Source organism: Humulus lupulus, chromosome X (genome assembly GCF_963169125.1).
Source record: "Humulus lupulus chromosome X, drHumLupu1.1, whole genome shotgun sequence".
Lineage (NCBI taxonomy): Eukaryota > Viridiplantae > Streptophyta > Magnoliopsida > Rosales > Cannabaceae > Humulus > Humulus lupulus.
In genome coordinates, this window is record NC_084802.1 from 12838402 (window position 1) to 12909966 (window position 71565).

Genomic DNA, 71565 nt, shown 5'->3' on the forward strand with positions numbered 1-71565 from the left:
GAATTGTGTTGTTATGCCTACAATTTTTCTCGAATCATTGAAGGCTCGGTGGGACGCTTTTCCAGGTTCTGACTACTCTAGCTTTAGTTGGGATGACAGTATATTGGATCTGGTTAGGGGTGATGCAGTCCAGTTCTTACCGAGTTGGCAGAACAAGGAGTTCATTTATTTTGCCCTCTTCTTGAAAGACCAATTGCATTGGGTAGCTGTAGAGGCAGACCTGAATGGGTGGATGTTCAACATCTTTGACTCCAGTATTGGATCAATTTCCGAAAACGATTTGATCAGTTTGATGGTTGACTGGTGTACCATTTTCCTGTCGGTCTTGCAACAGTCCGGTTTATTTGAGAACCATGACGTTATACTCGCTCCTCAGTTGACAGCATCAGAGAACCAGGTCAGACCCTTCGATTGGAAACTCACTCCACGTGAATTCGTACACATATTAATTATTATTTCTTAATTACAAAACTTTATTAAATTATTGTTTATTTTCTAATGCAGTGGCGATTGCGGATGTTACGTAATTGAGCATATTGAACATAAGCTTCTACAACTACCATTTAATAATGTAACTGACAATAATATGAAAATTTTTAGGCAAAGGTGGTGTGTAGACTTATTCTACCAAAACTTATGTTGAAGGGTCTTAATTTTTTTGAATTGTATAATTTTTTTGATTGCTCTTTTTGTAATTACTACATTTTAATGTTTTTAATCTTTGCAATCGTACTATCATCGATCACTATCGTACTCTATCGTACCATCACATGTCTCACAAATTTCACGAAACTGTACTGAAACCATACCATCGTACCACTATCGGACCAATATCGTACATTATCGTACCCTAATGTCGTACATTAACTATCGTACTACATCGAGCAACGTCGTACCATATTGTAAGATACATTTAAATAATCATACAACAAACGATATCGTGCATTGTCGTACCGGCATCGTGCACTATCGGACCAACACTGGATTATTACATATTTAAGAGTTTCATAATGGAGAAAAAAACCTGCAAAATCTAGCACATAACAAATATTACTAGTTCAAGCAGAAATAAAACATAATAGGTCAACTAGAATACAAACAAAGCAATTTAACCTCGGTACTTGCAAGACGCTTTGTTGTGCCCTTTACCACCACACTTGCTACAACATCGTTGTATCACAACCTTGCCTCCATTGGAAGGATATCGATTTTTCCTAATTCGTCTGACCTTTTGCTTCTTCGGTCGGCCTACAGGTTTCTTCTCAATCAGTACTCCAACTTGGATGTTCTTAATGTCTTCAGGCAATTCCCAATCATCCTCATCACCAACTGGCATAATTGTCCCCTCATATGTGCTCTTCCAACACTCTCTTGTGTAATATTGAGAGCACAATGCGTACATGTTAATATTTCGTTCTTGAGCAGCAGCACATACATGTGGACAAGGAATCTTCATGATTTGGAATAGGCCGCAACTGCATGTTCGTGCCTCCAAATCAACTATACCACCGCTCTGAACTGTTCCTCCGGGGTGGACATTAAATGTATAAGGTCCAGCTCTGTCGACGCTTAAGAACCGAGATTTCTCAAATTGACATGACAAGTCCCCCTCCATAATTGGTGATAGAGTTGTGCTACATTTTTCAGCGTTTTCCTTTCAAGTAGCAAACCATGTTTGAATAGTAAACCTGATGAATTCAACAAAAGCAATGATCGGGAAGGCTCTTGCGTCCTTAGTTTTGCTGTTGAAACTTTCAGCCCAATTACTTGTCATTACATTGTAACGATCCCCTGGAAAGTACGCACGAACCCATCTTTCAAATCCAATGCCCTCAAGATATAGTGCAACTCGAACATCCATTGCTTTTATCTTCTCAAATTCTCTTTCAAAATTTGTCTTCTTATACGAGTATGCACAACTGTAAATATGATCCGTGAAGCAATCAGTCTTGAACTTGCTAGCCACGTTCATAATAATGTGGTGGTAGCATGCGCTGTGGGGTGCATCAGGGAAGACAAGTTCCAAAGCATGAACAATGCTTTGATGCCTATCCGATACGAATGCTAAGTTCTCAACATCGCCAATCGCTTGTTTCAACTTCCTCATGAAATAGGTCTAAGAGTCGTGGTTCTCACTGTCAACTATTGCGAAAGCAATCGAAAATATGTGGCTGTCTGAATCCAATGCCACGGCACACAACATTTGGCCACCATACCTAGTTTTCAAGAAGGACCCATCAATACATATAACAGGTCGACAAAACTTGAATCCCCGCCTACAAGCACCCAGAGAAAAAAAGCAATACTTGCAGCGAGCCCCGTCTACCTTGAAATCAGTAATGGAATCGGGATTGTTCAACTGCAGCATGTGCAAGTACCCAGGTAACTTCGAATATGAAGCTTCAGGCGTACCCCTAACTATGTGGAGTGCTTTCTCTCTGCATCTTCAAGCCTTCTCATAACTCATTTCGATCCCGAAAGAATTCTTCATATCTTCTCTTATTTTGGAGGCTAAATAATCTGAACCGTTAACTGAGAATTTATCCTTGATCAGTTCGGCAACTACCAAAGGTGATGCTTGACGGTTATCTTTTTTTCGAACATCGAGGGAACATGTGTGTACATTTTCAAATGCTGTCACCTCGAACATGTTAGAAAGTTGCTTCTTCTTCCCTCTTAACCTCCACCCACAATCAGGATCCTTGCATGTAATATACCAAACATCAGTACCAGACTTCTTAACTATAAAGTCGAATCCCTTCTTCATTGCAAACAAGCCAGCAACCTTCTTTAAATGTTCCTTGTCTCTGAAAAACTTTCCTAAATGAATCTCCCCGCCCGATGTGCCACCCATAGATATATAGTGACTATTATCCTCAATGTCTTCTCTTGTAAACATCTGAGCTTTGAATTTACTATAATATGTCGAAGAAGAGAGTGGATCACTAAATTCTCTAGCATCATTTGTTCCGTCTGGACGACTACTACTAGTATCAGGTGTTTAGCGATCTTCTCTACGGGGTCTACTTCTACATGTTGTTTGCCTCGGTATTTGGTACGACAGTGGACTCAGGCTCAAAGCTTGAGAACGGACCTCTGTTTCTTGGTTGTCTCTTACATCATCATTGCAATCAAAATCAGCATCAGGTTCAAGATAATCAGGAAAATCGTCATTGCCCTCAAAATCATCTTCAGGGTCAGGACAATCAGGAAAATCATCATGAAATGGCATCTATGCTACATGATCAACTGTCGGTATGAAAGGGTTTGATTCAGGTACAGCAGTGGCTACCAGCACCTCCGGATTTGTTTCTGGAACATAAGTCCCAACCTCACTACGAGTATCCTTAATAGTACTTGGTGGAGGATTACGATCAACAATGATATTCTTCTCCACCAAAGTCACAAAAAGGGGAACAAATTCATCTGGCTTCTTCAAAAGCATTGACAAATATAAGCTTACACCCTTGTCATTCCTTATAAGTTCAGGCCGATACATTAACCCTTTCATGTACTTATAATTCACTTCTAATTTCAGGTCATACTGTACTTTGTCAACCTCCAGCTCTGAGTACAAAAGTTCAACAAGTTGTGAGTAAGTTATGTCCTTCTCCAACTCGAATGTTCAATTTTCGGCTCCATTAAAAACCCAATCTCTACCTTCACGCTCCCAAACACCATTATACATCAAATACGCGAACAAAGTTGACCCTATCATGTACAAAGAAAAAAAAATCAGTAAATGGCAACAAAATGTCGAAATTTAGTTCCAATTTTTTAGCATCGTACCAGTATCGGGCCATATCGGGCGGTATCGGGCAAAGTTTTATTTATGTTTTTGATCACTTAAAACACTAATATCGTGCAAGTATCGGGTACCATCGTGTACCATCGTACTATTAGGTCTGCAGTAACTTAATAACAATAATCGGGCATATATCGGACTACTATCGATCCATTATCGTACTTAAAGGGTGTATAGATTCAAAATAATAATCGGGCAACCATCGGGTAGCCATCGGACCTTTATGACCATCGGGTAACCAAAACTATCGGGCAACCATCGGGTTGCCATCGGACCTTCATCCCTAACCTTGAAACTCAACAACTATCGTGCCCGAATCGGGCCTCTATCGAACACTATCGGGCATTTAGAAAAAACTCAGGGAACAAAAAAAAAACGCAGATTTTCACAGAACACGATTTTCACCCAAAAAACAGCAAAAAATACCAACAAACTACAGATCCAACATCTAAACAGCATTCTAAATCATAAAAGCAACCAACAACAACAAGAATCAAAGAAAATCACTTACCCATTTAATCTCTTCACTATGAGCAAAAATAACACAAAGCTTGGTGTTTCTCCTCAAACAATCCACAATGTCCGAATGTGTATCTTTCTTGCAAGATTTTAGTATGAAAATCTTGTGTGTAAAACGTATGGTGAAGAGAGAGTGAGAGAGAATGTATGGTGAAGATAGGTAGAGAGGAAGAGGGAGAATAGAGAGGAAAGGTGTTATGAGAGGGGTATTTTTGGTATTAAATGAAAGATGAGCATTGGTATCATATGGTGGTTAACTTTGGTTCAAATTTTAATTATTAAGCTAATATAAGCATGATTTATCAAATTTCCCTTTAAAATCAATGAGACATCAACCCCATAGTAACTGCAAATCAATTCACCATGAACACATTGCATCAATCCAAAACTAATGAGACATCAACCACATAACAACTGCAAATCAACTCGACATCAACACATTGTATCAATCCAAAATAAACTTAAAAAACATAAAAAAAAATATCTTGAAAAACTCATCAGTGCATTTTAAAATATATAAAAAAAAATAAACTAAAAAATATACACAAGAACAACTGAAAATAAGTCCTAAATCAACTAAAAATCAACTAGATTTTTATTCACGGCAATACGGTTTGAAAATGCAACTACTAATTATCTAGCTATACATCAACCTCACAATAATACAGTATTGAAAAAGCAACTTAAATCAACTAAATATCAACCCACAACAATATAGTGTTAAAAAATTAATTTAAAATCAATTAGATATCAATCCTACAACAATATATTGTTAAAAAAGCAATTGCAAATCAATTAAATGTTAATACATTGTATCAACCTAACATAAACTTAAAAACAATAACAAAACAATATTTTTTTAAACTAAAAAATTACTAAAAATAAATTTAAGAAAAACATTACCAAAAACCATAACAAAATCAATGAAATTATATATCAATGTTATCAATTGAGAGAACACACTATTAATATTTTATTACACCTCGTGAAAGTATTATTATTGGTAATACCAATTGTATAATATACTAAAAATATTTATCAAGCCCTCTCTACTTCCAAAAGAAACTTAAAAAACATAAAAAATATATATATCTTGAAAAACGTATGTGCATTTTATAATTTATAAAAAAGAATAAACTAAAAATATGATGAAAATTCTCATGTTATTAATCATCAGATTAGCTATGAGATCTCAGGGCTTTTATTAGGGGTGAGCATCTAAACCGACAAACCGCAGCGACGGACTACACCGCACCACACTACACCGCAAACTGCGGTGTCAAAATTGTAATGGTTCGGTATGGTTTGTATCTTAGCTAAACCGCGCGGTGCGGTGCGGTGCACGGTTTGGCGGTGTGAAATTTTGGTTTGCACCGCACCGCATTGTATACTTACAAATATGAAGTTGTATCCCTTGATTAGGTGAAGTGAAGTAAGAGGGTTTCTTCCATGATGGTAGTTTAGTGGAGTGAAAATAAGTTTATTATAACTTGTGATTTTTTGAACTTATGTTCCACGAGGGTTTTGAAAATAATTTCATGGGAGACTTGTATTTTTTTTTTTAACTTAATTGATAACTTATGATGTTGTTTAGAACTTATTAAGGATTTGTTTTAAACTAAGGATTTCGTATTTTTTTTAATTTTAAATTTTGTTATGACATGTTATTTAACACACTTACACCGTGGAAAACCACCAAAACCACACCGCAAAAAATGGTTTGGTTTGGTCGGTTTGGTGCAACCAAATAAATCACACCGCATGGTGTGTTCTAGCTACTACACCGCACTTGTGGCGTGGTGTATTAAAAAGTGTTCAAACCGCCCAAACCACACCGTGCACACCCCTAGCTTTTATTGACTTGTAATCTCTTAAATATTTAAGTTTGTTATTCTGTGTATTATTTTTTTCTTCTCTCTTTGTCAAAACATTTTTTGAGAAAGTTTCTTATTAAGTCAACTCTCCTTCAACTCAAAATATTTTATTCTTTATTATTATTTTTTATTACTATACTTATTTTTTTTTACTATACTTACTTTTTTTTTACTATACATAAAAAAATCAAATCAATTAATTTGTTCTAACTTTTTTTTAATATATTTTTTAAAGATCATGACTATTTTTTTCCTTGTTTGGGTTAAATAACTAATTACAATCACATTTTCATATATGATATTTTTTTGCCAAATTTAGATGTTCTCATCTAGGTAACCAGGTACCCATTCACGTTTTCATATCATAATTTTTATTTTTCAAATTTGAATGTTTACATTAGGGTAACTGGTTACCCATTCACATTTTTTATATCTATTTTTTTTATTTAAATTTGGATGTTCCTATAAGGGTTACTGGTTATTGGTTACCAATTCAAGTTTTCATATCTAATTTTTTTTCCCAAATTTGGATATTCTCACTAGGGTAACTGATTACCTGGTTACCCATTCACATTTTCATCATATTTTTTTTCTTTAGATTTGAATGTTCTTATCAGGATAACTAGTTGTCCATTCACGCTTTCATATATATAAATATATATATATATATATTTCTTTCTGAATTTGGATATTCCTATCAGGTTACTAGTTACCTATTCAAGTTTTCATATCTTTCCACTAGGATAACTGATTACTCATTCACATTTTCATATAATTTTTTTCTAAATTTGAATGTTCACATCAGGGTAACTCGTTACTCATTCAAGTTTTCATATTTTTATTGTTTTTTTTCCAAATTTGGATGTTCCTATAAGTGTTACGGTAAAAAGAAAATGTTGAAAAATTTTATTTGAATTTTTTACATACAGTGGAAAAAATTATTAAAAAAAAATACAATAATAAGAGATAATAAATAGTAAAATAATTATGTAATGTTCAAATATATGTGTAAAAACAGAAAAAAAAATGGAAGGAGAAAAAATGAGAAAAATGAAAGAAAACTATACAAATATGAAAAACAAAACAAAATAAATGATGAAGGAAAAAAAGAAAAAAAAACAAATAAATGAATAAAAATGAAAAGAAGAAGAAGAAAAATAATGGAAAAATGGAAAGAAAAAAAAATAAAGGAAAAAATTGGTAGAAAAAAATGGAATAAGAAAAAGAAAAGCAAAGAAAAAAAAACTCATACGTGTGAAAAAAGAAAAAGAAAAATAGAAAGAAAAAAGAATAATTAAAAAAAATGAAAAAAAAACTGAAAAAATATGAAGAAACAAAACAAAACAAAATAGAAAAAAAAAAAGAAGAAAAATAATGAAAAAATGAAGGAAAAATTGGTAGAAAAAAATGGAAAAAAAGTACGAAAAAAGAGAAAAATCTGGAAAAATAATAAAAGAGTAATAATATGTGCACCCAAAATATGCACATAAATATTGTACACAGTGACGTGTCACTGCTTTTTAAAATAGTGAGTCATAGTTTTAATAAATGTGATTGGCTAGACTAAACTACCACATCACTATGTATAATGTTTATGTGTATATTTTGGGTGCACATATTATTATATTATGAAGGAAAAAATAAAAAATTGAAAGAAAAAAATAAAATTATCTTTAAAATAAAAAAAATATAATTATAATTAAAAATGTGGCATAATTATATATATTTTTCAAATCTATGAGAGAGAAAATCCCACAAATATGAATATTCAAATCAAAAAGTCATACAAATAAATAGAAAACTTAAATGTACATATTTTTTTTTGTAAAACAACCTAAAAAAAACCCATAAATATGAAAAAAATTATAATTGGATTGGTCTGGTAAGCTAACAAATTTAACCATAAAAAAATTGAGTTTACAATATAATATATTTTGTCTAACTCATTATATTTATTTAAAGTAACAATTTATAATCTATGAATCTGTATGCACTATCAAACTTCATTTTCTTGCGAAACTCGGTTCTTATAATATAATATATTAGGTTCAAGTTGCAATATATATCAAGTACCAATTATCTGAATATATGCTCTCAAGTATCAATTTTAAAACCATGAATTCAATTATGAAGTTGTTTGTTCTGAAAATTTATTAAATGCAGATATGTCACTGATGATCAAGGAGAGCATGCTTAAGATGATCAAGTACGAATGTCTTCCACATGTTTGTATAAATGTCAACGTGATTACTTTCATCTCCTGTTTTCGCAAGCATATAGTCCCTACGAAGCTCTTTTCCAGAATTCGGTTGACTGCTAATTGTTTGTAAAAATGCAAATTATGAAAAGAATATATATATATATATACATATATATATCTTGTTATGTTACTGGCTTCCACTCTCAACTGAATCTGTAGTGAAATTGATGAAAAGTCTTCTGGGATAGTGGAGTGTATGGAGAAGTGCAAAGAGTCTGGTATGTATTCTTGCCATTTATGATCGTTGTATGTTACATTGTCTAATAACTTAAGGAACTACTACTAGATAGCTAAAATTTGATACTTGTAAAAATTTTGGAAGGCCTTTTAGAGAGTGCAAATGTGTTAAAACTTGTATCAATAATCTTCCTCAAAAGATATAATAAAGATGGTCATTCTCTCTTAAAACATTCAATTCTTCAACCTGCGAGCCATCAGCCATGACGATTATGCTTGCTTTTTTTCCAAACTTGTTCTCTGCATCCACAAAAATAATCCATTATCCAATATGTTATGTTGTTACTTAGCTAGTTTGTCCTCCTCTTTATAAGTTATCAAATCTATCAATTTTTATGTTCATTAAAGAAGAACTATGACTTTATGCACTGATGAGTTACATTGTTAAAGTGAAGTTAAGTAAAAATGTCTTGTATTCTTAATTGGAGATTTGCATCTGAGTTATGGTTTACCTGCCAAGCTGTAAAGGTCTTCAATGGTGTCAGGCAGATATACAAGTTTCCCTGCTGTTGTATTTTCGTTAGGACTATGTCCATGGATAATCACTCTGACAGTATCAGCTAATTCTGCAAATGATACCATAGAACATCTAGTCATCTCAGAAATTTGATGGAATCAGAATATTTGCGTTTAATAGTACTGGCATTAACTAAAATGAATTTGGAAAATGGTCAAGACTTCACCTTCTACCCTTGTATGTCCATCTAGAGATTCTTGATTTTGTGCATCCCCATTGGTGTCTATGGGCTGCAAATAAAATTTGATAGTCATTATCCAAGTACACAAGAAAATATCTAGTTTCTTGGATGAATTTGGAAAAAACTATTAAAAACTTTAATTACACACTAGAATGATAATTCATACAATTTTTTTTATTATTACTTAATAATGTTTGCTACATGTACTGTACAAGTATGCTTCAACTATCTTTCTGTTTTAAGCATGATGCCTGATGCATGATGCATGATTTTGCAATGCATTACTATCTAGTAAATTTTGTTTAATAAAAGATTCAAATATTTCTATGATACATACATAGCTAGATAAAGAAAAGTAAAGATATTCGATGGTATTTGGCAAGCATAAATATTGTACCTCTGTAGCTAGTTCACTCAATAATTCTGTGAGAAAAGGTATTTCTTCTAGCATCTCTTTTTTTAAGCCCTTCAAGTACTGAGAATGAAAGAGTCAGTCAGGCTCAAACAAGTAATACATCTACATAGCACAGTAACCTGTTTACGCAAAAGCTTGACTCTTTGTTCATTTTTTTTGTTAAGAGCAATTTTACTAAATTTTTCTTTAAAGATTTTGTAACAACCTCAATGAAATTGGAGAGTAAAATCTTTCCATCTTGTCTATGTGGCTGCAGTATTTGCTTGAAATGATGATGACTCATTCGGATGACCTGAGAAAGCCTCTTTGTTCTTAATGTAAAAGGTTGCGGGATGTTTAGAAGTACTGCAATTTCTCCAGCCATATCCGAAGATCCTAGCTTTGTCAAAAGCTGGCAAAACACACAACATCAGTCATGATGATATGATATGATACATACTTGTTTAAGTTTGTCACAACAAACAGTTCAATGCATCTATTAAGTAAGTACTATAGTTCTCTTAACTTATAATTTCCCTATCAACAGTTTCTTTCTTCTGTCATCACTAGTATAATTTTTTTAGTTTAATGACTGATTGTTTGTGTATGTATAACTCAACACAATTAATTTCTTTGTTTTCTTTTTTCTGTTAATAAATCTGTTGTAGTCATGCCAGTAAAACATATTTATGAAAGAATAAAAATTATGACTAATCTTAACGGTTTATCTCTGCAGGTTCTTGCTGGAAGAACATAGAAAAGGTTCCCTTTTTTTGTGTGGACAAAGTGTAGATGGCATTTCAGAGGTTTTTACTGTGGTCTGTTGCCTCATCCTTTAGACACTGTAAAAACTGTTAGCAATCTTAGATATCAACTCGATGCAAATTGAGAATTAGTGAAAGTTACCTGCTCTGTACCATTTTTGTAAACTAGCACCTCCTGCAGGTTTTATATAGCAGTATGCATTATTTTAGAACATTTATCTGCATAATATTTATAATATATATATACATATGATTAAATTAAATATCCAAAAAGAGAATTTTATACCATTGATCCTGACACCAAAATGTAGAAATCTGTTGGAATCTCATTTTGCAAAATGATATCAACCTTAGGGGGAAAATATTCTGCTTTCATCTCTGAAACCTGTCAAGGACAAATGCTGCTGTAATGTAGTGATATGTAACAAAATCTCAAAGGATTTAAGAAATTTCATACCATTTGAACAATGAGGTCCTGAGAGACTCCCTTAAACATGTAGGTCTTTTGAAGAGTAGGATGGAATAGATGCTGGGCAATGCTGGATCTTATTGCTTTAGGCAGATCTTCAAGCACTTCTTCTTGCTGTAATTCTACTGTCTTGAACTTGAGTTGCAAGTGTGCCAGCATTTGCTCTTTCAGTCCCTCTGGAAGTCTGTTTTTGCTAGCATACCTCAATATCTCATTGATAGCATCCCTCTACACCAAAAACATCACATCCATTGCACTATATCCTTCAAAACTAATCTCTTCTTCACTCTTAGGGAAAACAAATAATCTAAGTTTCATGCATAATATACTTTTGACATGTTACATGGGTAGCTCTGTGTTACTCTTTTTTAATTGAGTAGGACTAAAACTACCAAATTACTACTTTGTTTATCGATCTGGATGCCAAGCAAAATCAGTAAGTTTTTCACTTTCAACAAATAAAGTACAGTATCAAACATTTGATTTGTAGTTATGAATTTGTTAGAAGAAGTTGAGTTAGTTACCATGGCAAAGGTTCTGATAGCACTGTGGACAATCAAAATGGTCATGTTACCAATGAGATAAGCAGTGAGGCCAATATTGAAGAGCATATAGGTCATATTGAAAGCCTTCTCCCCTGTGTTGACGGCGTGGAGGTCACCATAGCCAACAGTGGTGAGTGTGACAATTGACCAATAGATGGAGTAGGTGTAGCCTAACCAGATGGTCCTGTCTTCGAAATCCGATACCTGGCTTCCTATCCATGTGTTCTCCGGGTTCTTGTTGTGAGTCGCAATCCAGAAGTAGAAGCACCCTGCTGAGTGCACCGCGAATAGTGTCACCTGTTTTCAAATAACAAACTCATACCGCATTATTAGTGCAATTAGGATATATGAGACCCGGTATTAAATTGCACCAATCAACATAAGGTGTTGTTGGGCATCAGAGCAATGCTCGTACATTTATTGTGGTAAGAGATTAGTAATTTTGTTAAAACAAAGGAAACTTACGCAGATTAGCTTGCAGCATCTTGTCCAGAAGTAGCTAAAGCATGAGTCTTTCTCTAGTCTGGGTAAGAAATAACATCTATCTCATTAGTTCATACAATGTATTTGGATTGATTGAAACCAATGACTGAAACTCTACTAGTACCTAGGAATAAATACAGATGTATCAAAATGTAACAATACTATACAATAAATAGTAGTAAAATTGTTGAGATAAACAAAAACAAAAATAAGATTGAAAGCTGACCGATCACCTTGTAAAGAGTTGATTAACACGCCTGAGTCGCCACAACCTGAGCAAAATGAGAAAACGAAATGCCTCACCAGTGTGCACTTGACCAGTAAAGACTCTGTCTATGAGCTGAAACGGTAGAGTTGAGGCCACATCCATAGGCAGCCACAGTTTGGCTACATACCTGACTTAGTTATCAAACAAATCCATAAATTTTTCAAAAGTCTTTGACTATATATATGTATGTATGTATATGTATATACCTGGCAGCAATCTTCTTGTGATCAACAACTAAAAGATAGGTGGTTTTGTCCAAGTAAGCCACAAAGAAAGTAAGAATAATATCAATAGCAAAGAATGCATCGACAGTTAAGTCAACAGGCATGAGAGACCCCACTGCCACTTTCTTAAAAGCCAACTCAAACGGCGACGCCCACGCTGAGTATATCACCAACACCACCAAGAATGTCTCCCACCACCTGCCAATTTTCAGTATTTATGAACAATTACAAATTGAAAAGAGAGTAATGACAGACATAAATATATGTGTAATGATATGAGCACTCGTAGGTCGAGTTTCTTCCAACCAATCACATTTGTTTCAGATGGGACCAACGGTTCACGTCAAGTGTACCTGTATCTTCTATCGTAGGGAGCAATAACATAATTTTTAAGGTGTAGGTGAGTTTCATTGACAGTAGTTCCAAAAGCAGGTAAGAGGCTGCTTGAAACTGATGAGGCCAAGTTCTTGATTATTTCCCCACTTGAATGCCTTCGAAAGAGTGATGGAAGTGGCGAGGACCTTGATTCTGAATATTCAGACATGATTTTTCTTTATGCAAGAAACAGATCACCAAAGTAAAAAAGAATTATAATAAGGTAATATTGATGATAATTATTAGATTTTCTTGTCTAAATCTTGGAGCCTAATTAATTAATTAGAATATATTAAGATATCAAATATGGCAAGGTAAATTAAGTGTAACGGAATTTGTCAACTTTGGAAAGACTATTTATAGAAACTATTTACACACCCCGTATGTATATAATTGGATTTAAGATGTATAATTAGAAAGAGAGCAATAGTGTATTAGATGCCATTTCTATATTTTCTTTTTCTTTTTCTTTTTTAAAAAAAAATAATAATGAAAGATTAGACTCCACTGATATGGTTTATATAATTTATTTACAAATGCATCTCATAACTGGCTCCCTAGCTTAGACATGGTTTGTAAATTATATATTTACAAATGCATCATTGGAAGGCATCTCAGAGCTGATGCTCTAAACCTTCCAAGCTTCAAAGCTGCTCATTTCTATGAAGTTGTGCTCTTTCTTGTGGATTCAGTTACTACTTCTACCCTGGAAAAGTTTACAGTTTGCCTGTGGCGCATTTGGTTTAGGCGCAATAAATTTGTTGATGAAAAATCTGTCCTTCGTGATCATCTCGTGGTGGACTAGACTAGAGTGTAGATTTTTTGCATCGGTTCCAAAGGGCTAACGGTGGTTTGTATGTTCCTCAACCTTCTGTCTCGGCAGGCCCTACTCCTGCTCCTGTTCGGTGGAAGAGGCCTGCACTTGGTATCATCAAATTGAACTGTGACGCTTCGCTCCATGAGGCTTCTGGCACCGTTGGTGTTGGCATGATTCTGCGGGATCATTTGGGCAGGGTGAAAACTTTGGACTTTTAAAGCTTGATTCTCTCCTATTGTGGCTGAAGCCCTTGCTATCCTCCATAGTTTGAAGCTTTGCAATACTCTTGGCTTCTTACATCTGTCAGTGGAGTCAGATTGTCTTGCTGTTATTAAGCTCGTTGAGAAGAAATCCTTGGATCCTTCCTATCTTGATTGTATCATTAGAGATATCACTGTTTTATGTAATGATTCTTATGTTCCATCTTTTGACTATTGTCCTAGAATGACTAGCAGTGTTGCTCCTTTGGCTAAACTAACTTTGACTATGAGAAATCATTGTGTACGGTGGCTTGGCTACTCCCATTGTCTTCAGTCTTTCCTTGAGGCAGATAATCTTTTATCAATCATATCTCATTGATACTCTTTTTCCTCTTGAGATTTTCCAGCTAGGTTTGCTCTTGAGCTTTTAATGAGGCATTTCTTCTATAAAAAAAAAAGTAGTTAAACCAAGCAAATTTGCACCTATACAATTGTTGTTTGGTGCTGTGCAATTTTGTGGTTTGGACTAAAGACATCATCAAAATTAATGGTATTTTAAATCATCATACTTTTAATGGCACTCTTAATGTGATAGTCTTCTACATTTGATAATGTAATAGGGTGTCCATTTGGTGCGGAAGCAGTTTTGTAAAAACCAAACCAAATCACATAATCAAAATATTAAAATTTTTAACTTTTTTTATTATAAAATAATTATATTTAAAAATAATAATAATTTTAGCTTTACTTACAAAGAGCTTAGAGCTTAGGTAGCGATTGGTTCCAAAACAAAAATGGAATAGTAATAGTAATGGTAATTGGAATTGAATGAAATTTCCATTATTTTGTTTGGTAAAAATTTTGAAATCAGCAGCGTAATAAGGATTATCATGTTTAGTATAATATGGAATTGAATAAAATTGATATTATTTTTACCAAATTACCCTCTCTCTTATAAATAAATATATTTTGATATGCAAAACCATTATTTTAATTTTTATTATAAAAAAAATCTTAAATCTAATTGTATATTATATTTGATTATTAAAAAAAATAAACTTCCTATATAATATTATAGTAAATATACATTTTATAGTACACTTTTTTTATTAAGAAATTCATAAAATCTAATTTTATTATAAATATTAGTAAGTAATTTTTAGTAAGATATATGTATTTCAATTTTAGTAATTTGTAATTGATGTTAAATTTTAAATAATTTAAAATTTAAAGTTTAATTTTATATTTTAAAAATATATATATCATTCTTTTTTATTATGTTAAAACACTAGGTATGTACTAATGCAAAATTTTAATTTTTTTTAACAATCAACCATTAACCATTACTAGTATTTATATTTAGGAAGAGGGGTAATAAAAAATAATTTATATAGCGTTGGAAATGAATTATTATTCAACTCGTTTGATTTTGGAAGTACAATTCTATTGTCTACATGACTTACAATTCCTAAAGGAATAAGCTTTCCAATTATAAAAATCACACCAAACAAGTGAATGGATCAATTTTAGAAAAAGTCATTCTATTCCTACACACATTCCAATCAATCAAACATTACCTTAGTAGCTTAGTATCTTTGTTGTTGCAAGTGTAAAAATTTTGAATAATTTTATAGAATAGAAAAAGATAAACTTTTAGTACATGTTTGGTTGGCAAGAATTCATTGGAATGGAATGGAATTGATTCCCATTACTTTGGTTTTATTTTTTGCTTAGGAATTCTCTTTCTATCTTAATGGCTTTTCGGGAAAACTACAGAATTATAATTCTATTCAAAATTGGGTAGAAAAGTTATTCAGTTGCTTAGATATTTTTTATACCATTTTACCCTTACTTTTTCTTATTTATTGATGCACTTTGTGCAGCCAATTGCCACCATTGCATGCTTTTTTTTAATGCACTGCATTATTCTACATCATTTCTACTAAAATGTTTTTTTAACTTTTAATAAAAAGTAACAAGTAAAGTTTTAATAGAAAAAAAAGTAACAAATAAAAATAAAAACTCACCAATAAGATTTGAAAATTTTATAATTATTGTTTCTTTCAATTAAAAAATAATAATTTATAATTAATTTATTTGAAATTTATTTAATTATATATTTATTTTCTAAAAATAAAATAAGTCATATTAACTAAAAGTTATATTTATTTCAATAATAAGGGTATATTTGTCAAAAGATTATTCATTTACTTGTTTTCCATTTCAAAGCTTAAACAAATAAATAATTATCTTTATTTTCCATTCCATTCATATTACTGTTACTATTTCTATTACTAAAAAACGCCAACTTGGTTTGTATAAACTTTCTATTAACTCATCTCGTTGGAGATAATAAAATGAAAGGTGACTATTCCAGTACACAAATAAACAAAAATTTAATTTTTCTTACTCATATTAAATATTTTTTTATTTCATTCTATTTCTTTATTTTCATTCCTCCCAACTAAATGGAACCTCGTTGGACCAGGCAGCCAGACCCAAAATGACGACGCACTCAAACTTTTTTTTTCTCTGGAACTTTCCTCTCTATAAACTAGGGTTCAGCTTATTATCACATCCTTTATTATTCATTAATTTTTTTTATCTCATATTATACATTGTCAACTGAAAAAAAAAATAGCTTTAAAAAAACACAAATAATAATATAAGTATGTATGTATGTAAATGTGGTGCCAAAAATTTATTGATCGGCAAGAAATACTTGAGGTATTAAAAAAAAAAATCAACATTTACGAAGATAATGAATTGAATTCCACCGAACCGACTAATATGTTCTATATTTACAAGCATGTACAGACAATACATTTGGTTTGATTGGCTACATGGCTCAGAGGATTTGTGATACAAAAAACAAACCTGCTAAAGTGCTAATATGACCCCTCAGCCCATTAAGTTATAACTCACAGTAATCTTTCGAATCCTCTTCACATTCTAAAATATTCTGAACATGACAGACCAAATGAGAATGCTCGCCAAAACATAAGCTTCCAAGATAACTTCCGTATAGTAAGCAATGATAGCCAAGTTGGAGGAGATGTATTCTTCCATGGTTGCCAAATCCCTAAGCTTCATTTTCAGAAATAGCTTCCTTGGTGTCAGTGCTAGAACCCACATTGGTGTCACTAGAATGAATAGGACTATCCCACAAATCGACATACCTTCTGGTAGCCAGCCAACCGAAGTCTATGGGATCCTTAAATACTTTCAAGTGATGACAACTGCGAGTAAGAAAAAGCCAAGCTCTCTCTGTAAGATTAGTGATACAATTGAGGAACTGGCTTGATATATTCTCAAAATCCGAATATTGAGCTTGACCGCGCAACAGATTGGTTTCTCTCTTTATGTGTCGACTGATGCTAATTTGGATGACTTTCTCTCTTAAAGAGCACTTCGGGCAGTTATATTTTGTGAAAGAAGAGAGGTTTGATGCAGGAAAAAATTCACTCCAGATTGAGCTTCTAGCAAAATCTAATAAGGATTCCCCTGCACTAGCCCAGAAATTTGCTGCAGAAGCTATAAGAGAAGGTTCAAATTGAAACAGATAGTTTGTTGCGCCAGCAAGCAGTAATGAATACGCTGCACTAGTCCTGCTCATATCAAAAGCTTCATACAGATTTTTGTTAGTTTCAGATAATGAAGCTAATAAATCATTTGAGCGGATTTTGTATGCTGAAGCCAGTGTTGTGTAAGCATTTAAAGACAGATGGTGAAGAGGATGCATCCAATAAGTTGGCTGAGGTGTTGTTCCTTTACATTCCAAGTGCTCATCGAAGAGACCTTGAGTAACAACGCGCTCCAGCTTCTCACAACAAGATTGAGAATCACCAAGTGATAGATAATCTGTTATAGCATCATCAATGTACTGATTCAACATATCAGTTGCCTTGTCCTTATCAAAGTCACTACTGGTACATGAAGAATGAACATTAACAACAGAAATTTCCTGGAAAAGGCAATTATACAGTGTTAATACTTGTTCAGGATACTCTCTTTTAGAAAACAAAATCGTTAAGGAAGGTGCAACAAATAGTTTTCTCTTGAAATTCGAAGAGGTGTTTTGAGAGCGAGCTGGTATATATAACAACACTCATAATGAAAGTTATACTAGCAATAACAAAATGATTTCTGTGTCTGTCCACTAAAAAAATATAGTTCATAAGAAACAGAAGCAAAATACTATGCTGATATAAAATGGAATCATTGCAGGGGTGAACCAAATCCTATCATCGAGCACACATTAGTAGATGCCATATAAACAAAAGAGCATGTTTTCCGGGTATGTTACCTCCAATGCACGATCCACAAAAGTTGGGGGCAATGCATTACATCGCCTACAACAGCAGATGAAACGATACCTGGACCACAACTCTGACTGCCTCATAGCCTATGCACCATTAAAGTGAAGTAGATGTAAAAAATCAGAATCAAAGAACAATTTAAATGCTATAAACATGAGCTAATATCAGATAAAAATTGACATTTAAAGAACTACTTCTTGGTTTCCCACTAAATAAGAAAAAATTGTTATATGATTTCTACATTTTTAAAAGGGTGAGAAGATATAGCATAAAAAATAGACACAAAACACTTCATACCAAACCCCAACCAACATATAAGACAATGTAGCCAAATTTGCTCAATGTTGTTTAAACAATACCTTGGGCTGCAACAAGTCAGTGTAAGCCACAGTCACTTCCTCCCCTTTCTTTATCCTCTTAATGCTCCTAACTATCATTCTTGGTCCATAGCAAACCTGAAACTCTTCATTTGCATGCATCAAATTCAAATTATATATATAGCCAATTTTTCAACATTTTCCCTAATGACAATGGCAAAAGTTGACACCTTTCTTCAAGACATCACTGCTACAAACACCACTCTTTATCTGTAAAAGAAATATGTGAACTTTAGTCTTTAGTAGCTATCAATGTCAACAAGAAAAGGAAATAAATCAAATTCAGAGTCTCACTACTTGAGTTTCTTCGTTTCCGGAACAGCAGGGGGCAATTCTCAATGGAGTCTCCTCAGGGGAAAACGGCGACGCTTCGATCTCCGAAGGCAGCAAAATCCGGTAACACGCATTGGGAGAACAACTATGGTTGATCCAGCTGAAGTTCTGACCGTACAAAGCAACTCCAAGGGTGCGCCCAGTCTTATTATCCTGCACCTCCACGGCGTTCGTTAGCACCAAGCAAAGCGCCGACTCCTCCAAACGAACATCCTCGATCGAAACCTCGTCTTCCGACGACGAGAAATCCAAACCGTCTCTCATCCTCCTTGCCAATGCCATAGCCCTAGCTCCTTCCGAAATTCTCAGGAGAATCTCGTCGCAGAAGCCAAAACTAGCCGTTAATTTATCGCGGTTGGTCAACAACCCGGCAAGTCGTGCGGCGGAGTGGGATTGGATGATGAGGCGGAGGGCGAGGCGGAGGTCGGAGGAGTCGGCGGAGTGGGGGAAAATAGAGGGGCGAGAACGGAGGAGGTCGAGGAGTTGGGACTCGGCGCTGGAGTGGTGGAGGGCAGAATCGTAATTTGAGCATTGTGAGGAGCAGTAGAGGAGAGTGGGAGGGAAAGGAGGAAGGAAAAGGGGAGGGAGAGGGGAAAAGCAGGCGGAGCAGTGAGAGGAGAGGAGGGAATCGTTGAGAGAGAATGAGAGGGGTGGGAGGGAAGGAGTTACGTCTTCTCCCATTTCCATGTCATCCTTCCCTCTCATTTCCATCTCCATTTCCCTCCAACTATCTTCCACTTCCCTCTCTCTTTTTTTATTTTTTTAGCAAAGCTTTCCTCTCTCTTAATTCTACTTGGTATCACTCGCAGTGTAAACAAACGACAATAACAGTTAAAACGACAACAATCTCGAAAACGACAAATATTGTGACAAAGGACATAAATATTAAAACGACAACAATTGTGAAAAACGATAATAAAGGTAAAACCGACACTAAACTAGATAAACGACAAAAAAGTATTTAAAAAAAACGTTAGTATTAAATGCGAAAAACGACAGGGAAAAAATTATCGTCCAAAAAACATGACATATTACGAGAAAAATCATCTAATCAAATCAACTCTTTTTTTATTTTTTAAGAAATGAGAATAATTATCAACATGAATTTAATATACTAAGTTTAAAAAACAAGCTTCCCTTGTAGCAGCCTCAATGCAAGTTGCCTTCAAAATTGCTTGTTGACCATTTTCTGATAGGCCACCACTTTCTGCGATGGAGGAGTTGAAGGCTTGAAGAAAATTAAAGCATCGTTGCCACTGTAAGGCAACGGTGCTTTCTCCTTTTTTTTAATTATATATATATAAATAAAACATTTTACACATATATATATACTAGCTAGGTAAAAATAATGTGCAATACACGTTTGTTTAGTTTTAAAGTTGTAACCATTATATATAATTTTAATAAAAATTAGTACACTATCTTTTTAAATATATATATATTTTTATAATCAAATGAATTATAGTTCTATATTATATATAAATATTTATATTAATAATCTTTACATATATGTCATATAAACATAACGTTGACATATATATATTTACATAATTACATGACATATGTATAAAATATAATAATATTTAAAAAGAAAATGATAATAGAAATAAAATAATAATAGAAAAAGTCATAGTGTAGACAGTAGTATATAGGCATAAATTATTTTTAAATTCTAATATATCTCGCAATGTCCTTTGGTGAATTTGATGAAGAAAAAAAGCTCCAATCACTTGATAAAAACAAACTATCACACAAATTTATAAGATGAAAAAATAATATGCATGTCTTTATTATTTTTAAATAAATATGATTTAATTATTTAAATTATCATAAAATATCTTAAAATATCTTATTTTAATTAATTAATTTATTTATTTTTGTTTAAGTTTATGTTTGTTCTAGTTTTTGAATTTGACAGTGACAACAAATAATTATATATTATATGTTTAATATAATATTAAGTTTGATTAAATTTTATTTAAGTTATAAAATATATGATTTTATTATTTTTAAATAATTATCATTGTAAAATATCTCAAAAATATCTTATTTTAATTTTTTTAATTATTTATTTATTTAAGTTTAAGTCATGTTTACAATCTACTGTTAAATATAAGAATATTCTGTTAAAGTTAACTGAAAAAAAAATTAAAAAACCGTTAAAACCAAGAATTTCCGTTATCTACACACTTTTTATATAGGATAGATAACAGTTTATATATATAAAATTTGTTAGCGTTTTTTAATTACCGTTTGTCACATGTTTTTTTTATTATTATTTTTTCTATAAATACTCATTTATTTCATTCAATTTTCACACCATTACATACATCTTCTTCCAAATTATCAATATCACAAAATTTCTTTTCTTACCAATGAATTCCCAAAATTCTCAAAATTTTCCAAATTCTCCAAATACCAACTCCCAAAATCGAAATTTTCAAAATTTATCATTTTCTCCACATCCAATCCCCAAAATCCAAATTTTCAATATTCTCATTTCAATCAAAATTTTCAAAATACTCCCTCTACTAATCCTCAAAATCCAAATTTTCAATATTGTCAATTTAACCAAAGTTTTCCAAATTCTTAAAATTATCCCATGTCCTCTTACCCTTACCAAAATTTGGCTCTATTGAGACACCCCAACAAGCTCCATTCTTCACACCAACAAATTCACTACCATATGCATTTCATATGCTTCCCTACACCAACCCGAAATGGTTTCAAGAAATTATAGGCCAAGTATGGAAAAGTCTAGTAGTGATTTGAATCGTGAAACATCATTGACATCTGTCTCTGAAACCCAACCTGAACATAGTGTTGAAGGGTTGGAAAATGTAGTTCTACACAATGAAGATGAATCAAGGCATAAATGTAAAGTCAAATGGAGCAAGGAAGCCACTATACTTCTGATGAGTGGATGGCTTAATACATCTAAGGATGCCATTGTGGGGAATGACCAAACTTCTACACATTTCTGGGCTCGGATCGCAGAATACTACAACACCAACCAAAAAGGCGAGCAAGCAAGAACTGGAAGGCAATGCAAAGATCATTGGAGCAAGATGAATCAAAAGGTGGCGCGTTTCAATGGGTGTTATAAACGAGTACAACAAGCACATCATAGTGGTTGGTCTGATGAGCAAATTCTTGAGAATGCACATCAATTGTACAAATCTGAAAATAACAACTCAAATTTTCTGCTTGTGGACTGTTGGAGATTGCTAAAGGATGAGCCAAAATGGAATACAATGTACCAACCAAAAGGTGGTAAGAGAACAAAGGTGTCAGATACAGGGGCATTTACTTCTTCTTCCAATGCAGACATCAGTGATGATGAAGTACGTGAAGTGCGCCCTACTGGCCAAAAGGTAGCAAAGAGAAAAGGGAAGGAAAAAAAAGACACACATGCTAGATTTATAGAGATTAGTGAACGGAAAGCATCTGCATTGGAGAAATTGGTGGCGATAAAGGAGAAAGAGATAGAAGATAATAGGATGACAAAATACATGGATTATCTCATCATGGACACGTCGCATAAGACTCCTGAACAAAAGAAAGATCATTAAAACTTGTGTACTTATATTAAGAATAATATGTTGAAGTTGTAATTGCTATGTATTTCTATCAACCACATTATTATGTATTTTATTTTATTTAAATAAATTATCCTATATTTTAACGGCTACATTTTAACGGCTACATTTCAACGGCTACATTTCAACGGCTATATTTTAACGGTTACATTTTAACGGCCACCATGTCTATAGATACCAAATTTTAATATTCCTTTTACTCAACTCTCCAATCAATCCTTCATTTTACTCTTTCATTCATCTTTCATTTCCAAATATCATATACTCTAAGTTCAACAATGGATTCGCCAAATTCTCCGAATCCATACGACAATATGAGTCTAGAGGATATCATAATTGCAGAGTGTACTGACGATCATGATGATCAATATTTCAAAGCGCTCATGGATGGGGGTAGCTCAACAAGACAAGGAAGAAAGAGAGCCCACATTGATAGGGGTCATGTAGAAGGACACCAATGTTTGTTCGACGACTACTTTTCTGATGAACCGGTGTATACTGAATATCAATTTCGAAGAAGATTTAGAATGCGTAGACATGTATTCCTACGCATAGTGCAAGCTCTAGAAAATCATTCAGAGTATTTCCATACGAGGTTTGATGCAGTCGGTAGAAGGGGGCTTTCGCCATTACAGAAGTGCACCGCTGCTATGCGAATGTTGGCATATGGAGCGCCTGCCGATTATGTTGATGAGTATGTTCGAATTGGTGAAACTACTGCTATTGAATGTCTAGTCAATTTCGTTCGAGGAGTGAATGATATTTTTGGGACCGAATATTTAAGACGGCCCAATGTTAGGGACATTCGTCGCTTACTTCAAATGGGGGAGGTGCGTGGTTTTCCAGGCATGTTGGGAAGCAATGATTGTATGCACTGGGAATGGAAAAATTGCCCAGTTGCATGGAAATGTCAATTCATGCGAGGTGATCACGGCAGACCAACAATCATGCTCGAAGCAGTTGCGTCACAAAATCTTTGGATATGGCATGCATTTTTTTGGTGTTCCAGGATCCAATAATGATCTCAACGTGTTAAATCAATCCCCAATATTCACTGATATCTTACAAGGGCAAGCTTCGAGAGTTGAGTTTACGATAAATGGCACACAATACAACAAGGGGTATTATCTAGCAGATGGTTGTTGGATTAGCTTATACAGAATTTTTATTTATTTTCATGTATATCTAATATTAAACAAATTAATACGAGATAGCCTAAAACATGTTTCTAAAATTGAATTCAAAGAGAAACAAAGAATAGAATACTTACAGTATACGCAGCGAAATTAAGAGTCCTTCCTTCAGTTTCTCTAACTCTTGTATCCTTTCTGTCGCAGAGTATTATCAAGAAACTGAACTGATCTTCTATTTTCTTCACAATCTTCCAATGTATCCTTAGAACCACCTAGACTAGTGAGGGCAATTCTCAACACGTGAGATAGATATAGAGAGAAGAAGAGAAAATAACAAAGTGGCTTAGAAAATGACTTGTGTTTAGAGAGAAGATAAAACTATCAGAAAATCTGACTTGTGATTTATCAAACTTATGTTTTGACTTCTCTCTAAGCACTCATTTTATAGACTCAATTAGGCCATTTTATTTAATTAAAAAATTAATAAAATAACAGCCATTTTGAAGCCCTAGGTCGAAATTATCATGGGCTATAGGCCTGTGAAATTTCTCATTTGATTATAAGCCCATTGGACTTAAAATCAAGGCATGTATTATTTTCTATTGATTTAATGAATTAAATAATTATTTAAATCCTTTATCAAATTAATTATTTATAATTTGAACCTTGATTTAAACTTATTTATTAATTTAGATACCAATTTATCTTAATTAATAAATCTGCCATAATTTCTCTTTTATTCTCAAAATTACACAACTCTGTGAAACTATCCAAAATTGACCTGGTCAACTTTGATAATTCTAATTGATGATTAAATCAATCAATTGAGACTATCTAGATGATTTTATCCAAGGTACAATGGGGACCATGGGCCTATGAAATCAAGCTCCAATAAGTTATCATAAATCTAACAAATAAATTTGCTAACTTATTAATTCCTCGTGACTCCACTATAAACTCGGAATTGCACTCTTGAATTCATAGAACTCTCTATAACAAATATAGATACGCTATTAATTATCCATTGTTACAACCATAATTGTCACTCAATCCTCTATAGACGGTCTACAATGAGATAGGACTAAAATACCGTTTTACCCCTCATTGTATTTTATCCTTAAAACACTTAGTTCCTTGTAAATGATATTTCAGTAAACTAATTTAATTACTGAAATGAGATCTCTATCATTTAACACCTTGAACCAAACTAAAAGGAAACCATCATTTCACTTCTTCATCAGAAGCTATAGATGTTCATATCTATGATTAACACTCCCACTCAATTGTACTACCGAGTTCCCAAGATGTAAGTATGGGCTAGTCCGTAGGGTAAGCTGGTAACGAACAAGTCAAAGAACTCAAATAATACAATCAGTTAGAATACTAACCACTCAGAATTGAGATTGAATTGACCTATGGTCAACTATATGATATGACTAGAATAGATAATAACGGTATGTTTACTTATCTTATCAACTGTCAATATCGGTCATGTTCAATGTAATAAATACATCCGATCTTATCTACTTTGCTAATGTTCTGGAAAGAACATAACACTGTAATGTGTAAGTAGATCATATCGTAGATTGGCAAGTCAGTGTAAATCCAGTGCACTGACTAATCTTAGGACTAACTTATTTTGAACATATAATCATATTTATATTCCACTGTGTTTACGTCACTATAAATAAGATTAGCTATATGCTCGGGATTTAATATAAGTTTATATTAAACAAATAATCATGAAAATAAAACATGTGAGCAAAGTGATTGACTAAGTCAAAAAATGATTTATATTCTTTTATTGATAATAAAATGAGATTACAAAGAATTTGGGTTTTAATTAGGGCATAAAACCCCAACAAACTCCCACTTGCACTAATTGAAACTAATGCCTTAATTCTACTAATCTCATTTCCTTGGTATGCTTATCAAATGTAGCTTCTGGTAGTGTCTTTGTAAACGAATCCGCAAGATTGTCTTCAGTTGCAATCTTCATAACCTTCACATCTCCCCTGGCCACATATTCTTGAATAATGTGATACTTCCTTTCTATATGCTTACTCCTCTTGTGACTTCGAGGTTCTTTCAAGTTGGCTATCGCTCATGTATTGTCACAAAACAACACAAGCGGTTTATCCATTTCTGGAATAACACCAAGATCCGAATAGAACTTCTTTAGCCAGACTATTTCCTTAGCTGCTTCTGACGCGGCTATGTACTCAGCCCCATGGTGGAATCTGAGATTGTAGATTGCTTTACGCTTCTCCAAATCACAGCTCCACCCCCAAGAGTAAACACCATTCCAGAAGTAGACTTTCTGTCATCGACATCAGTCTGAAAATCTGAATCGGTGTAGCCTACAGGGTTTAGAACACCACCCTTGTAGTTTAACATATAATCCCTAGTCCGTCTCAAATACTTCAGGATATGTTTAACTGCTATCCAATGTTTCAGTCCTGGGTTTAACTGATACCTGCTCACTACTCCCACTGCATAGCAGATATCTGGTCTAGTACACAACATGGCATACATCAGACTTCCAACTGTAGATGCGTAAGGAACTTTTCTCATTGCATCTTCCTCTTCAGGAGTCTGGGGAGACTGCTTCTTTGAAAGATGAATTCCATGGCGGGACGGTAGACGCCCTTTCTTGGAATTTGTCATTGAGAAACGTTCAAGCACTTTATCAATGTAAGCTGCTTGAGATAGAGCTAAAAGTTTGTTCTTTCTATCCCTGATGATCTGGATACCTAGAACATAACTTGCTTCACCCAAATCCTTCATCTGGAATTGAGTGCTCAGCCAATTCTTCACATCTGATAATTTCTTAACATTGTTTCCAATGAGTAAGATATCATCTACATAAAGAACCAGGAATACCACTATTTGATTTGCCTTCAGTTGGTAAACACAGGGCTCATCAATATTTTGTTCAAAGCCATAGGTTTTGATTATTTCATCAAACCTAAGATTCCAGGAACGAAAAGCTTGCTTAAGTCCATAGATGGACCTATTTAACTTACAAACTTTTCCTTCTTGTCCAGATACTTTAAATCCTTCTGGCTGATCCATATAAATGACCTCGTCAAGCTTTCCATTAAGAAAAGCTATCTTGACGTCCATTTGCCAAATCTCATAGTCGAGAGCGGCTGCTATGGATAGGAGGATGCGAATGGATTTGAGCATGGCTACCGGACTAAAAGTTTCCTCATAGTCCACGCCTTCTCTTTGGGTATAACCCTTTGCCACTAATCGAGATTTATAAGTCTCGATATTTCCATCAACTCCTCATTTTTTCTTGTAGATCCACTTGCACCCAATGGCCCTAAAGTCACTAGGTGCTTCCACAAGATCCCAGACGAAATTTGAGTACATAGACTCCATTTCCTGTTTCATGGCTTCGAGCCATAGTTCTTTTTCAGGGCTAGCCATTGCCTGTTTGAAAGACAATGGATCATCATCACTAGTGTCACCAACAACCATATTGGTTTCACCATCCAAACCATAGCGAACTGGGTTTCTAGAAACCATCTCACTACGACGAGGCTCTGTGACTGTTTGCTCAGGAACAATGGTACTTTCTTCATTTAAATCGACTTGCGTTGGTTGTACATGAAGAGTGGGAATTTCATCATCAACTCGCGTTGATGACAATGGAACATTGGTTGGAGTCAATTCTTTATCCATCTCCTCTAAAAATACTTTGCTGCGAGGTTTAAAGTTCTGGACATAGTCATTTTCCAGAAAAGTAGCATTTGTAGAACTAAACACTTTCTTTTCTGAATGATTGTAGAAAAGTCCACCCCGAGTACCTTTAGGATAGCCAACAAACATGCAAACTTCAGTTCGCGGTTCTAGCTTTCCCTCCTTTTTCCTCAGGACGTGAGCAGGACACCCCCAGATTCTATAATGGCGTAAACTAGGTTCACGACCATTCCAGCATTCTAAAGGTGTTTTGGGGATTGATTTTGACGGCACGACATTGAGAATGTCATTTGCGGTTTCAATTGCATGTCCCCAGAACGAAGTTGGTAGAGTTGAGTAACTAAGCATGCATCTAACCATTTTCAATAAAGTTCTGTTTTGGCGTTCCGCTACACCATTTTGTTGCGGAGTACCTGGGGCAGTAAGTTGTGATAAAATCCCAAGTTCAGTTAAATGATCTTGGAACTGCATATCCAAATATTCTCCACCCCTATCAGATCGCAGGATCTTTAACCTTTTACCTAATTGGTTCTGAGCCATTGCTAGGAATTCCTGAAACTTTGTAAATGTTTCTGATTTCCTATGCATTAGGTAAAGACATGAGTATCTAGAGTAATCGTCAATGAAAGTGACGAAATACTCAAAACCACCCCTGGCTTGTATATTCAAAGGTCCACAAACATCTGAATGCACAATACCAAGTGGTTCTTTGGCCCTATCACCCTTTGCAGAGAATGGACGCTTGGTCAGTTTGCCTTCTAGACAAGATTCACAGACAGGTAATTCACCTAAGGTGAGTTCCCTCAAAGGTCTGTCCTTTGTAGGTCTTTGAATCCTATCATAGCCAATGTGACCTAGTCTCAAGTGTCATAAATACGTCATATTATTGTTATCGGTCTTTTGATGTTTATTGGTCCTAGGTTTAGCTACTTTGAATAAATCATTGTTAAGAGCGAGGGGTTCGTTAGGTCGTAGAATATAAAGCTTGTTTTCCAAACATGCAATACACAATTGTGATCCATTGAAAGAAATAGATATATTAAAACTTGTGAAAGTCATAACAAATCGTTATAATTGCAACATGGAAACTGAAATTAAATTTCTACTAAAATCCGGAATAAAAAATACATCTTTTAAAATTAAAAATTTATTTCCGAACTCCAGACGAGCTCTTCCTCTAGCTTGGACCGCAACGAACGCTCCGTTCCCAACTCTGAGCTTTAAGCCGCCTTCGTTCACTTCCTCCCACGATTCCAGAAGCTGTAAAGAGTTACAAACATGGTTAGTAGATCCAAAATCAATAATCCAAATGGATTTATCATTCTCTAAAACACATGTTTCCAAGATAAATGAACTATAATCATTACTTTTGTTTTTCGTTGCTAGAAACTTAGGGAAATCTCATTTCCAATGCCCCTTCTCTTTGCAGTGAAAGCACTTATCTTTACCTTTCTTGTTTTTCTTGTTTTCCCCTTAGACGTCTGTGCACTTGGTTGTGCACTCGTCTTTGCAGGCTTGGGGTTGTTGTTTTATCCACATTTCCCCTTATTTCCAGCTTTCGAAGACGAAGCTTGGTTAGCTTCAGCCTTAGCTAGATGAGCAGCAACATCAGTAGTCTTATTTTCACCTCCTTTACTAGGTCCACCCATGACAGGTTCAATAATCCGAAGTTCGTTCATGAGTTGTGTTAGACCATAGTTGAGTTGAGCACGAACGTGCAGACACGGTGCCATCCGAGAATTTACGGTGCCATCACGAACGTGCAGAGACGGTGCTATACAAGCATTTACGGTACCATCACGAGCATTGACGGTGCCATCACTAACGTGCAGACACGGTGCTCGTTCTGGGGATTCCTCAATCATGACGAATTCAGAGTTGTCACCAATCAACTCTATGTTGATATTCTGCTTCCAATTAAGGAAGTTTTCTCCAGTGAGTTTCTCCATCGAAAGTTGAGAAAGGATGGGAGTAGACACAGACACTACTTAGCTTAAAACTACAAATTATCAATAAAATAGAAATCAATCACATTTGCTCAATAAAACTTCTATTCACACAAATTTCAAGAAATAACACAACATATACCAAAAATATGTAAGATATGAGAAAAAAATACCAAAAACAATCATATCTCTATTTCTTTAGGTTTTTAACTAATCTATGATATCCTTGTCCCGGTTGGCGAGAATAAAAAATACCACTAGTTAAATAGAGTTGTAAACTCATTTAATAATGGACACCACTATTAACAACCTACTATTCGATCAAAATAAGAAAATAAAATCTCTTATTTTATGAGCTAGACCCACGGTTTCAATAATCATAGATTTAGTCCTAGTAGTCACCGTAGGGGTGAGTCTAGTAGAATTTGACCTATAATTATCTATCTTTTGAAATCTAACCTTGTCAAAATAACTAATGAACACCTTCCTTAGGGGGACGAATCAAAGCACCTCGAGGCCCCATTAAGCTATTGACTATGTTAAACCAACGGTGGAGATCGAATAAAATCCTTAAAATAAGCTCATTATAAAAATAAAATAGTATTTTTATTATTTATTTTTAGAAAATTAATGACTATGGTTTCCCCAAAAAAATTAAACAGATTAAAATTTTTTAAAACCAAAGTCCTATAATTTCTTATTAATTCTAAAGTGTCACATTGAAACAAATTCAATTAATTTAGAATTAATTTGTTGCTAATCAATATTTAGGTTTAACTAATATAATGAACCTATACAATTAAGTCCAACTCAGGTAAATGGGCCTTAACAATTGGGCTTGTGTGGAGGAGGGCTGGGTCCAGTATGTCGTTCCCACTACAAAGGCCCTGTAACGACCCAAACTCGCTAATAAGGCTTAAGGGCCTTGATTAGTGTGCCAGGAGGGCATTACTGGAATAATTGTGATTTAATGAATAATTATGTGTTTAATACTGTTTATATGATAATTGATTATAATATGTGGTAATATGATATGTGATATATGTGAGAACCACATTATTATGTGGACAGGTTCGTTGAGCACGACTCAAGACGATTCTAGGGTCAGATAGCGGGAAAAGTCACAATGGGGTCTAAGTTATGACTTTGGAGAAGTCGGGGATGTTATTAGATAGCGGATAGTGAATTGGGTTATCGGGACATGAAAATAAATATATGGAGATATATTTGAGGTTAGAATGTCTAGGCGGGAATAATGGGGGATTTTACCATTTTGGCCTCGGGGACGGTTCCGGCACCCCGAGCCTCGGGATTAACTTAACAGATAAGTTAGACTTGAGGAAGCTTTTAGAAAACATAAGCCGACTAACACTTAGGCTCTCTCTCTCTCTCTTACTCACGCTCAAGGAAACACAGGGAAAAACACAAAGGAAACACACAGAGAATCAAAGGGGAAACAAGCTGGAATTCTGTGATTTGAGGTGAGGAATTGAAGGTCTAGCTCAGGGATTTATCAAGCATTAGAACAGGGATTAAGGTGAGTATCAAACTCTGTTTTCTGTGGTTGAATTATGAGTTTTTGCTGGGTTTTAGTTAAGTGGTGAAACAAGTTTAGTTGTGGTGTTCTAAGGCAGAATTAAGAGGGGAACTTGAGACTTAGCTTGACCACAGCTTGGTGAGGTGATTCAACAACAAAGGTGAGTCTCTACTCCTGGTTTAGAGGTCTTTCATTGAGTTTGATGGCTGGTTTGTGTGTGTTTTAACACTTGGGTTTCAGAAATTGGAAGGAAGAGATTGAAGTGTGTTAGGCTGTGTTTTATTGGGAATTATGCTGTTTAGATCATGCTAAAGAGGTTGGGAATTAATTGGTTAAGAGTTGGGGAGTTTTGGGATGGTTTAAGATAAGGTTTTGAGCTCTTGAATGGTGAAAAAACTGGGTTCGAAGGGGAGGGTCGCAGCTCTGTTCTAGAGCGCCGCGACCCTAGCATGCAAAGAAGGCAAGGAGGTTCGGCCAAGGGGGCGCGCCGCGGCGCCCAAGGCAAGGGCCGCGGCGCGTGTGAGGTTCAGTGTAGGGGTAGTTTCTCTTTTGGGGAAGGGCCGCGGCTAGGCTTTGGGGGCCGCAGCCCTTGGTTGCACACTTGGGATTTTGAGGGTTTTAGGCAAGGGAGAGTGGTCTTGGGTGCTCGGGTTTGGTTTCACCACCGTGCTTGGTGGAATTAGGAGTCTCGGGAGTTAGTTTTGTAACTGGAAACCCATATTTGATTATTTATGAAACCCTATGCTTTGGTTGTGGGTAGGTGATTAAAGCTTAGGCTCGGGAACGAATCGTGCTGGAGGGTCGTCGCTCGTAATTCGATAACCGTACAGACTAAAGGTAAGAAAACTGCACCTGGTTGAATATATCTGACGGGACTAAGGGCTCCCTATTGTAGATGCTTGAAAAGATGGTATTATGCCATGCAAGCCATTTAGTGAACCAACGGCCTAAGGGTGCCAAGGGTCTCACTAGCGCACAGGGCGCGGCTCGGACACTGGTATCCGAGGACAGCTTATTATGCACTGAGCTTGGTTTAAGCGGGCCAGAGTCAGTGGGATAAACAGAGGGTACGGCCTAAGTCATCGGCCCTGAATATTATGTGATATGAACGTTATATGAAATAGAATGTGTCTTGGATTGAATTGTACATGCTGATTATCTGTTGTGGTATATCTGATAAGTATACATGCTTACTGAGCTGTTTGCTTGTTGTTATTGTTTGAGTTGTCTGTGATATTTTCTTGCTGGGCCTTGGCTCACGGGTGCTACGTGGTGCAGGTAAAGGCAAGGGCAAGTTAGATCAGCCCTGACTGGAGAGCTCAGCGAGCGGAATGTACATAGCCAGGTGCTCGACCGCCACGGTTGAGATCTAAGCAAGGACATGGAACTTGACGACTGTCTGTTTTGGCCTTAGTATGGCTAGTGGTTCTTCATGTATTTTTGGGAGTCTGTAAACTTTCTTTTAACTTCGCTTCTGTATAGGATCCCATGTTACTACAGTTTATATATATGAAATGAGTCTTTTGAGACCAAAACCTTTTAACCCTAGCTCTTACATGTTTAGCGACACGATTTCAAATTAATGACTTGATTAGCAAGTCTTGCACTGTTATAAGTACACAGTGTAACGGTCTTGGCTATCCAGGGCGTTACAGGCCCTCTATCTTCCATACAAGATCCAAAATACAGGAATTTAAACATTCGTTTTATTAATTGTTATTAATTGATTAGGCCCACTATAGTCATGCAAAGCAAATGGGCCTTCACAAGTGGAATCACCCATAAGAGAGGAATTTAAATTTTACATTTTCTAATGGGCCCAAATAAAACCTATCATTTTATGAATATTTTATTTGGCAAAATACCATATATCCAACAAACATATGGGCCACTATATGCATCTAAGCCCAATTGAAAAAATACCACATATAGTGCAAACAGACATGTTATAATTGGATGGGCCTAATCATGTTACTATATGAGCAATTCTATGAATTTATGCAAAAATACCACAATTTATTTCATTTGCAAAAATACCACAATTAACTATCTAGAATTTATCAAAAAAATTCAAATTAATTAAATTTTTACAAAAAATAAGTCAATTTAAATGAAATTTATCAACAATTAGCAATAGTTAATTTAAATTTCATTTATCAACAATCAACTTGGTTTTACGTTAATTTGAAAAAAATATTAATTTAATTTAAATAAGATTTATTAACAATTAACTAAAGTTAATTTAAATCCCATTAAAAAAATATTTTATTAATTGGCTGAAAAAAAATGATATTTTTCAAAAATTAACCAATCTTAAATTTTAAAATCAATATCTAAACTATTTTCCAAAAATATCTTGTGTTGTTACAACTATTATCTAATATTTTAACATTTAAAAATAATAAAATACAAATAGTTATAACAACCCTAAAATATCTCAAATAGTTAAACAAATTCAAATATCCATAAAAATATCTAACTAACAATATTCAAATTTCAAATAATTTAAATATTAAAAACTATAGAATAATATTTCAAAAAAAAAAAAACATTAGAATAAAAAGATATTTATATTTTCAAATAAAGATTCAATTAGAATATGAAGAATTTAAATGAAAATATCTTAAATATCTGATATCATAATTCTAATATTTTAATATATTAAAAGATTTAAAATTAAGTTGTTAGTTTATTTTTAAATTTGAATTTGAATCTTTGTAGAAAATATTTAATTATTTAAATCTTAACTAACAAAAATATCTTTTTTAAAAAAAACAATTTTAAATGATAAAACAAAAAAAAAGATATTTTTAGTTTTGATAATAAATAATGTATTTTCACAAAAAAAAAAATTTATATTTAAAAAAAATTAATTAATTATGGATGAACAGTACCCGTATCGAGTACTGTTCACCCGATTGCACTGGCTGCTGGGGCGCGCGTGCGCGCAGGAGGAATTGGCCAGGGATGCGCGCGCATGGTGTGCGCAGGGCGCACGCGTGATGTGCGCGATGCGCACGTATGTGTGCTGGTGCGCACATGGCAGCCAGAAGAAAAAAATTTCGAAATTTTTTTTTTGTGCAATTTTTCAAACCAAAACCATTTTCTAATTAATTTTTATCATGTTTTACACAAAATAAAACATATATAAAAATTAATAGCATAGAAAACACAACAAAATAACCTCAAAATTGCTAAAATTCACATAAAATCAATATGCTTCATAAAATCATGAAATTCATCCAATTGTTCAAACATATCAAATAATCCAATTTTAAACATGTTCATGCATGAAAATAAAGATTACCAAAAGCTCTGAGGCCAGTTGTTGGATTAGCTTATACATGATCTTTATTTATTTTCATGTATATCTAATATTAAACAAATTAATACGAGATAGCCTAAAACATGTTTCTAAAATTGAATTCAAAGAGAAACAAATAATATAATACTTACAGTATACGCAGCGGAATTAAGAGTTATTCCTTCAGTTTCTCTAACTCTTGTATCCTTTCTGTCGCAGAGTATTATCAAGAAACTGAACCGATCTTCTATTTTCTTCACAATCTTCCAATGTATCCTTAGAACCACCTAGACTAGTGTGGGCAATTCCCAATACATGAGATAGATGTAGAGAGAAGAAGAGAAAATAACAAAGTGGCTTAGAAAATGACTTGTGTTTAGAGAGAAGATAAAACTATCAGAAAATTTGACTTGTGACTTATCAAACTTATGTTTTAACTTCTCTCTAAGCACTCCTTTTATAGACTCAATTATGCCATTTTATTTAATTAAAAAATCAATAAAATAACAGCCATTTTGAAGCCCTAGGTCGAAATTATCATGGGCTATAGGCCCGTGAAATTTCTCATTTGATTATAAGCCCATTGGACTTAAAATCAAGGTCTGTATTATTTTCTATTGATTTAATGAATTAAATAATTATTTAAATCATTTATCAAATTAATTATTTATAATTTGAACCTTGATTTAAACTTATTTATTAATTTAGATATCAATTTATCTTAATTAATAAATCTGCCATAATTTCTCTTTTATTCTCAAAATTACACAACTCTGTGAAACTATCCAAAATTGACCTGGTCAACTTTGATAATTCTAATTGATGATTAAATCAATTAATTGAGACTATCTAGATGATTTTATCCAATGTATAATGGGGACCATGGGCCTATGAAATCAAGCTCCAATAAGTTATCATAAATCTAACAAATAAATTTGCTAACTTATTAATTCCTCGTGACTCCACTATAGACTCGGAATTGCACTCTTGAATTCATAGAACGCTCTATAACAAATATAGATACGCTATTAATTATCCATTGTTACAATCATAATTGTCACTCAATCCTCTATAGATGGTCTACAATGAGATAGGACTAAAATACCGTTTTACCCATCATTGTATTTTATCCTTAAAACACTTAGTTCTTTGTAAATGATATTTCAGTAAACTAATTTAATTACTGAAATGAGATCTCTATCATTTAACACCTTGAACCAAACTAAAAGGAAACCATCATTTCACTTATTCATTAGAAGCTATAGATGTTCATATCTATGATTAACACTCCCACTCAATTGTACTACCAAGTTCCCAAGATGTAAGTATGAGCTAGTCCGTAGGGTAAGCTGGTAACGAACAAGTCAAATAACTCAAATAATATAATCAGTTAGAATACTAACCACTCAGAATTGAGATTGAATTGACCTATGGTCAACTATATGATATGACTAGAATAGATGATAACGGTATGTTTACTTATCTTATCAGCTGTCAATATCGGTCCTGCCCGATGTAACAAATACATCCGATCTTATCTACTTTGCTAATGTTCTGGAAAGAACATAACACTGTAATGTGTAAGTAGATCATATCGTAGATTGGCAAGTCAGTGTAAATCCAGTGCACTGACTAATCTTAGGACTAACTTATTTTGAACATATAATCATATTTATATTCCACTGTGATTACGTCACTATAAATAAGATTAGCTATATGCTCGGGATTTAATAGAAGTTTATATTAAACAAATAATCATGAAAATAAAACATGTGAGCAAAATGATTGACCAAGTCAAAAAATGATTTATATTCTTTTATTGATAATAAAATGAGATTACAAAGAATTTGGGTTTTAATTAGGGCAAAAACCCCAACAATGGTATCTATCCAGAGTGGGGGTACATTTGTTAAAACTATCCCATTGCCTCAAGGAGAGAAAAGAAAATTATTTGCCCGATGCCAAGAAGCGGTATGCAAAGATGTTGAGCAAGCATTTGGAGTACTTCAATCTCATTTTGCTATTGTACGAGGACCAGCACGTTTTTGGCAAAGAGATGTTCTCAAAGATATTATGTATGCATGCATCATATTGCACAACATTATTGTCGATGATGAAAGAGATGCATATGAGAGTTTGTTTGATTTTAATTATGATGATGACCCCGCCAACACCCTAATGGTTGAAGTATTGCATGGACCTATTTCTGACTTCGCGATAATGCTTCAAAGAAATGTTGAAATTCGTGATGGAAACATTCATCGCAATCTTCAGGCGGACTTGGTAGAGCACATATGGTCAAAATTTGGAAATCATTTTAATTATAATTTTTTTAATTATGTTAGATTGATTAATTATGATTATGTCATTTTATAAGCTCCTTTAAATTTCGGCTAATTTAAATTTGATGCAATGTTTATTTATATTAATATATGGATTTAAAAAATTTAGTGTGACAATATTTATAATTACAAAATAATATATTAAATAATAATATGTGGGGCCATAGTTGACAACTTTTGGGGTGGCTTAGCATTGGAGCATTTTTATGAAAAAGGTTGCCAAAAGAGCAACTCCAATGGTGGCTACCCCATTAGTTGCTTAACATGTCCAAATCATCCAAAAATATAATTTTTTATTTTCTCTCTCATCCACATCACTTTTGGCAACTTATTTCATAAAAATGATCAAATGCTAAGTCACCCCAAAAGTTATCAACTATGGTCACACATATTATTATTTAATATATTATTTTGTAATTATAAATATTGTCACACTAAAATTTTTAAATCCATATATTAATATAAATAAATATTGCATCAAATTTAAATTAGACGAAATTTAAAGGAGCTTATAAAATGACATAATCATAATTAATCAATCTAACATAATTAAAAAAATGCTAATTAAAATGATTTCCAAATTTTGACCATATGTGCTCTACCAAGTCCGCCTGAAGATTGTGATGAATGTTTCTATCACGAATTTCAGCATTTCTTTGAAGCATTGTCGGGAAGTCAGAAATATGTTCATGCAATACTTCAACCATTAGGGTGTTGGCAGGGCCGTCATCATAATTAAAATCAAACAAACTCTCATATGCATCTCTTTCATCATCAATAATAATGTTGTACAATATGATGCATGCATACATAATATCTTTGAGAACATCTCTTTACCAAAAACATGCTGGTCCTCGTACAATAGCAAAACGAGATTGAAGTACTCCGAATGCTCGCTCAACATCTTTGGGTACCGCTTCTTGGCATCGGGCAAATAATTTTCTTTTCTCTCCTTGAGGCAATGAGATAGTTTTAACAAATGTACCCCACTCTGGATAGATACCATCTGCTAGATAATACCCCTTGTTGTATTGTGTGCCATTTATCGTAAACTCAACTCTCGGAGATTGCCCATGTAAGATATCAGTGAATATTGGGGATTGAGTTAACACGTTGAGATCATTATTGGATCCTGGAACACAAAAAAATGCATGCCATATCCAAAGATCTTGTGACGCAACTGCTTCGAGCATGATTGTTGGTCTGTCGTGATCACCTCGCGTGAATTGACCTTTCCATGCAACTGGGCAATTTTTCCATTCCCAGTGCATACAATCAATGCTTCCCAACATGCCTGGAAAACCACGCACCTCCTCCATTTGAAGTAAGCGACGAATGTCCCTAACATTGGGCCGTCTTAAATATTCGGTCCCAAAAATATCATTCACTCCTCGAACGAAATTGACTAGACATTCAATAGCAGTAGTTTCACCAATTCGAACATACTCATCAACATAATCGGCAGGCGCTCCATATGCCAACATTCGCATAGCAGCGGTGCAATTCTGTAATGGCGAAAGCCCCCTTCTACCGACTGCATCAAACCTCGTATGGAAATACTCTGAATGATTTTCTAGAGCTTGCACTATGCATAGGAATACATGTCTACGCATTTTAAATCTTCTTCGAAATCGATATTCTGTATACACCGGTTCATCAGAAAAGTAGTCATCGAACAAACGTTGGTGTCCTTCTACATGACCCTTATCAATGTGGGCTCTCTTTCTTCCTTGTCTTGTTGAGCTACCCCCATCCATGAGCGCTTTGAAATATTGATCATCATGATCGTCAGTACACTCTGCAATTATGATATCCTCTAGACTCATATTGTTCTATGGATTCGGAGAATTTGGCGAATCCATTGTTGAACTTAGAGTATATGATATTTGGGAATGAAAGATGAATGAAAGAGTAAAATGAAGGATTGAATGGAGAGTTGAGTAAAAGGAATATTGAAATTTGGTATTTATAGACATAGCGGCCGTTAAAATGTAGCCGTTAAAATATAGCCGTTAAAATATAGTCGTTAAAATGTAGCCGGTAAAATATAGCCGTTAACATAAAGGATAATTTATTTAAATAAAATAAAATACATAATAATGCGGTTGATAGAAATACATAGCAATTACAACTTCAGGATATTATTCTTAATATAAGTACACAAGTTTTCATGATCTTTCTTTTGTTCAGGAGTCATATGCGACGTGTCCATGATGAGATAGTCCATGTATTTTGTCATCCTATTATCTTCTGCCTCTTTCTCCTTTATCGCCACCAATTTTTCCAATGCAGATGCTTTCCGTTCACTAATCTCTATAAATCTAGCATGTGTGTCTTTTTTTTCCTTCCCTTTTCTCTTTGCTGCCTTTTGGCCAATAGGGCGCACTTCACATACTTCATCATCACTGATGTCTGCATTGGAAGAAGAAGTAAATGCCCCTGTATCTGACACCTTTGTTCTCTTACCACCTTTTGGTTGGTACATTGTATTCCATTTTGGCTCATCCTTTAGCAATCTCCAACAGTCCACAAGCAGAAAATTTGAGTTGTTATTTTCAGATTTGTACAATTGATGTGCATTCTCAAGTATTTGCTCATCAGACCAACCACTGTGATGTGCTTGTTGTACTCGTTTATAACACTCATTGAAATGCGCCACCTTTTGATTCATCTTGTTCCAATGATCTTTGCATTGCCTTCCAGTTTTTGCTTGCTCGCCTTTTTGGTTGGTGTTGTAGTATTTTGCGATCCGAGCCCAGAAATGTGTAGAAGTTTGGTCATTCCCCACAATGGCATCCTTAGATGTATTAAGTCATCCACTCATCAGAAGTATAGTGGCTTCCTTGCTCCATTTGACTTTACATTTATGCATTGATTCATCTTCATTGTGTAGAACTACATTTTCCAACCCTTCAACACTATGTTCAGGTTGGGTTTCAGAGACATATGTCGATGATGTTTCACGATTCAAATCAATACTAGACTTTTCCATACTTGGTCTATAATTTCTTGAAACCATTTCGGGTTGGTGTAGGGAAGGCATATGAAATGCATACGGTAGTGAATTTGTTGGTGTGAAGAATGGAGCTTGTTGGGGTGTCTCAATAGAGCCAAAATTTTGGTAAGGGTAAGAGGACATGGGATAATTTTGAGAATTTGGAAAATTTTGGTTAAATTGACAATATTGAAAATTTGGATTTTGAGGATTAGTAGAGGGAGTATTTTGAAAATTTTGATTGAAATGAGAATATTGAAAATTTGGATTTTGGGGATTGGTATGTGGAGAAAATGATGAATTTTGAAAATTTAGATTTTGGGAGTTGGTATTTGGAGAATTTGGAAAATTTTGAGAATTTTGGGAATCCATTGGTAAGAAAAGAAATTTTGTGATATTGATAATTTGGAAGAAGATGTATGTAATGGTGTGCAAATTGAATGAAATAAATGAGTATTTATAAAAAAAATAATAATAAAAAAATCATGTGACAAACGGTAATTAAAAAACGGTAACAAATTTTATATATATAAACTATTATATATATGTGTAAAATGTTTTATTTATATATATATATATACAATTAAAAAAAAAGGAGAAAGCACGGTTGCCTCACAGTGGCAACGGTGCCTTAATTTTCTTCAAACCTTCAACTCCTCCAACGCAGAAAATGATGGCCTGTCAGAAAATGGTCAACAAACAACCTTGAAGGCAACTTGCGTTGAGGCTGCTTTAGGGGAAAAAAAAGTTTAAAAGCAAGAATATTTAAATATGAAAATAATATATTAACAAAAGAAATAGTATTCGACAAGGTAAATTACAAACTACTAGTACATATATACATACTATAATATCACAAATGAGCAATATTTAGACATAAAATTCACGAAGAAATATGAAGATACGACACAACACGATGAACTATTAGACCAAAATTAATTTGTGCTCATGTTGGCATCTCTAGAAAATGAGAATAATATTAATTGAAAATGACAACAACGAAATGAAAAACTAATTAAAAAGAAAATGATAACAAAATGTGAGAGTGTCAACGAAAAAATATGAAAAAAATAGCAATAGTTAAAGGAACTGAAATTAAAAGAAAATAAAAACATCAAATTGATTAAAGAAAGATAAGAAGTAGTTTGGTAATATTTCAATATTAACTATTCAAATATAGAATATTTAATTTTTTTTTTTTTTTAAATATTGTTTTGCCACGTTCTCTCACTTTTTTTTTTTCAATTTTAAAAATATTCTGTTTTTTTTGACAAATATGTTTAAAATGCTTTTAATTAGTGCCTGCAAAATAAGTTGGAGTGTCTATGTATAATACAAATAATTTTTTAAAAAAAGTGAAAATAGAGCAGTATAATTTATTTATTTTTCGTAATTAATTGATATCTGTATAATCAAGTTCTTTCAAAATATGAATATTTACGTACTCATAGGCATATTCTTGTAAAAGTAAAACTATATCTTTCCTTGGAAAGAGATGTCCCAACACCCAAGTTTGAATTCTCTTCTGCCACTGTTAAAAAAAATACACATTTAAATATATACTTTGTTGGGAATATAATTCATATTTTTTTTCGTATTTTATGCCCATCTTATTTTGAAACATTTATATGAGAGAAATGTTTGAAATTCACTAATTCAAAAAGATTTTAAATTACTCTCTTCACCAGTAAATTTATTCTACTTGACAAATTTTCTTATATTGAAAATTATATTTTTCATGCAAGGATCACCTCATACCAAATAATCCATATGGGGTTTTGTTTTTATGATTTTTGTTATTTTCTTAGGTGAACAAAGTAGATTTGAGTTGTTTGATGAAATTGTTAAATGTCATTGAAATTTGGAAGGTAAAACTATCCTATAATGTTTTAGAGGTGTGAAGTTTATTGTCTTTTTCTCACTAAACATCGAGCTTGAAACCTGAATAGATATCAATTGCCTACTTTAGTCACTGTACAAGTACATTTTTTTTTTATCTTTTTAATACCATCTCAAAGTGTAAATACGTCTCTCTCTTTTTGCTGGAAATCACAGTATCAAATATGAGAGCTCAAATTTTCCACAAGTTACCCAAATTCGAATTCAACTTAATTTTGTTTTTTTATTTACTGTGAGCCACAACCATTATAGATGTTAATACGAAGCAAGTTCATTCTATGAATCTATGATCATCGAAAAACAATATTCATTCAACAGTGGAAAAAAAATGCCTCTCTAAACACAACCTAAATGCAAATTCTAAGAATGAACTGCCATCAAATATCATGAAAAGGAAGGTTCTTACGTTTGCCTTGCACTGTTCTACTATATATTTGGTGTGTGATGCCAATCAGTTTGTAAAGGATAGAAAATTTGTTCAAATAACAAAAAGGGAAAAAGAAAAAAAGAGAGAGAGAGTTTCTGTGCACTCTTCACTGATCAAACCAGTGTTCCCATCAGACTACCTCAAAATTCTGTTTTAAAACAACAATAAAAAAGTGAATATATAAATATATTATGAACTGACGAAGGGAGAAATGAAAGAAACAAAAATGAGAATTTGAATCTTGCAAGTTTAGGGAAATGAAAGACTTACCAGTTATTGTTTAAGCTTCAAAGTATTTTCGATTCGTTGGATTAGCTGATTAGCAGGCATAGCACCCTCCTGAAAAACAATCAAATATCCTTATGACACGTCCAAATGTTTAGAGAAAAAGAGAGAACTGGAAAGATGAGAAATGGCATGAAATCTCTTCTTTGTTTCCCCCTCAAAGAATAAATTCCAGGAATGCAGATGCACTTGATGAAAATCTCATTAAATTTTATAAGAACAACTATATCCCTCAAAACTCAAATAAGTTGTGTTTAGGTGGGGTAGGCGGTCCTCGTGTTACTTTGTCATTAAAACTTCAAAATTTAGGATTCTTGTTTCAATCAATATTAAGGGGCTGAAATAATATTTCTTACCAAATATACCTATCCAACTTTCATCAGTTAGGAAAACCGATGACCACGATACTTGATACTTACAAAAAATGACTATGCTATTGACTTTTAAACTGTATGATGTTTGTATTTACAAGTCTAAAGTATATATCACTTTAGGAGCCACCCACATCTTTAAAGTTTGAAATATTAAGCTGACTGGTCATCTAAATACTTTGAAATTGATTCTTAACAAAATTGATAAAAACACAGATTTGACTTACAAAGCGATCAAAGGGCTCTCCATCTTTGAATATGATGAATGTAGGCAACGCCTCAATTTTGTATTTGTTAGCGATGCTTGGGTACTTCTCAGTGTCAATTTTAACCACTTGGATTTTATCATTCAGCTCAGCACTGACTTCATTGAGGACGGGAACCATAAATTGACAAGGGCCACACCTGTCAAAAAAACATTTGATTATGATAGACACGTATGCACAGTTCTGTGCTTGAAAGAACTATGAAAGGCTATTTATCGATAAGAACCAAAAGAATGATCCAAAATCTCCAAGTTATTCGAGAAACTTGGAAAAACTCCTTGAGTAATCTTTTACCCTAAACTATCACAAAACAATAATCAATACCTTACATAAGACTTAATCTGAGTAATGGAAATCTAAGTATTTGACAGCTCACTTTAAAACATTACATCTCAGCAATAGAACTAAAACTAACAGTACATCTTAGCCACTAAAGACTTAACAGCTCAGCAACCATAATCCTTAATAACTTTTCTTGTGCAATAATATGTTTAGGCAAATTTGAGGCCTAGAACATCATTTTAAATTAATTACATTTATTATAATTTCTACATATTTGCATCTTGCACTAGAGCCTGAGCTGAGAGATAAGATCCAATTATTCATCTACCAGCTTAGTATTTTAATTTAAAGAAAAAACCAAGACAGCACAGGCAGCAAAGTAGGTAAGAAAAATCATTCTTAGTTTTGTCCTTTCCTAAAATGAACAATCTTGCCCCTATGTCTAGGTGATTCCTCAATCCCTTTCCCTTCTTCACTTGGGAATTTGAAGCAACCTTTCTGAAAACATATTACCCACATTTAGGAACAAGGGTGGAGACCTACCTAGCAATTTGTTCATTTAAAATATAAAAGATGGTTCCCCATTGTTGATCATATTCACCTTTTCCATAATGTAACTATACAAGCTTATTATAAAACAAATCTTATATTCTCTATTCAAGGAAGGAATAATGTAGTAACAGCACTAGCAGTAATTAGTAAAAAGAATATCTATAGATATATTTATATATACAAGGTACTTTATAATAAATTAGATGGAAATGGAAAGACCTTACCAGGTTGCATAGAAGTCTACCAGCACAGGTTTGTCTGAGTTAACTAGCAAATCATCGAATGAGGAAAATGTTTGTTTCTTTGCTCTAACCTATAAAATTAACAACAAAATACACAAGTAATTATGTTACATAACTAATTTAGAATTCATTTGCTTCTTTCATATATGCAGATCACAAATATACAAGATAAACAGTTAATACAAAAATTTCTTTCAAGTTGCCTCAAGTGACAAATGCACAAAGGGTCACTGCAAGACATTCCCCTGCTTTCTAAAAAGAAGAATTAAATATGAAATTGTCGTAAAAAAGGAACACTTTAATGATCTTATCGTCTCTTATTAAAAGAAAAAACAAAACAAAAGAACGATATGGCATTTTTTTTCACACCATGAGGCCAGTCGCTAGCTAGGACCCATTTTGCCTTAACTTGAGTTTTGACTCAATGCTATACCTCTACTTGTAATCAAAACTAACTATGTTCTTTCAATGTTTGAGTGCAGCACCACTAAGCTATACCTATGACCACACTATGTTCTCCCCATGTTAGCTCCCAAATCTCAGACATGATAATTCGAGGACCTTCCAAATACAAAATTTATCGAATCCTAACACAACAGTTGAAGAAATATTGATACGGGTCACTACCATTTTTAGGTAAAATATTCACCCCAATCCACGGAGCTCCGTGTTAAGTCCACGAAACATGTAAGGTCAGTCCCAGCAAACACTATCTTATTGTCTCTTAAAAAAAATCATTGAAAAAAAGTAAAAGAAATTAGTACTCAATTATTCCTCCATCAAATCTGCTCTGAAGTCTTAAGCATCGAACAAGTTTATTGACACTTTGCTAGCATAAAGCTTTTAACATGGATAAAAAAGAAAGTACTCAAACATTCAGTTTGAACAAAGTAAGTGTAAAAACCCAATTCAATGGCTATCAACTATTTTAAAGAGATGACAATCTCAATGTAGTTCAGAAACATCTTCCTTTTTAGTATCACAAAAAATTTCAGTAAAAGAAATACAAAGATCCATACAAGAAGGAACTATCTTTATGGCGAAATTGAACACAATAAATGGATTGAAGCAAAGGGAACTTGTGAAATTCAAAATTTAAGTTATTTTTCATAAAATTTGAGAAAAAAGAAAAAAGCATTACCAGAGGAAGAACTCGAGCCCTGGAGGGAGCGGAAGCCCCCTTGGGTCCAATCCGAACGCGCCGGAGCTGGACGGGAAAATGGAGAGAAGACGAAAAAGAGAGAGTCGAAGAAGAAGAAGATGATGAAACGGCAGCTAAAGGAGTGGTACGGTCGGAGTTGAGAGAGGAAATGGCGGAGGAAGAGAGAGAGAGCGCCATGGTTGAGTGGTGAGAGAAGAGAATTGTGCAGGTAATTTGCGTTGGTATTCCGATTTTGTTGGATAATTTATAAAAATGTGAAAGAAATGTTATATATACAAACATAACATAGGATTCTAAGCCCAATATTTTCCAACATGTCCCACTTGTAAAAACATTTCACACATTTTGTTGAGAAAACGAAATATTTCAATGCTATAAATTTTGTATGAAATTTGGTACAAAAAATAATTTAATATTATGCACAAAATGTAAGAGAGTGTTTCGCACCTTAACTAAAAAACTGTTTTTTGTTTTTAAAAGCTAAAAACAGTGTTTTGAAAACAAGTGGAGGTGTTTGGTATTGTTTTTAGAAAACAATTTTTAAAAACAAAGTTACAAAAAACAGAAAATTTTGATAACAAGAAAAAGTTGTTTTCTCTTGTTCTCAAATTTTCTCATTTCTTATTTTTCATCATTTTTTCTTTCAAATTATTTTATCTCATTATTTATTACAAACTTTTAAAATATTTTTATCTTTGTAAATATATTTGTTAATTTTTTATTTAAGATTTAAAAAAAATAAAACTAAAAAATTATTTTTAGAAAACATTAATCAAACACCTCTTGTTTTTTGAAAACTACAAAAACTGTTTTCTGTTCTCATTTCTAAAAACACAATTTTGAAAACAAAAAACAGAAAACAATACAAAACATGCTCAAATTACTAACATTGAGTTTATAATTTTTTTCATGCTGGATTTTATCTCATTACTTTATTTTTTATAAATTATTTTTTGAATAATATGACAGCATAATTGTCAGGTAGAATAATTATAGTTTTGTTTTAAATTATTAATTTAGTGAATTATTTGTGATTTTAGTTAAAAAAAAAACTTTAACCAAAATTAAGTTTAGAGGTCTATTTTAACTATTTTACAAAATACATGGTCTAAAAAATAAATTATCAAAACAAAGTAATGTGACAAAACACAAAGTTCAAAAAAGTATAAACCTTTTAATTTTTAGAGAAATGCTAAACATATTCTATCTTAAACTATTTTTTGTACTCTCTTAAATCAATGAATGAGACATAAATTCTACTAATAATTTGAAAAAAATATTAAAATATAAAAAATTGAATAATATCCACATGTCATTCATGGATGAAGGAGAGTATAAAAATGAATAAAAAAGGTATATGAATAGTCATTAATTATTAATTAATAAATTGTAATAGTTAGTAACAATATAGTAAATAAAAAATAACATTTATAATTATGTTAAATTTAGTATATGTTATATTTTTATGTTAAATTTGGCACATTTAGAACACTTTTTAAAACATGGAGTGATACCTTTGCTAGCAATGCACCACTTTTTTGGCATTTTATTGTATACTTTTTTTTATGCTATTAATTTATGACTTTTGTAAGTTAAATATATGCTTCTTTCTTACATTAATAGAAAAGTATACATGAATTTATTGAAAATATAATTAATTTTTTTTATACACATATAAAACTATAAAAATAAGAAAAAAAAGATTGAATAAGAATTAAGAAAACTATAAAGAATATTGATACTCTATTAGGTGTTTTTTTAGGTAAGGATATTGTTATTGGCATTCTAGTTAGAGTATATACCATTTTGAACTTTATGTTATACAAAAATTATCAATCAGACTCTATATTTTGTTAAATAATAATTCAGACTCTATGTTTAGGAAAATTGAATAAAGTAATACATAAAGCCAGATTTTGTTCATATAATCTTCAATATGATCAAAATAATCCTACTTTTTATCAATTATTGAATTAATTAAATAACAATAAATAAATTAAATTGATTTTTTTAAAAAAAATATTTGATAAAATCAATTTTTACTTTAAATATGAAATTAGCATAAAAGTATGAAATAAAACATAAAACTGATAAAAAATCAAAACACTTATTCTCTAAAACAAAAAATCAAAATCGTAAATCCTTCTTCTTCTTCCATATTGTTTTTGCAGGTACCTTCCCACAAGAACTGAAGTCAGAGATGTAGGTGATGAGCTAGGGCTGGGATGAGGTTTGAGATCTAAGGCTAGTTGTGGTGTGACTGATCTGGGCAATGGACGGGGGGATTTTGGTAGCTTCACGACGAGTAGGGCATTGTTCTAAGGTTTGAGATCTGAGGATGGTCGGGGTGTCCAGATTCGAGCAATGGGAGCAGGGGGTTGGGCTAAGGTTTGAGATCTAGGGTGTGACATATCTAGGCAATGGATTGAGTGATCTCGGCAGCTTCACGACAAACAAAATTTTGGCAACTTTGAGATAACAACTTTGATCTTAGGCGAGCGTTAAGTGACTTCAATCTGAAGCTTTAAGTGACAGCGATGAGTGAGAAAACAGACAACAAATTCTATGTCAGGCGGAACTTTGAGGAACGAAATGTTTTATCTCAGGCGAATCTATTTATTTTTTTCTGCGGAGAATCATTAATCTTATTTAATAATGGAATTGAAACTTTGCTAGCTGAATAGTTTACACACTACTATTGGGTTTACAATTTTTTTCTTAGATTTGATTTTTGGGTGTATACATTTTCTTGGTGAATGAATTTACATGTTAGTAGTTTTAAGCATTTTGTTCTTGGTATTCTTCTTTGTGTTCCTTCTTGTTGTTCTTCTTGTGTTTAGGAGTTTTAGGCTATATTTATTTTTTTTTAGCAGAAGAAGAAGAGATTTGAAAAAATTTAGGATTTTTTTTTTTTATTTTAGGGTAGAGATTAAGTTTCACTTTTTTTTGTTTAATTTTTTAAATTAAAAATTAAACTATCTAAATTTAGTTTTAATTTTTAATATTTAAAACTAAACAAAACATTAATATTTAAAAATTTTAAATAATTGAAAATTAATTTATTTACTAATAATATTTATCTAATCTAATTTCAAATAATATAACTATACATACCTGAAATAAGAAGCTAGATATTTTAAAAGTGACTCCTAAAAATTTATTTCTAAAGTCCCCTTGAAAAATATATTTTTTCCACATTAGCAAATGTTAAAGAAGCAGGAACTATTTAGTTTACATGTTAGTAATACCAATCAAATTAAACCAATAATAAATTAATTAATGATAAGACTTGACCCCAGTTGTAGAATAAGGTTGATGTTCATCACCATGAGTGAAGCCAGATCACACACACCCAAGGGTGCATATCTAAACCAATTATATTAAGTTTTAAATCAAATAGTAGAATTTTATATATTCTCCTACGTCAATTTAAAAGTTCACAATTGACTAATAGAAAATTATTAGTAAAAAAATGACTATTTTCAACATTATTTTGAAGAAAAATCCTAGCTCCGCTCAATCATCTCCAACGCTTTCTAAACAAACTCTTCGCATAGCAGATTAGAAAAGTATCTTTTAATGTAGGGATTATATTTTTTTGGATTCTGTATTTTTTTTCATTACTTGTTTGGACCCTGTGTTTTGACAAATTAGTTTTTGAAACCTATGTTTTGTAAAATGGTTAAAATAGAACCCTAAACCCAATTTTGGTCAATATTTTCTCAACTAAAAATCACAAATAATTTACCAAACTAACAATTCAGAACAAAAATAAAATCATTCTGCTTAAAAACTGTGTTGTTATATTCAATTTTGTCTTCATCAAAATTGAGTTTAGGGTTCTATTTTAACTATTTTACAAAACACATGGTCTAAAAAGTAATTTGTCAAAACACAGAGTACAAACAAATAATGAAAAAAAATACAAAGTCTAAAAAAGTATAAACCCTTTAATATATATATATATATATATGAGTGAACTCTTAATGGTTACTACCCATGAATGGTTACTTTAATATTAACCATTAGATTAAAATCAATGGTTCATATTTATAGTTGTTAATTAATATTTCTAAAAATAAATTTTCATTTTTTCAAATTTTTGGAAGGGTTATCTAATAAAATACGTGTATTTATTATGAAAATATAATATTGTAAACTTTTCATTTTTCAAATGCATGTTAATTTTTAAATATAGCTAGTGTCTCTTATTGGTTGGAAACAACATTAATTATGGTAAAAAAAAAAAAACTAAATTCGAAATTAATGTAGAAAAAAAATATTTACATGTTAATGACTTGCTATACCAAGTCATTATGTTGCTAAATCATCATAATTGTTAGTACCCATAATAACCATTGAGAAGCCTTCCATATATATATATATATATATAAAAGCTTTCAGCAATAAATAGAATAGATGCTCATGCAGAAAATATAAATAGAACACATGATCATTAAACAAAAAAATTGTCGACAATAACGTAATTCTGATTGGCTAACTTTATTTTTAGACAAAATATTTTAAAATTAAAAAAAAATCAGCAATATATTTTTAAATAATTTTCTCATAATTCAGCAGGTTTTTTTAAGTGAAAATCTCTTTTATTATGAATATAATTTTACCTTATTTATCACAATCAATTTTATTGATAAAATATTGTGTTTTATCTTGCGAAAATATTTTCAGGGATTATGTTATTCTGGAATAAAGAAGGTTTCGAAAATAAACATAGTCAAAAGAAATGACCATGTTCGTTTTGCCAGATATATCTGATGACGTTGCTGACTCATCCGTTTTCTTTTCGGTTGACACAAATTTCATCTAGCTGACTGATTTCTTAAATAAAAGGAATTTGCAAATTGATTACAAAGATCTCAGAGAATGCTGACATTGGACAATTTCTTTTCATTTAAATACATTGCCAAGACCTTTGGAAATTTTATCTATTCCATTTGAAAATTTGTAAACATTATTGCTTTTGGTATTGTGTTTGGTCACACTTAAAAAAATAATTTTTTATTTAATTAATTAAAAATTTAACAATTAAACATAAAATGTATTTGGTAACTCTATTTTTATTTATTATTTTTTAAAACTTTAATTAAAATTTATTAAATTTTGAAAATATAATTTTTTCAAACACAACCCGGCAAGGTCATCAGAAGCATAACAGATGTAGTGGGAGTCGAAGGACCAAGCAAGGTTGAAGATGCCCTCAGAGTGGCCGACGAGGCAGGGGATGGAGAGAGACGAGGATGACCAAATAGCAATGGTCTTGTCGAGAGAGGCGGAGGCCAAGAAGGTACCATCGTTTGAGAATTTGACACACCAAATGGCTAAGAGGAAGCCATTGATGCTCCTACGGGAAAAATTGTGTGGCTACGGGAGGAAGAAAGAGATAAGAAATGAAATACGTTTTAAAAAAAAATTGAAAGTGAGAAAATCTTGATTTCAAAATTTTATAAATTTTAATTAAAATTTTAAAAGATAAAATGTGAAAGCGATAACGTGTTTTGAATGTTTGTTTCCAAAATTTTAATTATTTAATAAAAAAATTATTTATTTATATGTTACCGAACATACCTTATATTATTTTGAAGAGTATTTTTATTTGTAAAGATTAAGTTTATTCACCTTAATATTTGTGAGAGTGTTGATTGTACTTGTGGATATCTATCTAGTCCTTGTAAACAGGTAGTGTCTATTGTGAACGTGTTCATAAAAATCTTTGAGAGATGATCTATCTAATTCTCACTTCAGGAGAAAGTAAGCACTCACTATTCTTTGAATGGATTTCAAAAGAATCAACGTTTCATCAAAACTATATTCGTAAAGAAGAGTACAACAAGATTGCAGCAATAATTTAAGAGGGAGCATTACACTGTTTAAGTCAATGCTTTTATACACATTATTTCTTTACTAATTGATTTATTTTCTGGGCATGGTCACGTAGAGGTAGGTTATCTAAAAAAAATTATAAACCAAGTAAAGATTCTCGAGTGTCAAATTTTTACCTGTTTTTTTTTCTGTTTCTGTTTAAATAGTTACATAAGTAGTGTTAACAAAACTGAAATCTATCTAAACAATATCTAAACAATTTAATCAGTATTCCGCATTTAATTAAATTATTTGTTTTAAATCACTTGTAATATTAAAATACGGAATTTCAAACAACAACCAAGATTTTTCCCACATCCAAGTTTTAAATCGCCAAATTGTTAATTAGCTGAAGCTACTGAACCTAGTTACTAAGATACCTCTTTTGCCCTCAACAGAGAATAAGGCAATCGTGTAAAAATCTCCTAAGAAAGTACCCGCAAGAATCTACACTCAAACTTTTCATGAACTAAGTTAAATGATGAAGAATAGTACATGCAAATGGAATTGCTTTACTACCTTCTATGACGTGGAAGGAATATTAGTTTATCCATCGCTTGTCCATGTGAAGGCCAATAGAACAATAGTGAGCGTCGAGAAAATGGTGGCACCAGCAAACAACCACATTCCTTTGCTCGGTCCTCTGCTTTGGCTCTCTTGACTACCCTGCTCAACCTCCTTGAGAAGTTCTCTCACTCCCTCGATATCAGAGTCCTTAGCCGCTTGGGTTAGTCGATTTTGAATCTTCTCGAGCATTGCGAGCTTCCTTTCTCTCACTGTGTTCTTTGTCGGCCAGATGAAGCCTGTCATCTTCCAGAGGAGGATTCCAACATAGATGGCAACAATACAGTCAACACTATAATGATGGCGTTCACGTACTTCTCTCTGTGCACTGTGAAGCACGAGCAGCCATATGAGAGCTGAGGTAAAGCCCCCATAAGCTTCCTGCATGGATTAGCATAATTCCCTTTAGGCCTCTGGGTCATTGACAACTAGGTAATGAGATAAATCAAGTTCGATAAGCATAACAGGTATATACCGTCCAAGCCATAGCCGTGAGTACAGCAACCAGCATGTGGCCACTGTATATAAGATCATTACAGCCCCCACCAGCTTTTTTCAGCAAATGGTACCAGGAAGATCCTTCTGATGCAGTTGGCCTTAGAAAATCTATTAAGAAACTCATCGAACCCCAATCTGGGCGATAGTCGCCAAGATACTGTTCAGGATCAGCTGTGAAAAAGAGGTAAAAGGTTGAACATTAATATCATTATTGTAATGCCTGCGGTAGAGAAACACATTTTTGATAAACGGATCTTTAATGCTGAAAAGCATTTACAACTTTTTTTTTTCCTTAGGAAGCTATGTAACTTTTAACTACAAAGAACAAACAAAGCTGACATCTAAAAATGATTTCAAAATAAAAGAAAAAATAAACAAGAACTTACCATAAGCTATATCCTCTCGTAGTAATTGGCGTATAGCATTAGAATCTGTTGCATAGGGGACGTAGTACTTTTGAGCCCAGTGATGAGGATACGCAGGGACTCTGAATCGAGCATTAGCACACCAAGGCCTGGCTGATGGAAGAATTGTTGATACAAAAGTAATGGCACGAAGAAAACGGCCAATAGCCATAGTGAATATGTATCTTGCACCGAGTCCAAGGCCAGGAGCTTTTACCGAGTCAAATAGAACAGAGAATGCCAACATTATAAACAACATGAGGTAGTGGTGCAGTCCAATTATACGGGCTCTCAGTATTTCAACTAATGTATCTGGTAGTTTCTCATTCACAGCGAGGAGAAACCATTGACCAGTGTCAGGAAGAGGAGCTGCATCACTGTCAAACACAATTAAGCTAATCAATAAACTTATGGTGAATTGTCTAACTTCCGGTGGAAGCTGGCATGTGAAGTGAGTCGATGAACCACAACAAATAAGTTTAATCCCCAAATAAAACTAAAACAAGTGTAAAGTAATGTTGGTACTTGTCAAGTTGGCTTAATCCATTACTGCGTTAAAAAAGGTGGGATATCAAAGGACATCCACAAGATGTTATCCTGTATTTGAAACTGTAAGAAGGGACTTTAAAATGGGAAAAATCTAATCCAGGATCTAAATTTATCCACTTTGGAGCAGAATACTCTATCCTACCAAGCATCTATGCCCCTAAATCCTCATTCAGTGTGTTCACTTTAATTAGCAAAAGAGATAAACCTAGTTGTATCATTGTTTTTCCTTTTTCTTTTTCTGAAGTATTACTTGTTAGTTTCTGTACAACCAAAAAAGTGCCTGTATCTACAATCTTCCAAGCTTAGATTGAAAAAAAAAAGAACCTTTCTAACCCAAATTGCAATAAAACAAAGAGTTAAATCAGCCTTTGCTAACTCTTGTCAATGTGGTGAAAGGATATTCCATCCAGTCTAAGTTGTCCTTCTTAGTCAAGTAAAATTAAAACTAGGTATTTGATGTTTGATTCAATTTAATGTAAAATTAAATTATCTTGCCGTTTAAAAATATGATACAAGGAATCCAATATTGCATTAAACACAAGATATCACTAACTACAATTAATTCCACTTATATATCCTATGCACCAAATGAAGGCTTAAGAGAAAAATGAAAAAAGTTAAAAAAAAAAAAAAGCACATGAGAATATTTAACTTCATCCCTTCCTTTTAATTTTGCTACTCTTTCCATATTACTTAATTTCTTTCAGAGTAACGAAGTGAATCAAAGATCTTCTTTTCTATTAAAAGAAAGTTTTCTTAGGTCAGTTCCTTAGGGCATGAAACAAATAAGAATGTAGAGCATTTGTAGTAAAAGATGCAAGTGACAGAGCATCAAAAACTCAGAAGAGCCTCCAATGAAGGGAGTTTCTTTACTATAATAAGCAATTAAAAATCTCCAATAATAACTCGAGATTTAGCTAATCCAGTTATTAACTAGCTTTAAAGCCATGGTTGACCAGCCAAAATTAGAAGGGCCCTATACAATTTCCCAGAAACTGTACTTAACAAATTCAGCTCCTTCAGAGTTGAAAATAAACCTTCTATATCAGGGAATAATCGATTCAAAATCTTCAATTTGGCACTAAATATCTACATCTGGCATCTATTACTTTCCCAAAATAGCAGATCAAAAAAATCCAAATAACATATCTTACTAATCCACGAAGGTAACCCCTCACTTCCAATCACAGCCAAAACATCAAAATTTTAAACTTAATGCAACGAAACAACCAACAAATTAAACTTGACCCAGATATATTGACTAAAGAGAAGACCAAACAGATGGAAAATTTCGAATCTTGTACCAGATTCGTCACCTGGGTCACTCCATTTTTAGCTCAAAACTCACATTTAAACTCAATAGTGTCATTACCTGTGCCAATCAAGGCCGAGCACGGCAGTGACGAAGCGAACAGAGAGAGCTTCAAAGAGAAGAGTTGAGAGCATGAAGATAATGGAACCCAAAAATGGCAAGACCGAGCGGAACTCTGAGGACCAGTGTTTGTAGAATGGAACTCGACTGATGGCTATGAGAGCGAGTACAGACCAGAGGACTGGCTGCAGACGCTCGTGCCATGTCGGAGATAGGTGGCGGAGGTAGTCGATGGCCACGTACGATATGGCAGCGATGCCAAGCCCCCCGGGCCTCGCCGCCGGCCACCGCATGATGGCACGTGACTGTGGCGGTGGTGCGTAGTTTTCACTGGTTTGGACTTTGCTCCAAGAAAAAGTACGATTTATTTAACCAAAGGTTGGATTAGAGCTTTCAAGGAATATATTTTTTTTCTACTTAGGTGATTGCTTTAAAATTTATTTTCTTTTAAGTTTATTTATTAGTTCTTAAACTTTATTTATCGATAGTTTTTTTAATTTTTTTTACATGACAATATTTTGTATAAAAAAAATATATTCTTTTGGGAAGGTAGATATATGATATATCCAAAATAAAATAACATAAACTAAAATCAAATCATTAAAATTAATCACATACGAAATAAATAAAAATTCCCTACTTTTTTTTTTTTAGAAAATAACACCCTTTACCTATCATATATATAAACGTCTCATTTTTTTTTTTAAATATCTCGTTTATTATTAAAAATTAAAATAAATCAATTTTTTGTAAGTCATACATACACGCCTTTTTCATTTTCTCTTCTTTTTCTTCTCTATCATATTATAAACAACTATCATAAATATTAAAAAAATTAGGGGAGAAAAAAAACACATAACAAAATATAAAAGTAAAAAAAATTAAAATTAACACAAAAATTTGAAGAAAGAGTGTTAAAAAAATTATATATATTTATAAAAAATTTGCTTCATATAAATGAAGTGTTTATATATACTATCTTACGTATAAATATCATTAACTTTATTTAAGTAATGATTTTATAAGAATTTGAACATACAAAATTTATAGAGAATGATATGATATAAATTTTATTTATCAATAACACATTATATTAAATTATAAGTTGTTATAATATATATATTAAATTAGTAGAAGTGTAAATTTTGGTCATAATAGCTATATACTGCCTCATTAATGGTTTTGAGTCAGCAAATTAGTAACTGGCCTAGACATATAGCTAACTAAATACTATTTTTAGAAAGGAAAATGAAAAATTGTCGTTATTCTAATTTAGTAACAATTTTTAGTGCAGAAGTAGCAATCTGTGCTAACAATTTGGGTAAAGAGAATCCTAATTTTCTTCATGATGAGGTAGGTTTGATTATTGTTATTCATTTTTGTTCACTAAAGCCTCAAATAGTTTTTTTTTTTTTTTCAGTAAAAAAGAAATACTTCAATAACTTAAAATGTCTTCCAACTAGAGACAACAAACTAAAAAGAACAACTGTCTTCTAATAATAGAGTCAGATTGATAACAAGACACTCGTGCAAGATAATGAACAACTTTATTGGCACACCGTTTTACAAAAAATACATCACCTTTACAAAGATTGTTTAACAAGTTTTTACAATCGTTAATTATTAAACCAAAAGCTGAAACCATTGTCTCAGAATTTCGGATAGCTTCGACTACATTCAAGCAATTCGTCTCCACCACCACAGACCACCAAGAGCTTCTCTTAATCCAACTAAGAGCTTCTTTCAAGCCTAATGCCTCAACTTCTAAAGGCTTCACTACCAACCTTCAAAGACATTAAAGCTTCAATGAGTTTCCCCTCATAATCTCTCGTCACACAACCAACACCAAACTTTCCTTTAGGGGCAAAAATAGCATATAGGATTTTAATTTTGAATAAAATGATTTAGAAGAAAACAAATAATTGGGAAAGAAAAAAACCCCAATAGCACACAATCTAACATTTATGTTAGCAAACATCACTATTCACTATCTATGAGTTATGCCAAAATTTATATTTGCCCCATAAATGGAAGGCTTTATACAAAGATTAAATAAAATAAAAAATGTTTAATGTGATACTATATATGTTTGTGAAGATAACTACCAGAGAGAATTAGTGGAGTCTAGTGTCAAAATTTAGTGTTCTAAAAACAATAATAATGGGTTGTTGGTAACATTAAAATCATGAAAAAAATAGTAAATGAATTTTATTTAATTTTAATTTCTTAAGTAAAGTATATTAATATTGTCCAATTCTTATTATAACTTAAATGGTTCTACTAGAATAAAAGAAATACATATATTTGTGTTATTGATATTTCAATATAATTAATTTTTTTAACTTAATTAACGCATGCTCATATTAAAACATCAAAATTTGAGCAAAGCACCACAAACAAACAACCATAACATAGTTTCGACCCATGGACCTGAGTGGTGCATGAGCAAGAGGAGAACGACCAACAGAGAAGAAAGACTATATTTTAGTTTTCAAGTTACAGAGTGTTACCAATCTTTATTTATTTTTGGGTTACACTTAATATTTCAATTACAAGTTTTTTTTTTCTTTAGAATGAGATACACTAAGCATGGGTTACATATTGTTACAAGAATGAAAATCAGCTAAAAGAGGTTACAAGTTACTAGTTAGTTTTTATTCTAGTTTGACTGAAGCTTTATAGTTGTGAAAGTAAACACTAGGTTTTAAAGGCCATGATGTGCATGGGGCATCTTAAGGTGTTGGCAATATGACTCATCACTGTTTAGAACAACTAGATCAAGTCAGGTGAATTTTAAAATTTCCTAGTTTTCAAGTAACCATGTTTTGTATTTTTTTTTGCGGTGTTCGAAGTTGGTCCAATGATGAATTATGATCTTATAATAAAAAGTATGAACTCATATGTATGTTTGATTTTGGCCAACAACAAAAAAACAATGTTATCTTCGATAAAAAAGCTCAACTGAAAGTTGAAAGCACCACATGCAACCACGATGGAGTTTCGATTCATGGAATCTGAAAGGCTAGGTTCGTGTTGATATATAAGAGGATAACGGTTGTGGCACTAGCAAGGTAGTTGTATGGTGGTTCTACTATTGTGAGAAAAATGAAGAAGAATAGTTCTGATTCCCCTTGGTCTAAGCATATCCTTGGCCCAAAAAAAGTATGGCGTGCCCATTGAGCTAGCCTATTAGTTATGAGGAATCCATGCTTCGGGTCGAATAGAGCTTGCCTCGAGTACTTGGCTTTCTCCGGCGCATATTAGCTTAGTTGTACTTAACAGGTTGGTTTGAACAAATTTGGGTAGGTATTTCTCTTCGAGCGAAGAAGCATGCGAAGCGTGTCTTCATAATGAAAAGAAAAAATATATTTTAGAATTAATCAAATTTCTCTTTTATTAATATTAAATTCTATATATATTTATGTAAATACAAAATGTGCATCCAATTTTTACATTGATAAAATTCATTTTTAACATAATAAATTGGGGATTTTTTTTATTGCGGTACTAGATTATAAATGATATACAATACATAAATAATACCACAGGTGAGTACTTAATGGTTACGTCAAATATGTAACCATCGATGTTTACTGTAATGCCCCAAATTTACTAATAAGGTTTATGACTTTGATTAGGAGGTCGAGAGGGCCATAATTAATTTATTATGTTATTAAATGATAATATGCATGTTTAGGTGTATTAAATATGCATGTGAACCCATTTATGATTAATTGAGTGATTTTCATATTTTGGCTATTTCGGACATATTTGGCATATATGTGATATGTGTGTGGTGCTTCATTATTATTTGGTTATGCTAGTGTTACTCAGCACGAGACGATCCTAGGAGATAAGCTAGTGGGAAAGTCGCAACGGGATTTATTCTTGACTCGGAGTGAGTTAAGGGGTATTTAACATTACCGGGTTATTGGGTGATGGGAATAAGTATTTGATGATAAATTGGGAGTTAATAAGATCACGAGGAAATTCTGGAGGTTTTGACTATTTTGCCCCTGGGGACGTTTTCGGGACCCCGAGCGTTAGGATTTGTTTAAGGCTACTTAAGCTTGAAGTAACCTGTTAAGTAATAAAAAGAACGTTCAGTAAGTTCTCTCTCCCTCTAAGTTCCATTTTTTGTCTCCCGATCGCATTTCCGAAGGAAACTTGAGTTCTAGGACTCGGATTCAAGCGAGGATTGAAGCATAGCGATCCTAGGGAAGATTAGAAGCTTATTAGCCAGAGGATTTAGTTGGGAAACAACTCAATCAGAGGTAATTCAAGTTTTAAGTTCTAAGTTTTTTAAAGTTTTTAATCTTGAATTGGACTTTGTGTTTTGATGAGTTTTTGAATGAATTGAAGCTTGGGTTTTATGGTTTTGGATCATGGGGATGTTTGGGAACTTTGATTTTTGAGTTTGGAGATGTTTGGATAGGTTTTAAAATGGTAAAATCGGGAAAAAATGGCTGGTTCGTGGTTGGGCCGCGACCCTATTCTTGGGCGTCGCGGCCTAGGCTTGATGAAGCAGGTGGAGGTTTCTGTTTGGCCTGAGGGTCGCAGCGCTTGTCAGGGGGGCCGTGGCGCTTGATGCCATTTGTGGCCAAAATGAAGTTTTGATTATGGGAACTCAAACCTTAGGCCTCAGGATCGTTCCTACTACCCGGTTTAGTGGGAATCGATGTCCCGGAGGCTAGGTCTTGGTTCCGGGATTGGTTTTAGAACTTAAGCTCATTGGATCACCGTTTATGGTTGTGACTAGGTTATCACTAAAGGCTTGGAATCAGGATCGTTCTTGTGGCTCGTTTATTGGTAACCTGTGCTTGGACCAAAGGTAAGAAAACTGCACCCTATATATATGACATGCGTGGTTGTTATTGAGGCATGTCGGTGTTTAAATGTGATGCATGTGATGCACGAGAAACATGTGGTTAGGGCATGCCATGAATGTTAAATGTGAGATTGATCAGAGCTTGAGTCTCTGTGTTTGTGCATGATTCTAATTATGCTAGCAAATGTTAAATGAGCATGTTGAATGCCCTGTATTCGGATAATTGACATATGATATATGCCTGGTAGCATTGCTTACTTGTGCGTGTTATTGACCTAAGAGTCAAAAGCGGCATAAGCGCATGAACACATAGCCGATAAAAGATTAGATCTAATCAACATCGGCACTGAATGACTCATATGGAGCATTAATGCTGGACCGACCCTAAGTTCGATGAACATCGGCATTGAATGACTCATATGGAGCATTAATGCTGGATCAACCCTAAGTTCGATGAACATCGACATTGAATGACTCATATGGAGCATTAATGCTAGACCGACCCTAAGTTCTATGAAAATTATAAGCGCTTGTCTAGTCTATGACTAGTTACTCAGAGTCAGGGCCAAAGGCCTAGGTGATTGTTTTGTCACATGGTTGAGGGAACGGAATCCCACAGTAGTGACTCTATGGTCATTCGGTAGGTTTATGTTGGTGACTACTTCATCAGATACCTATCTATTCTAAGTTAGTGAAATGATCACTTATTTGTAAAGGGAACGGAATCCCACCTTAGTGACTTTTACAAGTGTCACTCTTTTATTTAGGGATATAAGCCCAGCATGGTTATCGGTAAATCACTCATCTGATTAGGATTGACTTGATAGTCATCCACTCAAGAGGGCAGGATTCCTTATCCTGGATACCCATCATTATTTGAATTTATTTGCATGTGTGATTAAGGCTATTATGGCTAGGCATACACTTTGTGATTTGATGAGATGTCATTACTGTTCATGAGCATATTGAGTTTTCTTGCTGGGCTTCGGCTCACGGGTGCTATGTGGTGCAGGTAAAGGCAAAAGAAAGTTGGACCATCCTTGAGTTGGAGAGCTTAGGTGACGATGTGTACATATGCGGCTGCTCGACCGCCACGGCCGAGGGTTGAAAGAGGAACTAGGGTTAAACCCTGTTTTACCGCTTAGATCGGCTGGTTGTAAATAATTTATTGTAATAGACCTTTAAATTATATTTTTGGGATCCCAATGTATACAGTAAACGTTCTAATGAAACATTATATCTTATCCAATATTTTTAATCCTAAATCGTTAATCATACTTAGATACACGATTATGGCCAAATGACTCGGTTAGCGAGTTTAGCACTGTTTAAAATGCGCACCGTAACGGTCCCTGGAGTTTAGAGCGTTACATTTACATTAATTTTAGTCAGTGGATTGTTATTGAATAGTTATGATTAATTCAATAATTGACTAACAATAATTAATGAGAAACCTGTAACTTGATACTAATTTGAATATATATTATTTATTTAAAATATTTTGTTTCCTTGTAAAATACTAATTATGATTTATTTTATTTTAAAAATAAATTTAATTATAATTACTATTTAGTGGAAAAAATTAAAATCAAAATATTAGATAAGGTTCTTTTAGCAATTAACATTCATAATTATTTATATTTTTTTATTTAGTCCTTAACATATTAGTCAAAAACGGCCTTAGCACGTTGAGTACTGGTCGTATGACATTGATTTATTAGTCAAGGACGGTCTTAGCACATTGAGTGCTGGTCGTAAGACATTGACTTATTAGTCAAGGATGGCCTTAACACGTTGAGTGCTAGCCGATATAGTTATGTCTAACCAGAAGCGTATCATACGTGTGACGCCCCACGTCATTATAGCTGCTTTCTGGAATGACGACTGGCCCTACAAACCAACACGAGTCTTTTCAGCATGCTTTGTCCTCACCCACATGCTTCCTAGGAAAACTTCCCAAGAGGTCACCCATTCTTTTCGGTAGCCCATCACTTGAGAACTCCAAAGTTAAGCGTGCTTGACCTGGGGTAATCTAGGGATGGGTGACCTCCTGGGAAGTTTTCCTAGGAAGCATGTGAGTGAGGACAAAGCATGCTGAAAAGACTCGTGTTGGTTTGTAGGGCCAGTCGTCATTCCAGAAAGTAGCCATAGTGACGTGGAGCATCACAATACGCTTGACCGACCTGTTGGTCGTGAAAAAACTAGAATGTCAGGTACACTAGGACAGCTCCAAGGCTGGTTATACAGAGGATAGGGCAAAGGGCCTCGGGGTGATTCATTAGTCCCATATTTTAGGGCGCTGAGCCAGTATGGTTTATTAATAATGTGTTTGGGTGCTGAGCCCCAGTATGATTCCATAATCATGTATTTTGGGCATTGGACCCCGATATGATTCATTGATGGTTATGTTGGGCTATTGGCCCATATGACGTTGTAGTCATTTATATGGATGGTATGCATGCATGAGTAGAGTTATTACTGCTAGGCATGCTTATTATGATTTGGTAGCATGTTATTAATTGCTTATGCGCATGTTTAGGTTTTCTTACTGAGCCTTGGCTCATAGGTGCTATATGGTGTAGGTAAAGGGAAAAGAAAGTTGGACCACCCTTGAGTTGGAGAGCTTAGGTGACGATGTGTACATATGTGACTGCTCAACCACCACGGTCGAGGGTTTAAAGAGAAACTAGGGTCAAACCCTATTTTGCCGCTTAGGTCAGCAGGTTGTAACTTTTCATTGTAATTAACATTTTAAATGTATTTTGGGATCCCTTGTATAAAGTAAACGTTTTAGTGAAATGTTTGTATCTTTGACTAAATTTTTTAACCATAAACCGTTAATCACATTTAGTTACACGGTTATGGCTAAATGACCCATTTAGCGAGTTTAGCACTATTTAAAATACACGGTGTAACGGTCCGTGAGAAGTAGGGTGTTACATTTGCTATGTTCACTTGAGACCTCAATGCCTCGCTTTTGCACCGTTAATTGCCATGTGCACATTCCATTCATAGACTTTTCTTGAGAATGACTCCCAATTCTCATGAGGGGCGGCATTACCCCTAGGTCTATATAAGTAGAACTCTTACAGTATTTTGTTACCCTAAAATACTTGTCTTTTCGAGACTGAGTTCAATTAAAAAACATTTCAATTTTAACCCTCATTTTCGTAACACACTAGTACTCATATCTCAGACGAGACAAAATTTAAGTACTACTACTATTCACTTGATTGACTTGTTATTACCTATTGAACCTAATATTAGTGTGGTTACTAATATTAAGATATGTTACCATCAATCGTGAATCTCTTTAGGGATTCTAAGTCTCATCCCTTGAGATGTAGAAATAATTCCATTTGAGTAATTTATTTTCTCATGTATGCATACTTAAATACTCATTATTTTATTCAAACTTTGTTGCTAGCTATATTTTGATTAAAATAGTTACACCATTAAAATAGTGAGTTTGACCATAGTCAATAGTCAACACCCCTAATATTTTATACTTCAATATCCAAGATAAACATTTTTCTTGAATATTAATTCTAGAAACCTATTTGTTTCTAAAATTCTCATTTATGTTTTAAATTGATTCCTTCTTGAATCAAAATATTACAAAAAATAACTTTAGACACCAAGCATGTCTAGATTTATCCATTCTATACACATATAATCAAAGTGATTTAGAGTGTGGAATTCCAAATCACCTATTTGATAGAATGACCAAATTAATCAATTATTATCAACAAAATAAAATGATTAACTTTGGAGCATCACCCCCACATTTCTTACATAGTGATAATAAAATATAACTTTAAAATAGAAATATCTTCATTTCTATTAAGTCTTTTATCCTCCAAGATAAATCTAGACTTATACTTCTCAAAGTTCATCGTGAGTCCTTTAAGCCACATGATAAACTCTTCAATAGATCAAAATAAACAAACCTCAATGTTAGTTTATTTTTATTTATTTACTTGCTAAAGCAAGACACACTTCTTTGAAAGTAACTTTTACTTGGTTGCTTTCTTTTATATATTTAACAAAATAAAATATGTGAACACGAATGTCATGTGAATATTTGTCAAACAAATAATCACTAATTTTACTTTTAGTTGTCCAAATAATCTCAAAATCACTTAAACAACTTTTGTGTGTTTTCTAAGAGTCTCTTTGAGATTCTTTTGAAAACACCACTTTGACATCCATTGATTTTCTCATCAAAATCAATTTGAAGATGTCTATTTTTAAATACTTTAAATCAAAGAAAATAAACCCTCATTGATTTATTTAAGGGCCTCTTGACAAAATTGCTTATTTTTTTAAATTTATTTTGCACTCTAGTCTAGATTTAATAATTCTTTGTAAAATGGTCTCATAATTTAGACAATTAGTCAAAAATTTAGACAGATAGTTGAAAAATTCAAACAGTCGGTCGGAAATTTTAGACAGCTAGTCGAAAAATTTAGACAACTGGTCGAATTTTAGACGGATGCCATTTTGCAAAAAATTATCAAAAGTAGGTCAGAGTGCAAAATCACTTAAAAAAAGATGCTATTTTTACCAATTTCTCTTTATTTAAACACTTTGATTTCTTATGATTTAGTTTAAAATTATCTCCTCATTGAGATTAATCACCATCTTTAACCAAAATGAATAAAGTTTTCTTTAATCTATTCACTATTGGTGATAAAATTCAAATTTGCCTCTCCAATTTTACAATGTCTCCTCATTGAGACATTGAATATTTAGGAATTATTGTCACTAAATAATTCTAAAATATATTTCATTTGATCACACTCTAGACTCCAAGTTTATTGAGGCAATGTCATCCCACAATTTTTGAATCCACATTGATCCATTTTTCTTGTAATAGCAAGACACAACCATTAAAAGATGTAACCTCCTTAGGTTCATCTTTTCTTATCTCATAAAATGAGATACTCATCTTTTAAATGAGAAAATTTTTAATTCTCAAATAATTCTTTTATTCACAAATTACATACTAACAATAATATAGGATAAAACATATTCACATCTCATAAATATTTGCATGATTATATTTCAATATAATTTCACATAATTGTCAACACATATGACTTGTATCAATCTAACATGACTCTTTATTAATATGTAAACATAAATTACAAATATCATACACATATGATTTCACATTTCTATTGATTCACAAAATCAATATATTTAAATGAGAAATTGTTTAATTCTCAAATAATTCTTTTATTCACAAATTACATACTAACAATAATATAGAATAAAACCTATTCACATCTCACAAATATTTGCATGATTATATTTAAATATAATTTCACATAATTGTCAACACATATGACTTATATCAATCTAAGATCACTCACATCCGGTGAGGTATATCACCAAAAACTGTAAAAAAATAGCTCAAACACAGAAAAATGGGTGTCCATCGGATGAGGTATTTTACAAATATTTTTAGATGAATCTACAGTAAAAAGATATATGTAAGGTATACTATTTATCCTTCAACCCAATATATTATTAATTTTTCTCTTCTTCCCATTTTCTCAATCTTTTCCCTCGTTTTCTTCCAAGATTGGTGCCAGAAACTGTTTTAGCACTTCTGAGTTAGGTAAGTTTGTCTGGTTCGTGCTCCTCATTCCCCTCCCCTCCTCGCAGTGATCATCTTCTCTCCTCATTACACCCACACCAGCCACTTTAGCATCTCAGACTTTTAGACACGCCCTCTCTCTCTCAATCAGGTAACAAAATGGCACACTCAAGTTCTTATTTTTTGGCACTGCAAGTCTTGCATATATAATATATATATATATTGATAATTTGACTATGGAACTGGCACACTCAAGTTCTTATTTTGGTACTGCAAGTCTTGCATATAATATATATATATATACTGGTAATTTGACTATGGAACTACTTGATTCTACCCTCTTCAAATTTCACCTTTATACCTAATTATCTTAGAAATTTCTTTTCATGCATTTCTACAAACACATGGAGACCATTACGTAGGAATATTATCTGAAATGGTATTTCTTTAGTGCTTATCAGATATTTCAAAGAATCACCAAGTGAGAAAGTACACCATTCAGCTTGGCGAGAATGAGCTTGTCCCCAAGGTCATTTACACTCTTTCCAATTCATTTTCTATTTTAAAATTTCTGTTTGGTTCCTGTGTAAATAATTGTTTTTGAGGTGATATTTTATATTTAGAGCTCTACCTAATTCAATTCTGTTGGTATATTTCATTGTTGGAAGTGCTTTATATTGATTTTCACAATTATATTCTTCAATACCCATTACTGAGGATAAAAATGAAGAAGATGCCCAGTTTTGTTATCATTTTTTTCTTTTGCACTTATTTATATATTTATATGTAGTTTCTGATTGTTAATATGATTTTATTTTATTTTTGGTTTAGGAGTCAGACCTTTTGAAAGAAGATGCAAATGTGTACAAGTTGATTGGTTCAGTTCTTGTGAAGCAAGATTTGGCAGAGGCCAATGCAAATGTGCACAGGAGAATTGAATACATCTCTGCTGAATTGTATGTTTCTGCCTCTCTTTCCTTGTTACATGGATCATTGTAAACTTTGGAGCTTTCTTGTTATATGGATCATTGTAAACTTTTCTTGTTTCTGCCTCTCTTTTCTTGTTATATGGATCATTGTAAGATTTGGCAGAGGCCAATGCAAATGTGCCCAAGAACAAGGTAGGATTGATCATCTTTAATGTTATTAAATGGCTAGATAATCATATAGGTTCTTGACGTGAATTTTATGTTTGGAAGTTGATCAAGGGAGGATAAAAATTGCCCTAGGTTTCGACTATAGTGCTTCAAGGTAAAATCACTTTTGTTTGGATTTGGGTAATAGTATTGTAATCCTTTGGGCTATGTAGTTTTGATGGTGATTTTGGCGTTTAAAAGGGGGATCATGGCTTGATCTTGTTAAGTGGGGAAAAGGCTAAGGTTTATCTTTTAAATAAAAATATTGAGTGTTGAAGCTTGGGCCCCTAGCTTTCATGGTGTTGGTCTCAGGACTTTTTCCTCTTCAATAAAAATCCCTATAAGCTAAATAAGCTGAATGTGATTATGACTTTTTCATATGTAATACCCTGCAATAAAAATGAACGTTAGAAAAATGGTGGCAACAATTATGGTAGATTTTATAACGTGCAATATTGATATGTAATATTGAGATAAATATTTGAAGCAGACACCTATCTTGTGGTTACATGGAACGGATGACGAAAGGGTATTGTTTGAAGCAGGACAAGCTGGCCCCCCTCTCCTTAAAAAAGCTGGTATAAGCTGCGAGTTTAAGGTAAGATAACTGCTGGTCTATAGATTAATTGACTTCTTTTTTTTCCTTTCCTTTTTATACTAATATTTGACCCGTGACAAACTTTGCTTTATTATTTGCAGGCTTATCCTGGTCTTACTCATTCAATAAGCACTCAAGAGCTCAAGTATCTGGAGTCATGGATCAAAACTCGTTTGCAAAGTTCTTCTTAGATATTTGATGGTAATATCACCTAATCAATAAGTCATTATTGCAGAGCATCATTTTTAATGGGAAAAAACAAAGTTTCCGACATCTTTTTTGGGGCTGGTATTCTGTTGCTTGCTTATATGAACAAGTTTTGTTTTTAAAGAACCATATTTATATGTTTTTATCTTAATGCAATAAAAGACAACTTTCACCCACCTCAAGATCATAGTAATAATTGTATGGAAGCCAACGTTGTTGGGAATCTCCTTACCACTTATCTCTCTCTTCATATCATTAAATAGTTTCCTTTTCTACCGAAAAAATTCTCCAGTGTTTGAATAAGAAAATAATGGTCTTTAACCTCATTTTCATGCAGTGGGATGAGATTCATACATTTCGCTTAAGAACAAGTCTTTAATTTATTGTCCATTATATAATATATGTATATCTATAATATATTTCAAGGGTACAAAATGATGCAACTGAGTATATCTGTATATATATGTATATTTATATATAGATGGCGAATGGTGTATGTATATGTATAGGCTTAAAGCTAAATTGATCTATTGAATAAGTTATCAAAAAGGTCGCTTTCCAAGGTATCTCTGAGCACATTATTAAGTAAATTTCGATTATGACTTTTTCATATGTAATACCCTGCAATATATAAATATTTCAATGCCAAATTAAAATTTTAAATTTTATATAGTAATTTATAGAAGGTTTGGTAGTACATTGCTCAAGTCTGGGGCTTTTGGATTTGATTTATAAACTATTTAGCTTCTTGAATTTGTTGATGTAGAGAATAAATGAGATTGATCATAATCTTCCTATAACAAAGTTGATTTAACTTTATCACATATCCTCCTCTCTCTCTTTTAAATTATTGAGAATTAGTTGGCATTTAAAGCATTGCAACATACATATTATATATGGAAGAAATTTATGATTATATCTTGTCAGATTTTGAAAGATGGACTCACAACTCCATGGGGTTCTTTCCTTCACTACACTGTTACAAGAGGGGGAAGAAAGCTACAATGACTATCTCCCATCTGTGAATGACTTAGAGTCGCAATATACTCCATCCAATCCAGAAGATGGGAGTAGTAGAAAAACTAAATCTAGAAAAGGAATTTTTAGCACAGAAGATGACAACTTGCTAGTTTTAGCTTGGCTGAATACTAGTATGGACCCAATCAATGGGGTTGATCAATCAAAATATTCATTTTGGTCTAGAGTTCATGAATATTATGAGAAAAACAAAAAATCTATATCTTCTGAACATAGTTCATGCTCTATTAGAAATAGATGGTCTACTATCCAACTTGCTGCAAATAAGTTTTGTGGGGCCTTAGCTCAAATTGAAAGAAGGTCTCCAAGTGGGGCTAATGAGCAAGATAAGGTGCATGAATAATGTAATATAATTTATATTGTTTATAACACTTTGAATTATATATTTCTCATCTCTTTTACTTGATTTTTCAGATTGAGAAAGCCAAAGAGTTCTACTGAAGTATCCATCCCACTTCATTCAACTTTCTTCATTGTTGGACTATTCTACGACACCATCCAAAATGGAAAGAATCTGTGTTTGAGGGTAGCAGTATGAAAGCTAAAAGAAGATCAATAATTCGAGATGGTCATGCACCAGAGTTCATAGATGAAGATACTGCAGCACCATCTTTAGATGTGAATTTAGAGAGACCAATTGGAAAGAAGGCTGCAAAGAAGCGAAAGTGGCAAGAGGATAACTCTTCTAATCTTACTGATTTGGTGATTGAAATAAAAGGGGAGAGAATCAAATCTAATGCTGAGAAGGGAGAAATTAGGAAAGAGTATGCCCGCATTGCAAAAGAAAGGCTCGAATTGGATAAACAGAAAGAAGAGAATGAAATCATGAGGAGGGAGTTAGAAATTATGAGAGTAGATGCATCAACTTTATCTCCAACGCAACAAGAGTATTTCCGTACCCTCCAATTGGAAATACTTGAGAAGCAAAAGTCTAGAAAGCCATGATTTAGATGGTGTTTGGGCTGGTATTTTTGGTATTCTTGAAAGGTAACAATGCAACCACTTTTGGGAATTCTCTTTTACTGGTTTTTATCATAGTTTTTTTGCATATAAATTTGCATAAACTAGCAGCCCAATAGCTTCTTTTTTTGTATAGAAAATTACCCATAGCTTTTCTATGTAGAAATTTGCATTGTACAAAACAAAAGCTCAATGGTGGTTACTTTTGATAACTTTTTTGTATAGAACACTTGAATGATGAAAATTTTTATTCTTGAAAGAAACTTTTTTGCATAAAATACTTATTGCAATAGTTTATATTGGCTGTAAAAGCTTCCTAATGTAAAATGCAATATTGTTGACTTGATGGTTAATATCTTGAATTTAAGGTTACATATTTTATATCCCAAGGAAATACAATAAAACAAGACAAAAATACAATATTAGGCTTAACATAGTGAAAAGAAAGAAACTAAAGTTACATCTTCCTCAAAATAAGAACACAAATATTAGCCTAAACATAGTAATATATAAAATGCAAATACTTAAGATTTACTATATATTTCCCATAAATGTTCAATAAGATCCGACTGAAGTTGAAAATGAATTCCTCGATCTCGAATGTGATGATGGCGTTGAATGAAGTTTACAAATTCATTTGTATGCTCATGGGACACAGGCTCTTCGGTTATTTCATCGCTTTGTTCATAAACAAAGTCTTCTACTCGAAGATAAGTATGTCGCTCGTCTTCTACGATCATATTATGCAAAATAATGCATGCCATCATCATCTCCTTAAGTGTTTGTCGATCATAAAATCGTGCCGGTCCACGTACAATAGCAAATCGAGCTTGAAGCACTCCAAAAGCTCGTTCTACATCTTTTCTTGCTGATTCTTGAGTTGCTGCAAAATGTTTATTTTTACGGCCGTGTGGAGCATAAATTGTTTTGACAAACGTCGACCATGAAGGATATATACCATCAGCAAGATAGTAGCCCATCGAATAGTCATTTCCATTTATTGAGTAGTTGACCTTTGGAGCATGTCCTTCAGCAAGCTCACTAAAAACAGAAGAGTGTTCTAGGACATTAATATCATTATGGGAGCCTAGCAATCCAAAAAATGCATGCCATGTCCAGAGGTCATATGACGCTACAGCTTCTAAAATTATAGTTGGCTCGTGAATATGACCACAATACATTCCTTTCCAAGCACTTGGACAATTTTTCCATTTCCAATGCATGCAATCAATACTTCCTAACATCCCAGGAAACCCACGACTATCTCCAACTGCGCACAATCTAGCTATATCGTTCTCATTTGGGGATCTTAAGTATTCATGGGAGAATATGCCAATGATAGCCTTAACGAATTTTTTCAAACACTTGGTTACTGTATTTTCTGCAATCCGCAAGTATTCATCTACAAAATCTCCAGAGACTCCATAAGCTAATATTCTCATTGTAACAGTTATTTTTTTAAGCGAGGAATGACCCAGTTGATAACTCTACAAAATAGAGTTATTTTACCACTTTTTTTGTGTTAATTGTTGCTTAATTCTTGAGTTTTTAATTAATTTATTAAGTTTTTAAGTAATTTTTAATTTATTAGACTTATTTTAATTTTATAGATTTTTGTGTGTTTTTATAGTTATTTTGTTGTAAAATATTGTAGCTAATTATTTAAATTATTGTTGTTTAGTTTTGGGTAAAAAAATGTTGTTTTATTGAAACTAAATGTTAAATTAAATTAAGTTTTAATTAATATTTTTTATGAATTAATATGATTTAGTTTATAATTGAAAATATTTTATTATGATTTAATTTATGTTTATTTTGTAAGGAGTTTGTTGTATTATTGGTGTTTGAAAAATGAAGAAAAAGTGTGGCATTTTAAGGAAAAACAAGGAAAGTTGGCATTTTTCTCCATGGCCCAAGCCTTCCAGCCAAAGCCCACACGCATGGCCCAGCCGTGCCCCATGCCTCTCTTCTCACCAGCGCGCTAGGTGGCGACATGTCTTCGCGCCACGCGTCTGCCATTTCCCTACTCCCATTTGTCCCAGCCGAAGACCCAAGTTGCTCCATGCCCTCTTCAGCACCTTCAGCAAACCAGGACCACCGAATCCCAATTCGCCCAGCCCGTTTGCCTCCTTCAGCCCACGCCCATCTCAGCCAGCCATTCCCTTGGGCCACCTCTGCCCAGGCCCGAAGTCCCCTGCAGCTCCTCAAGCATGGCTATCTCCAGCCATCAACCAGCAAATGCCATAGACCACGTCAAAAGCAGCTGCCAGCCGAAACCCCAAACCAGCCCCTTTATTTATCTTGAGCCCAACAAATGCCAATGTTCCCTTGTCCCACAACTGCCAAAAATGCCAACTTTTTACCCCACTTTCTACACATTTTACCCCAAAACATCATTATTACACCTTATATTTTACCCATATTTTCCATATTATAATTAATTAAATTAATTTAATCAATTTAATTAATTTAAATTGATTATTTTAATACCTCATTTTGGCTATAAATATGGAGTTTTGAAGACCATTTAGGGTGTCCATTTTTGGAGAGGAGGTTACCATACCAAAAACTCTACACATTTCAAAACCTCTCTATTCTCTTCATCTTCTTCTTCTTTTTTCTTATTTTCTATGTATTTTTAGAGTAAAAATTTGGGGGTTCATTCTTCAAATTTTCCTATTTTATGTTTGTAATTTTTAGTTTGTATTTGCTATTCTAGTTATGTGTTTCTAATCTTTTTAAGATTATTAAGGTGATGATGAAACAATTTGTAACTAGATAGTGTTTATTTTGTATGTTGATTTCTCATTTTGTGCAATAAAGTTTATGGATTTTTCTTGTTCAAATACCTTCTTTCATCTTAAATATTATGTATTTTGGATTGTTAGCACATATTTACACTTTGTTCTTCATTA

General features: G+C 33.1%; 8 protein-coding genes, 1 long non-coding RNA gene and 2 pseudogenes across 9 annotated transcripts in view; 3 read left to right on the forward strand and 8 right to left on the reverse strand.

The window, feature by feature from the left end:
- Positions 1-8653: 8653 nt before the first annotated feature.
- On the reverse strand, positions 8654-13084 carry LOC133804685 (potassium channel KAT3-like). The gene is made up of 13 exons (XM_062242829.1): positions 12894-13084; positions 12523-12738; positions 12282-12443; positions 12031-12088; positions 11545-11862; positions 11009-11248; positions 10838-10936; positions 10694-10726; positions 10014-10199; positions 9791-9868; positions 9379-9442; positions 9148-9261; positions 8654-8935 (listed from the first exon to the last, which is right to left on the reverse strand). Exons 1-13 carry the CDS (start codon positions 13082-13084, stop codon positions 8829-8831), a joined length of 1866 nt encoding a protein of 621 aa, XP_062098813.1. The 3' UTR covers positions 8654-8828.
- On the forward strand, positions 9890-10765 carry LOC133804686 (uncharacterized). The gene is made up of 2 exons (XR_009878579.1): positions 9890-10290; positions 10524-10765. It is a non-coding gene; the product is annotated as an uncharacterized LOC133804686 (long non-coding RNA).
- Positions 13085-16711: 3627 nt separating the features above from the next.
- Positions 16712-19711, reverse strand: LOC133803618 (protein SET DOMAIN GROUP 41). Its single transcript, XM_062241720.1, has 5 exons — positions 18923-19711; positions 18799-18838; positions 18611-18714; positions 18239-18337; positions 16712-17896 (listed from the first exon to the last, which is right to left on the reverse strand). The coding sequence occupies exons 1-5, from the start codon at positions 19676-19678 to the stop codon at positions 17015-17017; spliced, it is 1881 nt and encodes a 626-aa protein (XP_062097704.1). The 5' UTR covers positions 19679-19711; the 3' UTR covers positions 16712-17014.
- Positions 19712-21681: 1970 nt separating this feature from the next.
- Positions 21682-36501, forward strand: LOC133805526 (uncharacterized; annotated as a pseudogene).
- A 568-nt stretch (positions 36502-37069) lies between these two features.
- Positions 37070-38158, reverse strand: LOC133803811 (uncharacterized; annotated as a pseudogene).
- Positions 38159-38655: 497 nt separating this feature from the next.
- Positions 38656-39549, reverse strand: LOC133805527 (uncharacterized). The gene is made up of 2 exons (XM_062243710.1): positions 39430-39549; positions 38656-39327 (listed from the first exon to the last, which is right to left on the reverse strand). Exons 1-2 carry the CDS (start codon positions 39547-39549, stop codon positions 38656-38658), a joined length of 792 nt encoding a protein of 263 aa, XP_062099694.1.
- A 2160-nt stretch (positions 39550-41709) lies between these two features.
- LOC133804004 (thioredoxin Y1, chloroplastic-like) lies at positions 41710-45259 on the reverse strand. The gene is made up of 5 exons (XM_062242141.1): positions 44991-45259; positions 43832-43920; positions 42735-42912; positions 42122-42190; positions 41710-41999 (listed from the first exon to the last, which is right to left on the reverse strand). The coding sequence occupies exons 1-4, from the start codon at positions 45186-45188 to the stop codon at positions 42125-42127; spliced, it is 531 nt and encodes a 176-aa protein (XP_062098125.1). The 5' UTR covers positions 45189-45259; the 3' UTR covers positions 41710-41999; positions 42122-42124.
- Positions 45260-51100: 5841 nt separating this feature from the next.
- LOC133803604 (protein PHLOEM UNLOADING MODULATOR) lies at positions 51101-54677 on the reverse strand. The gene is made up of 4 exons (XM_062241704.1): positions 54279-54677; positions 52340-52734; positions 51931-52124; positions 51101-51836 (listed from the first exon to the last, which is right to left on the reverse strand). Exons 1-4 carry the CDS (start codon positions 54569-54571, stop codon positions 51438-51440), a joined length of 1281 nt encoding a protein of 426 aa, XP_062097688.1. The 5' UTR covers positions 54572-54677; the 3' UTR covers positions 51101-51437.
- Positions 54678-67589: 12912 nt separating this feature from the next.
- On the forward strand, positions 67590-68228 carry LOC133805528 (glutathione S-transferase T3-like). Its single transcript, XM_062243711.1, has 2 exons — positions 67590-67990; positions 68105-68228. The coding sequence occupies exons 1-2, from the start codon at positions 67590-67592 to the stop codon at positions 68226-68228; spliced, it is 525 nt and encodes a 174-aa protein (XP_062099695.1).
- A 946-nt stretch (positions 68229-69174) lies between these two features.
- Positions 69175-70092, reverse strand: LOC133805529 (uncharacterized). Its single transcript, XM_062243713.1, has one exon. The coding sequence runs from the start codon at positions 70090-70092 to the stop codon at positions 69175-69177; it is 918 nt and encodes a 305-aa protein (XP_062099697.1).
- Positions 70093-70854: 762 nt separating this feature from the next.
- Positions 70855-71565, reverse strand: part of LOC133805530 (uncharacterized) — a 1654-nt gene continuing 943 nt past the window's right edge. Inside the window, exon 2 of the mRNA XM_062243714.1 lies at positions 70855-70989. Within this exon, the coding sequence (XP_062099698.1) occupies positions 70855-70989 (135 nt within the window). The remainder of the gene's footprint in view (positions 70990-71565) is intronic.

Coding starts and splice junctions, on each gene's coding strand:
- LOC133804685 (XM_062242829.1), bottom strand. CDS start 13,084: ATGTCTGAATATTCAGAATCAAGGTCCTCGCCACTTCCATCACTCTTT. Junction 12,089..12,281: donor GTTAATCAACTCTTTACAAG/GTGATCGGTCAG, acceptor TTTCTTACCCAG/ACTAGAGAAAGACTCATGCT. Junction 10,727..10,837: donor TTTTGGTGTCAGGATCAATG/GTATAAAATTCT, acceptor TAAAACCTGCAG/GAGGTGCTAGTTTACAAAAA.
- LOC133803618 (XM_062241720.1), bottom strand. CDS start 19,678: ATGGAGATGGAAATGAGAGGGAAGGATGACATGGAAATGGGAGAAGAC. Junction 18,338..18,610: donor CTGACTTGTTGCAGCCCAAG/GTATTGTTTAAA, acceptor AATGGTGCATAG/GCTATGAGGCAGTCAGAGTT. Junction 17,897..18,238: donor TTGTGGATCGTGCATTGGAG/GTAACATACCCG, acceptor TGCCTTTTCCAG/GAAATTTCTGTTGTTAATGT.
- LOC133805527 (XM_062243710.1), bottom strand. CDS start 39,549: ATGGTTTCAAGAAATTATAGACCAAGTATGGAAAAGTCTAGTATTGAT. Junction 39,328..39,429: donor GTGTTGAAGGGTTGGAAAAT/GTAGTTCTACAC, acceptor AATACATCTAAG/GATGCCATTGTGGGGAATGA.
- LOC133804004 (XM_062242141.1), bottom strand. CDS start 45,188: ATGGCGCTCTCTCTCTCTTCCTCCGCCATTTCCTCTCTCAACTCCGAC. Junction 43,921..44,990: donor GGGCTCGAGTTCTTCCTCTG/GTAATGCTTTTT, acceptor TTAATTTTATAG/GTTAGAGCAAAGAAACAAAC. Junction 42,913..43,831: donor GTAGACTTCTATGCAACCTG/GTAAGGTCTTTC, acceptor TTTTTTTGACAG/GTGTGGCCCTTGTCAATTTA.
- LOC133803604 (XM_062241704.1), bottom strand. CDS start 54,571: ATGCGGTGGCCGGCGGCGAGGCCCGGGGGGCTTGGCATCGCTGCCATA. Junction 52,735..54,278: donor CTCGGCCTTGATTGGCACAG/GTAATGACACTA, acceptor TGTGTTTGACAG/TGATGCAGCTCCTCTTCCTG. Junction 52,125..52,339: donor ACGAGAGGATATAGCTTATG/GTAAGTTCTTGT, acceptor TCTTTTTCACAG/CTGATCCTGAACAGTATCTT.
- LOC133805528 (XM_062243711.1), top strand. CDS start 67,590: ATGGACTCACAACTCCATGGGGTTCTTTCCTTCACTACACTGTTACAA. Junction 67,991..68,104: donor TTAGCTCAAATTGAAAGAAG/GTCTCCAAGTGG, acceptor TTGATTTTTCAG/ATTGAGAAAGCCAAAGAGTT.
- LOC133805529 (XM_062243713.1), bottom strand. CDS start 70,092: ATGAGAATATTAGCTTATGGAGTCTCTGGAGATTTTGTAGATGAATAC.